General features: G+C 34.6%; 3 protein-coding genes across 6 annotated transcripts in view; 1 reads left to right on the top strand and 2 right to left on the bottom strand.

Moving 5' to 3' along the window:
- LOC100819731 (60S ribosomal protein L11) overlaps positions 1-1,467 on the top strand; it is a 2,359-nt gene extending 892 nt beyond the window's left edge. Inside the window, exons 4-5 of the mRNA XM_006598010.4 lie at positions 343-538; positions 1,097-1,467. Of these exons, the coding sequence (XP_006598073.1) occupies positions 343-538; positions 1,097-1,292 (392 nt within the window). The 3' untranslated portion in view covers positions 1,293-1,467. The remainder of the gene's footprint in view (positions 1-342; positions 539-1,096) is intronic.
- Positions 1,468-2,010: 543 nt separating this feature from the next.
- Positions 2,011-6,542, bottom strand: CYSTATIN (cysteine proteinase inhibitor). The gene is given in 4 exon segments (NM_001250805.1): positions 2,011-2,538; positions 4,079-4,224; positions 4,956-5,175; positions 6,262-6,542. Coding segments are annotated over 4 exon segments (738 nt in total). The 5' UTR covers positions 6,496-6,542; the 3' UTR covers positions 2,011-2,400.
- Positions 6,543-54,661: 48,119 nt separating this feature from the next.
- LOC100801593 (class 2 transcription repressor NC2 alpha 6) lies at positions 54,662-62,659 on the bottom strand. Of its 4 annotated transcripts, XM_014768118.3 has the most exons (7): positions 62,286-62,600; positions 60,690-60,762; positions 60,500-60,593; positions 57,236-57,331; positions 56,233-56,361; positions 56,076-56,133; positions 54,718-55,490 (listed from the first exon to the last, which is right to left on the bottom strand). In XM_014768118.3, exons 1-7 carry the CDS (start codon positions 62,316-62,318, stop codon positions 54,978-54,980), a joined length of 996 nt encoding a protein of 331 aa, XP_014623604.1. In that variant the 5' UTR covers positions 62,319-62,600; the 3' UTR covers positions 54,718-54,977. The 4 variants fall into 4 exon arrangements, with proteins under 4 accessions (NP_001350906.1, XP_014623604.1, XP_040865393.1 ...); NM_001363977.1 differs by lacking the exon at positions 57,236-57,331 and having other exon boundaries at positions 54,662-55,490; positions 62,286-62,480; XM_041009459.1 differs by lacking the exon at positions 57,236-57,331 and having other exon boundaries at positions 56,076-56,361; positions 62,286-62,659.
- Between the last annotated feature and the right edge of the window lie 9,430 nt (positions 62,660-72,089).

The following is a 72,089-nucleotide window of genomic DNA, read 5'->3' as shown; positions in this document are numbered from 1 at the left end:
CCTGTTCTGTGGTTATAATCACATTAGTGGTGGGCTTAATGAAAGTGCATTTAAATGCCAATTTTTCTTCAGAAACTCGATTCAGAGGTTCATGGAAGACCTGAAAATGAGGATTCTGATATATCTTGATCGTATAGCTTTTTTCCTGCTTAATTTAATTTAAACCTTGTGTGCAAGGGCAGAAAACGGAAATCATAGTCTATTGCTCTGTTTGAAGGATTTTAAGTAGTACTACTTGCTTTACCAGTAGTTTATAATAATGGTTATTGTATGTTGGATATATTTGGCTGTTTTTCACTGTTGCTTGGTAAGAAATGTTTTTTCTCGGCTTGGTTTTGACAGCACGGTACACTGTTCGTTCCTTTGGGATTAGAAGAAATGAGAAGATTGCATGCTATGTCACTGTCAGAGGTGACAAGGCAATGCAACTTTTGGAGAGTGGTTTGAAGGTGAAGGAATATGAACTTCTTAGAAGGAACTTCAGTGATACTGGTTGCTTCGGCTTTGGTATTCAGGAGCATATCGATTTGGGAATCAAGTAAGTTGAAGAACTTATGGATTTTTATGCTGTTGTTTTTACTTTTTTGCCTACGGTAAACATTTTAGGACTTAGGGGAAGCTGATTATTTGATATGGGTTGTGGTGTGCACAATGCATATTCAAAATTTTGGATATGACATGACATATCTCTTCCCCTTTATGCTGCATTCCTATTTTGACTTGAACCAAAATGCTAACTGGTTTATAAATATGGGAGTTTCAGAATTTTCTTTTTGTTGTTTTGGACTTTGGTGCTTATATGAAATCTGTTTTCTATGGCTTGATGATTTTGAGGAAGCAGGAATTGCATTAGTTAGGTTGATTTATTAATTAGTTTTTAGGCGTGATGTTATGTCTAATTGATTAACTGGTTTTGCAAATTGCATGCTGTCTTTAAATGACATTGTCAAGTCTTTCCCTCTTGGATTCATTCCCTTGTTATGTCAACTAACTTTTGGTTAATTTCCCTTCATATTTGTTTGATTATGATTTCAATTTCTTTGAGTATGAAGATTTCAATTTACACATTGGTCCATGATTATTGATTCTGCTTCAGGTATGATCCTTCAACTGGTATTTATGGAATGGATTTCTTTGTTGTACTGGAGCGTCCTGGCTATCGTGTCGGACGCCGCCGTAGGTGCAAGTCCCGTGTTGGAATTCAGCACCGTGTCACAAAGGAGGATGCTATGAAGTGGTTCCAGGTGAAATATGAGGGAGTGATCCTTAACAAGTCCCAGGCAATTGTTTAGTTAGATTGAGTTCACTTTAGGAGCGTGTTATCAGTTTTGTCAACTATAGCTCGATCTTTCTGTGATAGTATGCTAATTTTAAGGGAAGTTTTGAAACATTGTTTGTCATTTCAGTTTCGTGATTAAAGCATATGGATCAACATTAGCCCTGTTTAAACGGCACTTTTGTTGCAAAGAACTTGTGAACCCCTCGTTATGCAATTATGCTTGGCAATTTACTTCGTTTTCTTTGCAACCAAATAAGAGAAGGATGAGCAAAACATTTATACTTGCGAGGGTCCGAACTAGCTAAATTTACCTCAATACTGTGGAAAATACTCCTCTATATGATACAGGCATAACAAATACAGGAATTATGATAGCGTCAAATGCAATACAGCTCTTGTATCATCATACTCCATGTAAACCAATAAAAAAATATATACCATACTTATCTCAATCTATCATGCATTTTGCCAAAAGAGAGTCTTGTTGCAACAGACTCTCATCTACCATCTCCATCTCCCAAAACTGTTCACATGGAGATATAAACCAAGTTCATGTCTTTGATAATATCTTTCGTTATTTTAATGCCTGCGGCTATTTGTAAAGCATTAGGGCCAATATTCTTTTAGCGTTAGTTTCCATCTCACTTCATTTACTTGCTAATTTTTTAAGTAAAAAAAAAACGTTAACTGTAGTTAACAATGTTACATACATAGGTCTTTTGGGTTCGAAACTCAGCCAAAAAGAATTATTCACATTAAATGTTAAAATTTAATTTTAAAGGTAAAAAATAATTCACATTCTTTAGGCATACGTTAAATGCAAATGGTCAACATCCACATTTTTATGTTAAGTAAATATTTACGTTACAAAGGTACTAATGTAACTTGGTAGCTTCCCAGTTAATAAAGCCAATACACATAGGAAAACTTATCTGCCAAGGCTTAGAGAAAGGGGTAAGCACTAACATACTTGCTGAGACAGAGATAAGAACAATACCCGATTAGTATATAATTATGTATAGCATAGATAATAAGATTCATACACCCCACTGAAAAAAAAAGGTATATTTTAGGTGCCACCCAGGCCTATACTGCTAGCGTGGCCAAACTTCCGATCAGAATTAGGAATGATCTTGTTCCATCTGATTTAGATGGAACCCACCTTGGTTATTCTTATGTACCTCTACCTTGAACTTCTCTTCCTTCTGTCCCCTCTTGACTTTGAGAAGCAGATTAAACTTGGCAAAGTCATCAATGACCTGCATAGAAATTTACACATCCATCAGCCATGATACACCACCAGTAACTCTACCCCCGGGATGCTCTCCAACAGTCACAAAAGAAGCCTGTAAGCTATCCCCAAATGCAGCTTTTCTTATCAAATGTTTTAATTACTAAATTAATTTACATATCTTTGGGAGCAATAAGATAACGGCGAATACATGTTTATGTTGCAAGCAGCAAACACATGTATAGTAACAGTTCTTCCATACCATATTAATGAGGACTTGAGAAGGGAAGAGACCTGATGAATATTAGAATAAAGAAATGCTAACAACTCACTCTTTTCAATACAATATTATTAGGCAAAATCTCATGTTTAACTCGACTAATATAGAGTTAGGTTATTTAGTGTAGCCAGAAGCAGATTTCACAGAAGTGAAATTCGCATATAAAATAATGTAAGGGATTTGATAAAGGACCAAGAAGCATATCTTGAGCACAACTTGTCTTTAACCTTAAACTTTAATCCTTAATTTTATTTTAGACAACTTTTGTGCTAAACTGTCATTTAATTTTACCTTTTCTATCTATGGTTTCATTCAATCCGCAATAGATGAAACAATATAAAACTCTAATCTGCCATTTTGTTTGACCTATCCTGTCAATAATTTCATTCAACGAGCAGTAGATACAACACTAAATACATAAGTTTTACTGATTAGAAGTGTTTATTATATATGCAAATGTTTGTAGACACTTGTACAGTTCTCCTCTATTCAATAAAAGAATGCATAAATTACTCTTAAATTTGTCTGTGTAACAAATGAGCAGCATCCTAGTGGGATGTAGGCATGTAGCTAGCTATTGTTGTGTAAAAAATGAACAATATGAAAGAATGGTAGGTAGTCTTGTCTTAGATTGTTTGGGCATGCGCAGAGAAAACTCATAGAAGCACCAGTAAGGGAGTCGACTAGATGGAAAAAAGTACAATAGTTAAAGGTAAAGGGAGAGCAAAGAAAATTATAAGGTTAAACCACTAAGAGGGATTAAGAGGTAAATGATCTATCTTGCATTTATCCAATCCCACCTAGTGGGAATGCCAGGGTTGTTTTAGATTTGAAACAATTAAATAAATTCAATAATAATCATTTCAAAATATTAGCATAAATACCACTAAAGCACGCATGACTAACTAACTACAAATCAACGATCTGCGGGTCTCAGAAATTTATAAGACAAAAGCAACTTCCAATGTACATTACAGGAAGCTAATAGCATAACGCTAGACACATTATACAATAAATATTTTACATAAGGTTTCTGGTAAGCAACTAAACAAGCATGCAGGTAAGATAACCAGGCCAAAGAAAATGAACACTAAGATCCTGCTCCAGATGAATACACCAAAAATCAGACCAGACAAACCAGAAAATTCACAAATTCTCCCATATGGAATTTTCCTAGCTCTACAAATTTAAACATCAAATTACAGCCAACAATTCAACCATGTGACATCTAGTTGAGCAAACAAACTCAATCAAAAAAATTTCAAAGAATATAGAATAAGGCACTGACCTCAGCCTTTGCATCAGCAACCTCATGAAGCTCATAGGGTACTAGTGAATTAGACCTTTGCTGGATAGTCTTGATCGCATGATTTGCTGCATCCTGAACTTGAGGGTCATGTGTTGGCACAGATTGCCATCCAGGTTGGTGACCATCTGATAACAAAAACAGAACAGTAGATCATGTGTTAATAAGCACTTTGGGGTCAAATGTTCTATAATAGATACACAAGAAAAATATGCAAAGGCAAATGGTACAGAACTTTATACATCAATTATGAGTTTACGACTATTGTTAATGGAAATTGCTGGTGTAACAAATAGCAGCCCATGAAAATTCCAATGTAAAGAAAACTCAACATATTCACATCCTGATGTTGCACTAAATATGAAAATATATATTCCCACAAGGCATTAGACCATTTAATTTTACATCTTTCTCAACTCTGACTTCTTCAACACATTTAGATTCAATTCAATGATTCAATGATAACATCCAACTTCCATTGATTGGTCCTCAACTCGCTCTACATAACCAAACCCAAGAGCACTAACTGTGTTCACTCAAAAGCAGCATCTATAATGATGAACAACATTTGGCCTTTTGAGAGCCTTCTGATCACTAACATGCACTGAAAATTTATTCCTCGTCACAAATTACCAATATAATTATGATATTGATGGATCTTGCTTGTTGTATGCAACTTGTGAGTGTTGTAATAAGAAAACATACACTTCATATGTCCCAATTAAAAATAAAACAGAAACCAGAGAATGACAGTTGCTCTGTTAGTACATTGGAGGATATAAAAATAAATAAATACCCCAATTAGAATGTTTCTTAGTCATATAAAGACCACAGATGATTGATTTAGAAAATGCCATACCCTTTTTGACACCAAGATCAGCAGAGGTAAATGATGGTACATCACCAGCAGGCTTGAACTCTTGGAGTTCTTTGAAATTCAACCATGGTTTCACCCACACCTTGGCTTCATAGAGCTTCTTCTCACCTGCCTCAATAGCTTCGAGAGTAAGGTGATGCAGGGTTCCCGCAACAACCTGTTCCTGTGTCCTCACCACCCTAGAAAACTCCAGAAGTGAATTCTTCAACACCATCCAACACAAGTCAACACGTTAAGTTCACAATCACATAAAACATTGTTCATCATATAGAACATAAGACAGGATAAAGAAAAAAGAACTACTGCAATCACAATCACAAGAAAGTTCAGCAATCCAAATAACATGTCAGTACATTAGTGGGAGCATATAACCCTCACTATATATAAACAGATGAATTCATATAATTTAGCATATCGAGAATGATATTCCTGAGAATTTCGTTTAACTGACCTCACCTAATAGGATAAAGCTATTGCAGACTGCAGTTGTTGTACTATTGATCAGTGAACCGAAAAAGATTTTTACTCAACTAATTCGAAATCATTCTAGATATGACACCTAAAATAACTTGAGGAAATAATATATATACTTACTATGTAGTGACATTGTAAAAGTTTTTTATATTGTCATCCAAACAACCGGGTATGATAAAGTTTGCTAACTTTGATAACAACTATCTTAAGGTACTTTTATGGTAAAATTGCATTAAACTCGAATTTGTTTCATAAAAGTGAATAATCTTACCATTCATGAGAATCTATAATTCAATGACACTTACAATTTTTTACACTCAAATTGTAATTCATAAGAATTCACCAAATTCTATATATATATATATATATATATATATATAAAAGGTCACTAGACTAAAAAATTGTAATTCGGTCCTTGATCTTCGACAATTTTTGTAATTGGGTCCTGGAGTTAGAATTTTGGCGGTTTTACAAATTCCAGAAAGACCCAGTTACAAAAACTGTAAATGATACAATTTTTTATAGTTTACTTTAAAAATTCCCAAATAATCCAGGATGTATTAAGCTTTTAAAATATATATTTCTGTTTCTGTATGGCCATAACATCACAGTTCACGAATGATCAACTTCTTCTGTTAAACTTGTCTTGTACTCTGGAATTCGAATCAAACACTAACATAATAGCAACCTGGTCTTGTGCATTCAAAACACGTAAACAAGTGACAACGAATAACAAGATTAAAAATAAAAACAATTCTTTATATTATTATTTTGTGGAAAAAAATATTTTTAAAAAGGGCGATTTAGCAGCAACCTGCTTCTTGTTGTGTTCATCGACGGCGAATCGAGCGAGGGCCTCGGTTTGGACGCTGTTCTGAGAGCCTTGGGAGTCGCGTAAGCCTCCTATCGTGGCCATCGGCGCGTGGTGGTGGTGGTATTCGGAGCAGCCCCCGGACGAGGATCGAAGAGCGAAGAGAATGGAGAGGAAGAAGAAGAAGGAATAACGCTTTGGAATGAAAGTGGAAGAAGAAGAGGTTAATGCTCTCATTCGGTTTATTTCTTCCTTCCTTGCTTTGGAATAAAAAGGCCTTTTGCTTTATTTGTTTGTTTGGTTGATGCAGTGTAAAGTGAGTAAGTAACTTCTGCTCACGCGCTGTATTTATTTTCATTATCCGTGTGCCTTAGTTTGGACGCCACGTCGTAGCAACATCTCGATATTTTTTATACGCGTCAAGGTACGGCGGTGCTTTTCTTAAATCTTAAGCGACTCCAAATGTACACGTCCACACGTGTTACGTATGTATGTACTTGGAGCATAGTTTTTAAGTTTTTTTTAAGTGAAAATATTTTTATTGGGTAACAAAAAATTATATTATCTATGATCTTCTTTTGCGTTCTCTTATAATTTGCACAATAAATATTTTTACTTTTAATTTCTTAACTAATGTTCTAACAAGATCCACAAAAAAAAAAGAGCATATTTCTTATTGGATATTGAAGTGGATTCTTGAGCTCAAAATTTAGTCTTTGCAAGATCTACTACTAGAGATAAAGGAGGTAGCAATGGAGGAGGTGAGGGCAAAGGAGGGTGGCAAAAACAAAGGAACTTGTGAGGATTAGGTTCCTGGATGGGGAGAGGGAAGAGAAAAGAAGGAAAAATGGAGGGGGTATTGGGTTCATGGGAGAAAATTTTAAGAGGTGGAATCTATTGTGAGACCTACAATAAATGGTTTAAGATCTCAAAATGAAATCTAACTCTAAAAAAATGGGAGAATTCATGGATCTTATGTGGAACTATGGGACTACAAAAAAGTTGCTCAAGATCTCAAAATGAGATATACCAATAAAGATGCTTTGATGGGTCTTGAGCTAGGTTCTTAAACTCAAGATCGTCTTAGCTAGATCAACCACTAAAGATAGATTCAAGATCTTTGGCGTGAAAGATGAATTCTTCCACAAGAATCCTAAAGATTTACACCGTTCTAAAACAAATTGTTTTTTTACTCTTCCTCTCTCTCTCCTCTCCTAATGGCTTTGAGTAAGGAGGAAACGAAAATGAAGAGGGAAGGAAAGAGAAACCAAAAGAAATTAACACCAGATCTTAAACAACAACTTTACCAAATGAAAACAACAACAACACACAACAACAAATCCAAGATGAAAAATAACAACAATGAAAATAACAAATAAATAAAAACACACAAGTGGATCTATGTGATTTTTGCGAGGCAAAGGGATCTGAGGGTAAGCATGGAGATCATTGATTTGTGCGATTTTTGCCAGATCGGTGACCTTGAAGGCAAGATCTATCATTCCTTGTTGGGGATCCATGAAATCCTTCTTCATGGAGGTAAGATGAAAGAAGAGGGGAAGAGAGAGTGGGCGAAGGGGATGAGGAAGATCGTAGAGGGAAAGAGAAAGTGATTTAGTATGGGGTGGGGCTGAGTGTTGGTGAGAGATAGGAAAGTGAAGGGTTGAATGTTGGTGAGAAATGGTACATTGAGGAGGGAGTTGAGAGGAAACAAATAAAAAAAATTAAAAATTAATAAGTGAATGGATGATGAATGAACATTGTGATTTTGTTTTAAAGCATGCATGGTGACTTGCTAAAATATTTTCTTAAATGGTTAGAACAATGCACAAATAGTAATTCAAAAAGAACAAAGCTTTATGTTATTGGAGAATACTCATTGTCATCTAATCTAGAGACATCAATTGGGGTTTCAAAAAGTGACACGCCCACACAAATCCCTTGCCCAATAGGACAAAAGGCAATCAAAAGGAAGATGAAGGGGAAAAGAGATGTAGCATCTTCACTGATTGTCGACTTGTTTGGCATGGAATATGTAATCAGGAAAAAAAAATATTATCAACAAAAGAATAGCACAGGCAAAGGAAATAGAGAACATAAAGGTGTTGTATGAAATTCTAATGAAGGATACATCTATCATGTTTAAAGATCATCTCAAGATATACAAAATCACTTGTAATGAATTTTGCTCAAGTTTAGTAATTAATTATTATGATGTAAGTTAGATTTAATTAATTACTATGTTGTAGGTTTATTTTATTTAGTTGTTGGGTCTTTTAATTAGTTGAATGTTGAACTTATTTTTAATTAGTCTTCATATTTGTAAATACAAATCACAAGAAAATGGATTGAATTGTGATTTTAGAAATTTTAAAAACTTTTTTCTTTGAACAACAATGTTATCATCTAATAACAAACCCGAAGTTAGTTTAAAGCACAAAAGAGAAAACAAATAAAGATAAGACATATAAGGTTATATTGGTTTGTCTCAACCACCGAGACTACGTTTACTTCTTGGCAAATCACCAAGTTCCACTAACTTCAACAAGTTACAAGTATTAATCATTGTCACTTTTGGCTTTATAACCCAAGCTCTACACCAAGCTTGATACAACTAGTATTCTTTGTCCTACTAAGCCACTGCTGACTCTAATACAAATCAAAGATTTGTTGCTTAGCTTGCACACTAACCAAAACTAGATCATCTTAAAGACAAATATATAATCTCAATACTTAGTCTTTTCTTTCAAGATGTTCAAGGTGTTTAGGGAGCATTTTACATAATTTTTTTTAATATGAGCAACATAGTTTCATGTTACATATCTTCAAATTTTATGCTATATATAGGTCTTCTTCAACAAGTTTATGTAGTTTTGTCATGTCCATGTAAAATAATTGTCAAACAATATAACCAGTACAATGAGACCTTGTTGGCAATTATCTATCAAAATTTTCTTAATTGTTTTTTATGTGATGTGATTTTCCAAATTTTTATTGTATGAAATTTTAATTTCTTATGTGTGTGTACAATTTTTATAATTCTAATTTAGTGCCACTTACCTTTAGGAGTATTGCTCATTGCAATCTTCATATTTACTCGTGGCCTTGGAATAGAAAAAAATATAGACTAGTGATAAATGAAACAAGGTAATGTTTGTCTTGCCCTATTTATGATACATTTATTTCATGTCAAGTTCATGATTTAAAGGGTTCCCTTCTTAAGTTTGAGAAACAATTTCTAATATATTTAGGCGAGGATGTGAATCTCTACTTGAAAATACCTCTTGAACAAGGCATAGTTATGTTATTTCATAATTACCTGAAATTTTAAAAGATAGTCAGACAAACACAACATTATGACAAGAAATGATACAATTAAAAGAAGAATTTTTTGTAATGATTATGGTGTATTCATTCATTTTGTATTACAGAGTGTGGTGGGAATTTTAGGAAGTACCATTTCATTTGATTTGCTTTGTATAAGAACTATGTCACATGTTGTAATGAGTTATGGATCAAAAACCGGTGGTGATAGTAGCAACGTGAAGAAAAGAATTTCAACATGTGATGTTGAGGCTTTAAAAAATGTTTGAAAGAGAAACTAGAGAGAGACTCTCAAATGCTAGTCACAAATTAAGGCTTTTAGATCATGATGCTCACTCAATAAATAAAACTCCTTTGTTGATTCTGCTTCACATTAGATTAAATTAGATGATTTTGATTTGTCATTTTTGGCTTTTTCCATTTTTGGTTAAAAGAGAAAATATGGACTAAATTTTGTGTGTTACTAATAATATTTATAAGTTGTATCAATAATTAATAATAATTGTGAGAGAATAATATATTCTCAAGTTTGTTGCTTCATACAAATCTAAATTTCATGATTTCCCATTCCTAGCAGTTGTCACACTTTTGTGGCATTGAAATTTCCACCTATTTTGTTCCCTTGCAAATGAAATTATGATCTTTTTAATGGTTACTAGACTTGCAATGCTAATATATTACTTTACTTGTTTGGTTGAAGATCATTGTCAAAAGGCAGAGTAAGTTCTCCTTCATTATGTAGTTTCATTTCCTCAACATTAGTATCATCTAGATACAATAAAGATCATCCATCCAATTTTAGTTGCGTGTTTCTCTAAATGTACAATCATTGTCTCTTGTTTGTTTTTGGCAAGTAATACTTCTTGGAAATTCATTGCAACTTATCAAAACCAATTTTTTTCCAATGCTCAGATCTAGATGTGTGTGCTAATGCTTCCCTCACCAAGTCATGTGCAAGGTCTTCATTTGTCAGACACAACTTGTGAATAACCTGTCAATCATATTATATTGTGAGAATGTTAATAAATTAATGTTAAAATACATCTTATCAACTTAAATTCAAATACATATTATTTAATCCATTTCAGACTAAACATCCAGCTACTGTATATATTTTGAAAATCAACTTATCACATAAGATGTTTTGTGTACAGAATACCAGGACATGCTACAAAGCACAAACCTATATTAATATCACAAAATTGAAGATAGATCAAAATCAAACAAATAAAATATTATTAAACTTTAAAACTAATGTATCATGCCATTAGAAAAACACAAATCACCTTTTATGCGATTTACCTGCAACAAAAAAACATCCTACAATATGCAATTGTGAAGAATATTTTTCCTTAACCCAAACATATAAATGTTCAACATAAGCTATCAACCAAATAATCATATACAACACCACCCCAATTATATTTCCCAAGTGATGGTATATCATCTAATAACTTAAATAATCCAACATGCACTATGTGAATTGTATTTGAGAAGTAGAACTTGGTCAATCCAAGAAGTATGTACACTCTAAAAAATCGTTAACATTATTATTATTTTGACATTAGACAAGTTCTTCATATATCATTTTGACATTGGACAAGAAGTGACCATGAATACATATAGCAATCACTTACAAGGTAACCACATTCAAAGTTGTACCACAAACAAACTACATTGCAAAATTTACCTTCTTAGTCTTTGAAGAGTCATGGTCACTCATTTCATTTGTTGCTATTTGGTGCTACAATTACAATAGTCAACATTAAGAAATATATCATAAAAATGAGTCAATAAAAATTAAAAAGCCATTAGTTAGAAACAAAGAAAAACAATTTAATTTTACAAACAAAAATGGAATGAATATCTCACTCTATTTAAAATCTCTTATTCAATCTTATTGACCCCTACACTTTTTTAACACAACAAAAATATGAATCTAGAAAATGTAGTCTCAGGGTTTAGGGTTCCACTGTTCAAATGAGGAAATGCATCTTGTTGACATGTAATCCGTTAGTTACTAGTGTACCTTGCTCGTACCTCTTACATGATATGGTTAATAACACATATACAAGGTAAACTCAATTTGTTATTTTGTTAAAAAAAATAACTAAAATTAATTCCAAGTTTTCAACTACATCACATTAAGCAAACAAAAATTATCAATTCCCACAAAGAGACTTAACAAAATTTCAATTAATCTACAACACTATGACCATATTAACATTCACCACATCTCCTTCATCGTTCATCCCAAATATCTACACAACCATGAGTGTCACTTCATAAAGTACGGTCTAAAATAGCATCCCTTCAAAACAACAAACACAACCAATAAAAAGACTCTAAGGGTGAAGTAGCTGATATGGTACCAACAAACCAACCTTTAGTCAGGATTTTACAACTAAAGTGCCTTGTTTCTCCTTCCTCGTGCTTGTATGTTTTTTCTCCCAACTCCAATTATAGCCAAAAAATCTCGCTTGTTTCTCGTTTATTCTCTTCCCGTGCTTTTCCTTCCTCCATCTTCTTTCTCCTATGTTTGGTTACTCATGCATTTGTCCTTTAAAACATTGATACTACTTTATGCCAAAGTGGATTCAGTTAATCCGCACAAGTCTCTTTACACAAATAATCGATAAATGAACATAATACAAGACATAGATAAATTTATACTCAATGATAAACAATCTTTCCATGAACATGAAATTGGACAAAAGATATTCACCCTACAATCATATATATAAATCAATTCTGAGTAAGCTTCATTGCATTTATAATTTGACATCTTCCTATTTACTGGTATACAAAAAGAAGCATGTAAGGAAGGCAAAAGGAAAAAAAAATCATATGACACACAATGCATTTTTTTTTATACAAAACAACCAACAAAATCATCTATCACCAAAGTCACCTATCCTCAACTCAAGGAACTATAGTCCTGGAAAGTCAGAGTGTTACATAACATTTAATATACTTATTCAATAGGAGCTGCAGAAATTTAAGAAAGCATGAATTTAAGAAGGTGATAAACAACAAGGGACCCTAATGAAATTAAGAAGGCATGAAACGATATATCCCCCTTAAATTATTTGCCACTCTTGCACTCTAGCCACTTTGGAACTACCCATCCTTTAGCAGCTTTCTCTTATATAGGAACCTATCCTCTTCTCACAAGTCCTGTACCTAGCCTCGAATGTTCAGCAGAGCCCAGACAAACACAACAACACTAGAGAAAAAAGATCGTAATTCACAAACAACACAAACAAAACACTATATTCCCAACTTCTCTGTGTTTCTTTCACCATCAAAACTCATCAGCAATGCAAATTGAAAACCTAAACTAACAAAACAACATATCAAGAAACAAACATACCCAATTTTTAGAGGCACAAAAACCTCAATCTCATGAAGGACAAAAAATGCAAATCACACGTTCATGGGACAAAAGGACACCAACATTGAAAATTAATTTTCAATTTAAAAAAAGGGAGTCAAACCTTACAAATAATTAGTACTGGTAATTTTCTTGTCAAAGGAAAAACATTATTTTTGTTATTCTAAATTTGAAGTTGTTTGAAAGGGTGTCAAAGGAAAAACATTTTTTTTTATTCTAAATTTGAAGTTATTTGGATGGGACAAACAAAAAAAACATAATGCTTAACAACAACACAAATAAGAAGAAAAAAAAATCTAGCCTATTTCAGTTATGAAGAAGTTTATTTCATTTTTTATTTTTATTTTATTTTCTTTTGGAAGTGATTATGTAGAAGTTTATCAAAACAAGTCCAAAAAAAGGAGTAGAAGAAAACGATTCAACATTTTCTAATCTCAATTGTTACTTCAAAATTACTACATATTAATATTATATCAACAATAAATAAAATAAACAGTAAAATTTAATAATTATATTTTATTATATAATCATATATTTTAGATTATTTTTATCATGCTTGTTTCTCCCTTACTCGAAAATGAAAAAAAATGATCATGCTTTTTTCTCCCTTACTTTATATCTATTTTGAGTGAGAAATTACTCATACCATTATTGTGATTTTTTTTCCAAAACTATTATGATGATTATGTGCTATAAAACGATAGGAATATCCTTAATGGTTTTAGAGTTAGGTTCATTATTTTATATTTTTATATTTTTCCTTATTTAAATGTTAATAAGTATGAAATGTATAGTATATAAGGAAATATTTGATAAATTACTTTAATGAACTATAATATATGATATGTTTTATTTTGTAGTGATAATCTCATGAAAGAAAATTCAATATTAGTATGCTTATTTTTTTTTTAAATACACATAATACTTAAAAACTCCATTTACAATGAATTGCTTCTAATACATCATAAAATAATAATAATTTTAATTTTTTAATATTTTATGAATTTAAATTATCTTCTTATGATTGAATAAACAACCGCACGGTAAAATTTTAATAAATTTCAATTTAAATAATGATCAATTTATGTCTTCTATTTTCTTTTCAATTTATACCTTTCATATATATGAAAAATCTTAATAAGCTTCATATCTTCAAAGATAATATATGCTTAATTAATCTTTTGACTCAATTTTTATGTAATTTTATTTAATATAATATAAATATTTTATAAAAAATGATAAGTTTATTTATTTACGTTGTTTAAACAATACTAAGTAAACATGATAATAAGTACAAATATATAATATATATAATTTAATCAAACTTGTGCATTTCATGGATATAAAATTTAGTTATATAGTAAACTTTACTTGAACTAATATTGGTCATTGATCAAAGTTTTAATTTTATAATAATTTTTATGGTTTTTTTCATAACATTTGTATTTAACGAAGAATTAAATTAGTCAAATTAATACTATTAATATTCAATTTGAAAAATCATGTTTTATTTTTTTTGTTAAATGATAACATGTTTTTATTATATAAAATTAAATGTCAATTTTTTTAATTTTCATATTATGAAGTAACATTAAACTTTATCTTATGAAAAAATATAGTAATATAAAATATTATATTGCTACCAATGCATGTTTTTTCCAATGGTTACTTTTCCAACCAAAATATATTCAATGCTTATTGTTTTATTTTATTTTATTTTAGTGTTAAATGTTTTATAAATATATAAATACAATAATAATAACATTGAATATTATTTTAGTACTTATTATTAATATTATTTTAGTATATATTCTTAAATTTATTTAATAACATTGAATAACAACATTTAGGACTACAAACTTGATTTTTTGTTTTAATCGTTGCAAGATGTATTTTTTTTATATTTTCCGTCCTTAAAGTTATTTTGCCTGTGTTTTCATGAATCAAAGTACTTTTTAAACAAAAAATTAAAATTGCAGGGACAAAAATGAAAATGTGCTAAATTTCCTTACGAAATATATATATCTAAGCTTATTTTTATTTAAAATTTTTACTATCATAAATACTCTTTATAGACAAAACATGTTTGTATGAAGAATTTTAAATTTTAAGAAATTCATAAATGTTACATTTTCAATGGATACAAACTTCAACATTAGTTTGAAGTTGTCTTGTAGTGAAGTCCTCAAATGCTGGCGTGGTGAAAATGATCATCATTAGGAGAGTAAGTATTAACGGGCATAAACTATTTTATCATTTACTGAAACAAATCATAATTAAGACTCATGTAATACACAAATCATATATTTATATCCTTCAATTATACACTACTTTGTGTGAAGATATGTTAAATTCATGTAATACAAAGATCAAATGCATGGGAATGAAATAAGTATATAATCAACCAGTTCATGTTGTTGATATTGATCAATGTACTGATTTTGTAATTATTATTATTATTATTATTATTATTATTATTATTATTATTATTATTATTATTTTATGAAATATAGTTAAAAACCAAATAAATACCCTCAACACTGCTTAATCATAAGAATGGTTGAAGTAATTGACTTTCAGTCAAATGACCACAATAGACAATTTTTTTTTTAAATGATGTCTAAACACAAGATCATCGTAAAGACCAAGTTAAATTTGAGGAACACTTCTTATCACATCACTCATTGCAACTTGTAAGAAGATGTCCTTTTACTATGTCCTCTGAAAGGACCAATTCTTATACAACTGTTTCATGCTATTATTGATGCACATTATTTTATTTATTTAGTCTTTTCCTGTCCTACGAGGTTTCAATTAAACTGATACAAACCAATTTTTGTTTTAATTTTAATGTACATAAACCAACTGTATTCACAACTACCAGGTTAAGTGACGCTCTTGTTAGTACACTTTAAACCATTTGTTTGTGTAGCATCCCTAACCATTAGTTAAATAAATGTCTTTCAATAATAATTTTAGACCTAAGTATATTTTTAATCTATTAAATTTGGGTAATTATTTTTTTAGTCCTTTAAAAATAAAATGTGTTTATTAGTTCCTCAAATTTTCAAAAAGTTTCTTTTAGTCTCGCTCATTATTTGCATTATGGTGCCACAATTTGTAATGATTTTTTCACCATAAAAAATGTTTTTTAATTTAATTTCTTTAAAAATAATTTGTGACTGTCTAAAATTGCCAAAATATGTAAAAAATTGTTACAGTTTCATATCCATATTTTTGTTTTTCTTCTTTAAAACCACCACCACCACCAACAACAACAACAATGCCTTATCCCACTAGATGGGGTCGGCTACATGGATCAACTTCCGCCATAATGTTCTATCAAGTACCATACTTCTATCCAAATCATTAAGTTCGAGATCCTTTTTGATAACCTCTCTTATAGTCTTTTTGGGTCTTCCTCTGCCTCAAATTGTTTGCCTTCTCTCCATCTGGTCTACTCTCCTCACTACAGAGTCTACCGGTCTTCTCTCTACATGCCAAAACCACCTAAGTCTATTTTCCACCATCTTCTCTACAATAGGCGCTACTCCAACCCTCTCTCTAATAGCTTCGTTTCTAATTTTATCCTGTCGAGTCTTACCACACATCCACCGCAACATCCTCATCTCCGCTACACCTACTTTATTCTCATGTTGGCTCTTGACCGCCCAACATTCTATTATGTACAAAATCGCCGGTCTTACCGCAGTCCGATAAAACTTTCCCTTTAGCTTGATCGGTACCTTTGCATCACATAACACCCCCGATGCTTTTCTCCATTTCATCCATCCTGCTTGAATGCGATGATTCACATCCCCTTCAATTTCTCCATCATCCTGTATTATAGACCCAAGATATTTAAACCGTGTGACTTGAGGGATAATATGGTCTCCTATTTTCACCTCTGAGTTAGAAACCCTCCTTCTTTTGTTGAACTTACATTCCATATACTCCGATTTGCTTCTGCTTAGGCGAAAGCCATGTGTTTCTAGAGCTCGTCTCCAAGTTTCCAACCTCTCATTCAACTCCTCCCTCGACTCTCCAAGGAGGACTATGTCATCTGCAAAAAGCATGCATCTCGGCGCTATCTCTTGGATTTGTTCCGTGAGGACATCCAGAATTAAGGTAAAAAGGTAGGGGCTAAGGGTTGACCCTTGATGCAAACCAATTGTGATGGGAAAATCGTCTGACTCTCCACCCTGTGTCCTAACACTAGTCGATACCCTATCATACATATCTTGGATAGCTTGAATATATGCAACCCTAACCCCTTTCTTCTCTAGAGCTTTCCACAAAATCTCTCTAGGCACTCTATCATACGCTTTCTCCAAGTCAATAAAAATCAAGTGCAAGTCTTGTTGGTCCATGTGATATTGCTCCATCACCCGCCATAATAAATAAATCGCTTCCATGGTCGACCTTCCCGGCATGAAACCAAATTGATTCTCAGTAACTTGAGTCTCCTTTCTTAATCTCCGTTTGATCACTCTTTCCCATAATTTCATGGTATGACTCATGAGCTTGATTCCCCTATAATTTGCACAATTTTGTATATCCCCCTTGTTCTTATAGATTGGCACTAACGTGCTTCTCCTCCATTCCTCCGGCATGCGTTTTGACCTCATAATTTCATTAAAGAGTTTGGTGAGCCACTCAAGACCTCTATCTCCAAGAGTTTTCCACACTTCAATAGGTATGTTGTCTGGCCCCACCGCCTTACCGTTACTCATTCTTTTCAACGCTTCCTTTACTTCCTGTTTCTGAATCCGATGATAGTACTTATAGTTCCGGTCCTCTTCTCTTGTGTCTAGACTTTTAGTCCTCTTCTTTAAAACCACCAAAATTTGTAAAAAAAATGTCACCAAATCATACTACGAGTCAAATAGTTAAACAGTTTAAAATTGTTAGAAATCATTTTTTTATAAGATTGAATTAAAATAAATAAATTTTGACGGTTAAAAATCATCATAAATCATGAACTCAATGAACAAATAGGAACTAAAAATAAATGTTTGAAAATTTGAGGGACTAATAAAAACATTTTTTTTGAAGGACTAAAAAAACAATTACCCAATTTTGAAGGACCAAAAACATATTTAAACTTAATCTCTCTCTCTATATATAAGTAAAAGTGATGACACTGACTCAACAACATTTGAGTTTAATAGTTTTCGATTCTTGTCAGATCAATTGACATATCATTGAGTCTTATTTTCTCACCTTAACTAAGTTTTGATTTTAGGCAAATGATTGGGCTTAACTCATAGTTACAGCTGAATTTCATATTTTTGCCTACTTGACCGATATATGTCTTGGGTAGGGACTAGAGGATACTAGAGAACTCCAAATAGAATCTTTAATTTTGTTACAAATAAAAGTTGGCCAATCCTGTCATCTCGAGGGGGTCAAATTGAGCTTGAAAGTTAGAACCCACGAAGAATTGGACGACAAGCTTTTTGTTTTGTGTAATTAGTTTAGTTAGGTAGGTAGGTATTTAGTTATTAACACTCTATATATTGGTGTTGTGGTTAGTTAGTGACAAAACTTCATTTGGTGAGAGAACTTCACTAAACTTCATGTTGTACAAAACACAAAACTGTTGTGCAATTCTTCTTTTCTTTTTTATTCTCTCAACTGTTCTTCATTATTCTTTATCTTCACTTCTGTTTCACCATTTTCTTATAAAAAATTTGTGGTTTCTCCATTGGGGATGATCATGGAGGGCTAAATAATTAATCAATCCAAGGATCCACTCCAACAAAACTGAATTTGAGTTCCAATTTGGTTTTTCTACTCTTTGTGGATGTTCTTCTTTCTCTTCAATCCTATTTTCATTTTTCATGATTGTGATTATGTTTAGAATTGAAAATGGATTAGGTTATGAATTCATTTCCTAATTTGGAAATTTAATCACAAATTATTTGGATAATCTTCCAACATAATTTGCGATTTCAAATAATTTAGAGATTTGATTCAATTGAACTCTCTCTAATGCATTCGAGTAAACTTTCACATTGAACAACATTCATAGTAAATGTGATAATTCTATTTGTATTGGTTTGGTGTATTGGATTGATGTTTTTCATCTTGAATTGTATTTTGTTCTTGTTGTGTTTTGTTCTTTCTTCATTGATGGCTTGCGACCCCATTCGAAGCAGTTTATTGATGTCTCCATTGGTGGGAAGATCAAACTGAAGACACTTGATGAAGCTATGGAGTTGATTGAAAACATGATAACCAATGACCATGCCATCCTTCGTGATCGAGCTTACACACCTACAAAGAAGAGTCTTCTTGAGCTCATATCACAAGACACACTACTAGCCCAAAACAAGCTCCTAGCGAAGCAAATAGAGACCCTCACAGAGTCATTGAGCAAGCTTCCTCAACAGTTGCATGTAGTGCAACCTGCCCATTCTTCAACCATACAAAATGCAACATTTATGGTGAGACCCATGAGTTAGGCATGTGCATGGCTCAAGATAATGCATCTAAAGATGTCAAGGCCATGGTTGGAGATCCAGGATGCAACATTTATGGTAAGACTAATCCACACCATCAAGGGGTACATTAAGAAGGGTCTCCAGGATACTAGCAAGGGGGAAATTTCTCTCAAAATCAAGGCCAAGGTTGGAGATCCCATCTTGGGAATAACTTCAACAAAGATCAAGGTGGTTCATCTTTTCGGCCTCCCAATCAAGGGCTTAATCTATATGAGAGGACCACCAAGTTGGAGGATACTTTGACTCAGTTTATGTAGGTTTTTCTATCGAACAACAAGAGCACTAAGTCTGCCATCAGGAATCTAAAGGTACATGTGGGCTAATTAGCTAGGGAATTAGCAAAAACATCCATGGGCAGTTTTGTGGCCAACACGTAGAAGAATCCCAAGGAGGAGTGCAAGGTAATTTTTACTAGAAGCCAAATAAGGAGAATGTTGAGAGAAAAGAAAGATGAGGGAGGGATGAAGGATATAAGCACTGAGGAAGGAGAGAATAAAAAAAGAGAAGACAATGATAAAGAGAACGAAAAGAACAAGGAGAGGGGTGAAAAGGTCTTACCCACTAAGACCAAGAGTCAGTTGGCAAGGGAGGGAGATAGTTGTAGCCCTTGTGAAGGAAATCCCTTAACCTTTGGTGCCATCAAAGAAGGAAAGAGAGCGTTACTTTGCCCGCTTCCTCGACATATTCAAGAAGCTGAAAATCACCATACCCTTCAGAGAGGCCTTGTAGCAAATGCCCGTGTATACAAAATTTCTGAAGGACCTACTCACAAAGAAGGGTAAATACATAAACAATGAGAGCATCATGGTGGAAGGTAACTACAATGTTGTGATCCAGAAAATTCTACCACAGAAGTTCAAAGACCCAGGGAGTGTAACCATCCCATGTTCTATTGGGGAGCTGTCGGTGGGTAAAGCTCTCCTTGATCGAGGGCAAGCATCAATCTAATGCCCCTATCTATGTGTCGGAGGATTGGGAATATGGAGATTGCTCCCACTAGAATGACGCTTTAGCTAGCAGACCATTCGATCACTAGACCATATGGTGTAGTTGAAGATGTCCTTGTCAAGGTTCACCAATTCACTTTTCCGGTGGACTTTGTGATAATGGATATAGAAAAGGATTCTAATATTCCTCTAATATTGGATCTTCCATTCATGCTTACTGCAAAATGTGTTGCAGACATGGGGAATGGCAACTTGGAGATGAGTGTGGAGGACCAGAAAGCCACCTTCAACTTGTTTAAGGTAATAAAACATCTCAATGATAACAAGACCTGCTTTAAGGTGGAGGCAATTGAGCAAGAAACTGATCTTACTGGGTGACACATAAAGTTTGTGTTTCTAGAAGAAGATGAAGTCAAACCAGTTGTGAATCCAACAGCCTCTTCCATTGTCCTCCCGAGGCCAAGGCGAGTCAAGGCCCGAACCACTCCAGACGCTCCACCAACTCCATCTTCGGTAATCCCTCCTCCAACCACCTCTTCTACAATCAACAAACGTTTTTCCTCCTCTCCCTAGCAGAAGCATCTAGCCCAGATGATGTAGAGCCTCCATCATGGCCATCGCCTCGTTATCTAGAACCTGCACCAACTATCCATTAACTTTTCTATGGAACCTCCACTGATGACGCCTGAGGCTTTTCTACAGCAGTTTGCCTGGCCAAGAGTCTAGCCCTCTTTTGTAGGGGGTGACACCTCTGGCATAGGTAACAATGGAGATGATGATGATTACATTACGGACATCACTGCTGCACAAGAAGCTTGGGATCTAGGGCCACCACAAAATTGAGGCCCATTTTGATCAAGATTTTTCTTTATTTTTGGTTTTAATTTATTTTCTTTTAGTTTATTTTTTTAATTTATGCAATTTAATTACAATAGTTAAATTCAGTCATTTAATAGTTTCAATTTAGTTTGATGCATGATAGAGAAGTAGGTACTTATTGATTGGTTGCAACACATTTTGAGTGAATCAATTGCATGAGTGAGATGAATTACGTACTAATGGATATTTTTGTGAATTGCTTATTCTTGTGCAAGCAGACGTCAGTGTAATTGATGAAGTGTGAACTAATAGTACAAGAGTGAAAAGGTTAGTATTTCTGATAGAAAAGCATGGAATAAGAACCTTTATACTTCAATGAAAATCGGTAAGTTGTGTGATCTTTAAATTGTGAAAGAACAACTAGTTTTAATTTCCTTGTTTGTTATTGTTTAGCTACTTAGCCAAAAAGCCATCCTGTGAATGAATGTATCCCTTGCAACCTTTTTGAGCCTAATGTAAAAACAAATTGTTGTTGGAACCTAAGCCCAAAATGTTGAGATTAACTAACTACCATTTCTTAGGTTGTAGGAGAGTACTCATGGATCCATACAAATTTGTCCCAAATTTGGGGGAATATTTTTAGGTGATTTTCTATTACAGGAAAATGAATAAACAATACAAGTTAAATTGAGTTACAAAATATGGTATTACTCCAGCCCAGTATGAATGTTTTTACATTTGCAAAAAAAAAAAGATTTAAAGAATAAAAGTTGGGGTAAACCATCATAAAGAAAATAAAGGTGTTGAAAAGAATAACAAAGCAATAAGGTTGGTGTTGTGAAAAATTCTTAGTTGTGGTTTGTAAATAATTTGGGGGAATGAATGCTCTCTTAGATCCTAAGCTTTGAATCCAAGAAAAACTATGATTTCTTTATTAGCCCAGCCACGTTACAAGCCTAATAAAGTCCCGAGTGATCCACATTGTGCATGTTTGATTGCATTGACTAAGATGATGTGCAAAGTTGGAACTTTAACTATTCAGTTGTTATAATTCAAACACTTTTACCGAGACACTTGTTAGATTGAGAGAAACACTAGTTTTTTGAGGACTGAAGGTTGTGATTATTCCTTGTGATTTTTCATTCTTGCTAACCATTTCATTTGAAGTGCATCTTGTTCTGCTCCTTTCATGAACTTATGACAACTGTAAACTTGAGAATTTGTCAGTGAAGCTTTTTTAGAATGTATGTAGTTATCTAGTGAATTGTGATTGGTAAACTCTAAACTTTTTCCTTTTGCTTGAGGACAAGAAAAAATTTAAATTTGGGCGAGTTTGATAACTACTAATTATGAGTATATTTTAGGGTTAAATTATATAGGAATTTGTAATTTCTCTCTCCTAATTTTTCCTTTTTGAGCATATAATTGTTAAATTAACATCATTTAAGTTTTTGTGTAGAAAATATTAAAAGTGATGAATTTATGATGCTTAGTGAGTAAAATAAAGCCCAAAAAAATTGGATAATTCAGGAATGCGAGAATAATTAAGGAAAGCAAGCAAATTAAGGAAATAAGACTAATTAAGGAAAACAAAATAATTAAGGAAAGTAGACTAATTAAGGAATGCAAAAGGCTAGATGAAGAAGAAGAAACAAGCATTGGGAGTCATTCCTTCCCTCCATTCCCTTTCTTATCTTTTTCCCCTTTTACTAAATATTCCCCTCTTGCAATTGTAAAGCCTCCATGACAAAGAGAGACTAAACCCCATTTGTTGGGAACTTGACAACCAACTACTCTTGATGTAATTTCTCTTCCTATCTATTTATGAATATCACATTTGCATCATCTTTTCCTGTGCTTAATATTATTGTTTGTGGCTTGATCACCCATTTGCATGGTAAGTTTTAGGGGTAGCGCTGGGAAACATTATTTTCTAATAGAACTAGGAATGAATATCTAAATAAAGTCATTACTAGGGATAGGTTGATATTTTTTAGCCTATTATGCATCTCTATTCTTAATACGATTTACTATTTTAGCTCTACACAGGGATTTAGGAGAGAAAATAGATAAATTAGGTTCTTTCATGCGGGGGACCAAAGTTAGAGTATACTAGTAGATGCAAGTGTAAATTGAAATAATTATAAATAGTGAAACATCATTAACATTACATCAAAGAGTAGCTTTGGTAGGCTAAGTTCCCAACATTCTCATCTTCTGAATTTTCTTCTACAATAATATTAAATTTTCTCATCTTTTCTGTCTTTAATTAATTAATTTCTCCTCTTGTTTGATTTAATTTTCTGCTAATTTAAATTATTGTTTTTCTCATAACCTTTTCAAAATAATTTTCTCTAACTTATTTTATTAATAAAATATTCATCTACCTAAGTACAAACAAAGTCTATGTGGATTCAACACTCGGGCTTCCATTTTAACTTTACTACTTGGGACGAATTGGTGCACTTGTCAATCCATCAACACTTATCTTATCTTATTTGGATTCATCTTACTAAAGGCTTTAGAATTAGGTTCGACCTTAAGAGACAAAACTATATCTTCTTTGCTATAAAAGGTTTTCATTCCATGCTTAGACTAGTTTGACAACCATCATCTCTTGAGATCTTAGTCTCAAGGCTCTTACAAGGTGTCTGTCTACTTTTCTCGAAAACCAAAGATTCAATTGTTAGAATATAAACATTAATATATGTGGCTCTTAATAGGAATTTAATGTAGCTGTTACAAGTTTTAATTTTTGAATTATTGACTTTTAATGGAGGAGCCAAATTAAAGAGACAGTTACATTATGAGTTTTATGAAGGGGTCCCTTGCCTATATAAAGCTTGTGGTGCTCCATTGATTCACACACATTCAAAAGGCTAAGGTGGGGAGATTCCTTCCTATTCTCTTTCTTTATTATGTGAGTTGAATGGTAAGTTTTCAGTGTTTGCTTGTAGTAACAATGACTTTAAATGGAAGTATGCTTCCATATTATACTCTATATTTTATGTTTAAGAGTGTATTTATTCTTACTTTGTATCAAGGACCTATGGAAAAGTAATGAATATATATTTTTGTATTCATCATAAGAGGTCTAATAATTGGTATCACAGTCTTCTTTTAAGGCTTGTTATTCAACAATATTATTTATTTATTTTAATAAAGCACACATATATATTATTTCGTTTCGGTATAGGCTATTATGTGGTGATTGAATTTGACTCATGTTATTTGATATTTAATAGCATGTATTAGATATTTCTAATTGATATACTATTTTAATTATTTACTATAATTATCATTGATTAATTGTATGTGATATATAGTTGCTTTGAATTACATTGTTATGCATATTATGAAAATTGTACTTGTTACACATGTTAAGGAATTTAATTACATTTGATTGTAATTCATGAAATTATATAACTAGCTAGAATTGGAAAAGCAATTTTAATTCAAGTTATGCTATGCTACATGAATTGGTTTAAAAATAAAGCTTAATTTGCACAACTTTATGTTTACGACACTTACTATATACTTAAAAGTTATGGATTACATGTTTAGAGTGACCTTAGCATCCTAAGTGATAAAGAAATTGTTATTTAGTCCCATAGGAAAATAATAATTAATAAAGATCAAATTTCATAATATTTGTATACCCATAGGCATGATTTATTATGGTGTTTGTACATAAGGTCTATAAATTTTGTGTGATTTGAACCTCTGCCCATATGAAGCTTTGAATTTACTTGTTTGATTTTTATTCATAGCATTAATGTATGTAATTATTATATTGTAATTATACCTAGAAATTTGCTTGAGTAAAAAATTCCAATGTTAATTGGTGATAACTTTGCTAATTGCAAAGAACAAATTCTTTTGACATTGGGGTGCATGGAATTGGACTTGACACTTCGTGTGGATGAACCACCCATTCCCATGGAAGGTAGTGCTCAAGTTGAAAAGGAAAACTATGAGTGATGGGAGCAATCAAATTGCTTAAGCTTGATGCTCTTAAAGTCTCATATAAGCAAAAGCATAAAAGGATCCATTCCAGGTAATGATCATGTTAAGACTTATATGAAAGCTATTGAGGAGCAATTTGTTAGGTCATACAAGTCCATGAGCAGTACCATAATGATAAAGCTTTCAAGCATGAGGTTTGACAACAGTAAAGGTGTGCAAGAACACTTGATGGAAATGAGGGCTATTACTGCTAAACTAAGGCCCTTAGAAGTTGAAATTTCTAAATTTTTTCTTGTCCATTTGATTCTCAACTCACTTCCTCCGGAATATGGTACTTTTAAAATTTCCTACAATACACATAAGGACAAATGATCTACTGATGAATGAATAACAATGTGTATTCAAGAGGAAGAGAGATTGAAGCATGAGGCACCTGAAAGTGCTCATATGGTGACTCATAATAAAAGAAATTGGAAAAAAAGGCAATGGTGTCCCTAGAGTCCGTAAGATTGTCCAAATGAAGCGGGTGGGAAAAAGATGAATTGCTTTTCTACAAGAAAGTGGGATATATAAAGAAGGATTGTCTAAAATACAAGAAGTCGCTTGAAAAGAAAGGTATTTTTACCTTTACATATTTTATTAAAGCTCCTAGCAATACTTGGTGGATTGATTCAAGTTCTACAATTACATTGCTAATAATGTGTAGGGCTTTCCAAACCTGCGGAATCTAGTAGGAAGTGAACAAAGCATCTATGTGGGAAATCGGATGAGTTCACATGTGGAGGCTATTGAAGTTTTAAACTTGTTTTGAATTCTAGTTTTTGTTTGTTAATGGAAAACACTTTTTATGTTCCATCCTTTTCTAGAAACTTATTTTTTGTTCCTAGGCTTATGTGTACTGGTTTCTCTTTTCGTTTTTGCAATGTTTCTTTAGAATTGATTAAAGATAATGAAGTTGTTGGTTGTGGTGTTTTAGTTGAAAAATTATTTAAGCTTTCATTAGATTCTATTTTTGAATCAAGTCTCGTAGACTTATATACCACCATTGGTACTAAGTGAAGTATTATGGATGAAAATTCGTATATGCTTTGACATAAGCGTTTAGGGCACATTTCTCTTGAAAGAATTAAAAGATTGGTGAAGGAAGAAATTCTTAGGAATATTGACTTTACTGATTTTAGTACTTTTTGTGAAATGCTTAAAGAGAAAGCATACTAACAAGTCTACTAAAGGTGCCAAAAGAAGTAGTGAGCTTCTTGAAATTTTTCAAACAGATATATGTGGACCATTTCCTACACCTTGTTCAAATGGTCGAAATATTTTATTTCATTTATCAATGAACACTCAACATTTATATGTCTCTATCTTCTGTATGAAAAATAAATCTGAAGCACTTGATGCTTTTAAAGTTTTTAAAGCTAAAGGAGAAAAACAAAAGGAAAAGAAAATAAAGGTCGTAATATTTGATAGATGTGAGAAATATTATGGTAGGTATTGTTGAGGAAGTAGAAAAGGACCAACATGGTACATTTGCAAAGTTTCTTGTAGAGGAAGGTATTGATGCCCAATATACTATGGCAAGTACTCCACAACAAAATGGTATTGCATAAAGAAGAAATCGCATGCTTATGAAAATGGTTAGAAGATTCCTTCATATTCTCTTTCTCTATTCTATGAGTTGAATTGTAAGTTTTCAGTGTTTACTTGTAGTAACAATGGCTGATGCTTCTGCATTATACTCTCTGTATTTTATGTTTAAGTGTATTTATTCTTACTTTGTATCAAAGACCAATGATAAAGTAATGAATATATATTTTTGTATTCATCATAAGAGGTCTAACATCAATTCCTCTAATGGCTTTGGCTAGGATTATCCTTAAAAAGGCTAGGATTATTCCTCTAAAGTGGGACAACTTTTGTTGTCGTCTTCGATTATAGGAGAGTTATTATGAGATATATGTATATGAAAAAGATAAAAGATAAAAAATAATTGGATACAGTGTCAATTATTTGATGTTCAAATAATGAATGTTTTAACTTTTAAGAATCTAAGGAATGATTCATTTGTTTGATATTGGTTATGCAGTCATTCTCTGCTTGTTTAGGTTACAGGGGAATCCCGAAGAAAAAAAGACCAGTATCTGTGTTTTGCTGAAAACTTTTGCGCTTGTTATTCATTCTTCAATGATGTTCTCAACAGAGGTGAACATCTTTATGTAAGGCCGTATACTTGTTTCACCATATTCAGTTGATTATTAACATTCTTATAACTCTACTACTCAAGTATACAATTTGCTCTGTGTGGGTTTGTTCTAGAGTAAACATCAATTAGCTGTAAGACTTATTGCATCTTTGGGATCTTATGTTTAAGCTAATGATGCAATCCTACCCCCTAAGGGCACCTAGACTAGTTTTTGTATTAGGGGTAGTTTTATAATTTCACGTGCATTAAGTAAATATTTGATGTGTGTGTTGGGAAATAAATTTAACTGAATCGGGAGAAGCCCAATCCAATTAAACTTTAGAGGGGGAGGTGAGCATTTGCTTGCTACACCCCATTGTCACATCATATAGTCACACTTTGTGCATGTTCTTCGTGTTTTACATGCCTCATGACACCTAAGCACATTCAGTGGAGAATCTTGGACTTGATCTTGGATCAGTGGGTTGAACCATAGCTAAAATTCACTAATCATAATTAGTGAAATTTTGGCTCCATAAATTCAATTTCAAATTCAAATGAAATTTGAATAGAAATTCAAATTTCCTTCCAATTTGTTGTGACACTTAGGCTATAAATAGAGGTCATGTGTGTGCATTTTATTCAACTTTGATCATTTGAGAATTACACTTCAAAGTTCAGACCTCATTTGAGGCACAAAATTTCGTGTTCCTTCTCTCCCTCTCCCTCCACTCATCTTCTCCTACCTTCAAGCTCTTATCCATGGCTTACTATGTGTTACAGCCTCTAGGACAACTGCGAAAGTTTATCAGCAAGTGCACTGAGTCATACAAGTAGTATAAAATGGTAAGAACTGAGTATCGAATCACCGGGAGTTTGTTTCATTCAAAAAGGCGTTCATTCAATAAGTAGACATTTGTATAACATCATGAAATGGAAATAAAAATAGGATATAGTTGTAATTCTAGAGATAACTACAAAATTAACTAAGTAACTATGAAAGATACACAAATGATTAAAACGTTGGGCCTTTCTACTGAGTGACTTGATGCAATTAATGGTTTTTCTCAATCTAATGTTGTTTCTGTGTTCTATGCTGAGGACAATTATCCCAAATACCGATGTCTCGCATGAATGGGCTAATTCTAATTAAACTTTGTTCTCGGATCCCTCGTCGAACTTAGCCTAATCGAACATCATTAAGATCACAACATATTAAAAACTAGAGTCCCTGCACTCTGTGTCCAGACAATACAGTTATCTAGCCCTGCTCTATCCTGTTCTAAGGATTCAAAACATTTTCCAATGCTAGAAATCCTAACTTTACACACAAATGGATGATCAGACCAAAAGCGTGCAAGAATTAAGTGCAGATAGAAGCAGTGAACACATCAAAACAATATTAAATAGATAGTAAAGAACATTTACATCAAGACTCAGTAGAAATTCCCAACAAAAGCTTTTAGCCTTCCATGGCAAGTTATCACCTTTCAGTTACAATAGGAGGTTTTGGAAGCAAAATTCAGATTACACAGTGGTAGGGATGTCTTCTCCACCTCTAAGAACCTAAAAATCACTCTAAAACCTAGAATTCTCTTGAAAGCTGAGGTTTGTGGTGCTCCCTTACCCTCTTACGTCGCTCTATTGCATAGGCTCTCCAACTTATTCCTATTTTTCGCCAACTTCAGCTTTTAAGGGCTTTCTATCCTTAAAGGCTCGATTAGCGCCATTTTTGCGCTAAGCGCGTGTAAGTGATTTTTCACTGAGCAAGCTGGGCGCGCTTAGCACGAGAGAAGACAAACGACTCGCTGAGCGAGCTATTGACGCGCTGAGTGCGCTGATGCTTGGAATATTCTCCTCTAGATTCTCCCAACTCGCTAAGTGGGCTGCGTGCCTCGCTTAGCAGATGATTCTCGCTAAGCGCACAAGCCTCGCTTAGCGAGACACCAACCATAACAACCTTCTTATTCTTCATCTTTTCACCTGAAATTGAAGTTGAAAACTCATTAATTCACATTGAAGGGAATATCTTTGCACAAAAATCAAACTAAACCTAAAAATATGTACAAACCTACAAAAGAACAATAAATTGGGGAAAAGACATAAATTTCATAATGCTTTTCAATACAAAAGTTAGTCATAAATGACGACTAACAACTCCCCCAAATTTATAGTTTTGCTTGTCCTCAAGCAAAGAAAGAACAATTCACTTGTCCTCAAGTGACAAACTCACAGTGGTTATTCAAAATTGTGTTTGTTTCGAAGCATTCAATCACATGACACAAGTGGCATACAATGCTTCAACCAACAACTTTTCACAAGATATGCAGATTTTCAAAGATAGGAACATGATTATTAAGCAACACAAGTGAAATAAGCTAGCAAGCAAGACAAATATCAAGGAAGGATCATCAAGCCAATTCCTCAAGGTCACTGTTTCACTCAAGCACAAGTGTTTAGGCTATATATCAATCAACAACCAGCACAAGTCCCAACTTTTGAATTTCATCTCATGCCATACAATCACAAACACAAAAATTGAATCCGAAGGACTTTTCTAGGCTTGTAATGAGGCTAGGCTGCAAACAATTCATGGTTTTTCTAGGATGCAAAAGCTTAAGTTCTAGGAGAGCATTCATCCTTAGATCAACTCTTTTCCTTTTTATTCCAGCTTCAATTACTTGCCTTTTCATTTAAGGCACTTAGCTTCACTTAGCTTTAATAACAACACACACTCAACTTTTATTCTTGAATTTTCTCTTTTCTTTTTTTATTTTAGCAACTTTTATTTGCTGCTTCTTTACAATTTTCTGTGTGGCTGTTATTTGTCTTACCACTCTTATCTTCACCCAATAATCTCCCCCAAATTTGGGACAAATTTTCTTTGAACCATAATGCTCTCCTACAACCTAAGACAAGGTAGATGGAGATATGACTTTACAGGCTCAAGGTTTAGTTCAATCAATAAAAAACAACCTCAACATGGGTGCAAGGGATTCATCATTCATGAACAAGGTAAGCTTTTTGGCTAAGTGGTTGTTTCAATCAATCATGGCCTTCATCATCTTCAAAATTCATGCATCCATTTAGTATTAAGAGATTCATGCAAAAATCAGTACTCAATGCTAGTCGTTCTCTCACATTTAGGATCACACACTCATCGGGTTGTGGCTAATGATTACCTTCACAATTTATCTGTTCTTTCTCTTCTAATTACTGCATACTCATTCAAAGCATATGATCTAATCATCGCAATTCACTCAATCCATGCAATTGATCAGTTCAAATCATTCACAAACACAAGATTTTCAGATCAAACAACCACTGCATAATTAATCAAACTGCAAACTATTCAACAAGCTTTAAAATTTATTGAATAAATAAACAACTAACTAAAACTGAAATTAAAACTGAACTAAAGCATAAACTATATCTAAAGTAGAAAAATAAATGAGGGTCCTGTCATGGCTCCTCCTGTGCTGCTATTGGCTCGTCCTGGGCTGGTGCAGGCTCGCCATGAGGTGAAGAAGGAGTATCCTGGGCTGGCTGAGGAGTCTCCTATGTAGCTGTAGGCTAGGGATCCCAAGTACTCTGCGTCGCTTGTAAATCTATTGCATAGTCTGTGTCCTCAGCGCCTTCTTCATCCTCAGAGACCTCCAACACTGGTGAAGTAGCAGGTGAAACCTGTGGAGTCGTCACTGGCATGGCCTCGCGTGGGACCTGCAATTGAGGTTCTGGTTGAGGCTCCTGGGCTGTGGAAGCCTTACCTTCTTCCAATGGAGAAGGCTGAACTCCTGGCCAGGCCACTTGTGCCATGAAATCCTCCATGTTAATAATGGACCGATGCTGAGCCAGATTATGAATGATTTGCATCACCAGGCATAAACCATGGTGAAGGCTCTACAACATCGGCACTGTGAGGTTTGAGCTTTGAGCGGAGGTGTCGGCAGGTGCTGGAACTGATGGTGGTGGAGCAAAGGGAGCTGGTGCTGGAGAAGGAGCAGGAGTAGAGGAAGAAGGTGCTGAAGAGTTAGGTCCCCTAGCCCTAGCTTTGCGGGTCCCTTGAAAAACGATCGTGGGATAATCTAGGTTCTAGCAATTCTTCTTTATAGAAGCCAAATTAATGGTAGGGCTAAGGGACTCAAAGGTGAGAGAATCTGAGATGACTCCTCTGGCTTTGCATAATGCTATAATGAGGGCTGGAAAGCCAAGCCTCGAGGAGATGGACTGGGCCATCTGTGAGATCTGGCTTGAGATGATCGAGCCCGCGTCCATGTTCATCTTCATCACCAAGCCGTATACCAACCTTGCCCTATCCAAATTAAGATCAGATGTTTGAGATGTAGAGGTGAGGTTGGAGTAGGAAAGGACACTCCATGTCTGTGCAAGAGTGATGAGGTCCTTCCTGAGCAGCTTCCATGGTGCGCCTTCTGCATTCAAAATGAATCCCCTCCCTGGAATGCAGAGCCTGGCAGCCAGCTCCTGGGGGTCTATGCGAGTCCGAAAGAAGAGGGAATATGCTGTGTACTACTCCTCTGGCTGGATAACCGGTGGTGTCTCCATGAAGGCATTCAGAGAGGCTGCATCGAACTTAATTAGCTTCCCCCGTACTTTGACTTGCTTGGGGGATTTGTCTTCTAGGTCATAAAGATTTGCATAAAACTCCTTGACCAAGGCTACATCTATGTGCCCATCCATCTTCCTGGTCAAGGATTTATGCCAGCATCGCCTCTCGAGCTCCCAGTGGAACTCGTCATACTCTGTGACATAGAGAATAACATTTCTCTCCTAAAGGATGTTATGGGAGTGAACATTCTGGGAATACCTCTCCCAGGCAGCCTCAGAGATGAATCTGGTGGTGTCATAAGGCTCCTGGGGCCGGGATACAGTGGACTTCCTCTTCCTGGAGGCCATCTGCATAAAAAAGAGTCACATGAATCAAGTTAGACAGGTTTTTATTTCAACTGAAAGCAGAAAAATAAAACTGAAAAATAGACTGGGCACTTAGCGAGATTGAGTCGCTTAGTGTGCCTTATGAAAATAACATCACTCGCTTAGCACGACAACATAAAAACAAAGACTCTGGCTAAGAGAGACATACTCGCTTAGCTAAAACAACACACTGGCTAAGCGAGTATGGCTTGCTAAGCCTTATTCTCTAATAGAGAGCTAATTGCGCTTAGCGAGACTGACTCGCTTAGCACGACACACTAAGCAAGCTTAGCGCCAGCAGGCGCTTAGCCCAAACTAACTACTGGAACTTAATTGGCTTAGCGAGCAAGCTCGCTAAGCCCAATTCCAAAATAAAACAAAACAGAGAAGAAATTGTGCTTAGCAAGACAGACTCGCTTAGCGCATGAACAAAAGCTCAGAAATTAAAAATCCTTTAGGCTCAGCGAGACAGACTCGCTTAGCCCAGGCTTATTCAACCTACAGAGGCTGGGTGGCTTAGCAAGACTAACTCGTTTAGCTACCAACAGAAGACAAAAAGCCTCTTAGACTGTGACTCAAGCAACACAACTCGCTAAGCACGGCATGCCATCTTAGCGAGTTCATACGACACTTAAACAAAACAGGAAATTTAAATACTCGCTAAGCCCGAGGTGCAATGGCTTAGCGAGTTTATACAAACATTCATAAAATCAAACAAAATTGATGAACATGCTTAGTGGGACAGGGCCGGCTTAGTGAGTTCATCTGAAAACCCAAAAATTCAACAAAAATTGATGAACTCGCTTAGCGCACATGCACGCTTTGCGAGCACATCAAAATTTCCAAAAAACTTAGGGCTTTTCAGCCCCTAACCATAGGCCCCTATTAGGCCTCAAAACCTAATCAAATCCACACAAAAGAACATACATTGCATGCGGAATTATACCCCTAACAACATAGCATCTAATAACTATCCTAACAGCAACATTGCAAATCACAAAATTGAAACTTTAAAACAGTAAAGTAAGGCTTTTACCCTAAGGTTTAGAACAAAAAAAGATTAAAATGAAAAGTTTGGAAAAACTTACTTGAGTTGCAGTGAAAGGGAGCAATAGGAAAGCAAGTGAAGCAGAGTGGCTACAATGAAAGCACAGTGCAGAGTGTAAAGAGATATTGAGAATCAAGTGTATAAAATGCACAACAGTAACTGCCTAAGGCAGTTAAGCCTTATTTTTGGCAGTTTTAACTGCCTCGCTTAGCGTGGGCCACTCACTAAGTGAGCACTCAATGACTTTTGAGTTTTTAGATTTCAAATTCATGCGCTTAGCGGGTAGACTCGCTCAGTCCAATTCAAAAATTAGAAAATCCAAAGAAGGATTTGGGCTTAGCGTGAAGGTTACGCGCTCAGCGAGTTCTACAACTCTAATTGGTCTACAACTCTCGCTTAGTGGGCCATGGGCCGACTTAGAGAATAAAATGCTTCCTGATGCAGTAGTGGGGCTTGCTTAGCGAGAGACGCTTGCTTAGTGCAATTCCAAACCCAAGAAGTATTTAGGCTTAGCGGGCTGACCCGCTAGGCCCAATTCTCATGAATGATCCAACAGAGAAGAAATTGCGCTTAGTGCACAGAGGCACTTAGCGAGATGACTCGCTTAGCCCAATTCCAAAAGATGAAATTCCAGAGAGGTTTTTGAGCTTAGCGCACAAGGCTCGCTCAGCGAGGCTCCATCAGCCAATGAGTAGGGGTTGATGCGCTTAGCGCGAGAAATGACTCACTCAGCGCATGAACAAAGATTCGCTTAGCACACAGGGCGCGCTGAGCGAGTGGATGACTGAAAAATTTTCTAAGTTATTTTCCATCCAAAGCTTCAGAGAAGCTTAATCAACCCCATATGAAAATCAAAACAGCTGATGATTTTCTCAAACAATCACAAACAAGTTATTCCTGACTATATGCAAAAGTAAACAAAAAGTAATGATTAAGAAACTAAAGGAGAAGTTGGGTTGCCTCCTAGTAAGCGCTTCTTTAATGTCATTAGCTTGACAAGTCAAATGCCTTTAAGGTGGCATGAAGGTCACATAGAACACATATTCCTTTCATTTTCGCCTTTTAGCTAGAAGCTCCATGAAACTCATGTATTTTGCAAGTACCTTCCAAATCATTGCAAGAGAGGTGTTAGTGATCAAGGAAAGAATGACACTTAAGGCTTTCTCATGTTTTCCATGCCTTTCTTCCTTTACAATCAGTTGATGAAAAGAGGTATTGACTTGGAGAATACTTTCTTGTTGATTTTCTACTGTTGAGTACTTTTCCCATTATTGTGCTTCCTCCTCAATTTCCTCTTCATCTTTTTCTCTTGAATCATGCTCTTTTATAGGGCTTTCCACTTGAGCTTCAACCTCTACAAAGTTTTCTTCTCTCCTGGCCATAACTTTAGTCACTTCTTCTGCCAGCTTATCAACCTGAATTTCTATACTTTTAAATGCTCATTGAGTTGATTCAGTTGTTTCCTTGAATTGCATCAACAAATTATCTAGATTGGAACCTCTTTCTTCTTTATTTTGATTGTAAGGTTGTAACTCCTATCCCCCTTGATAATTTTCCATGGAATAGCTCTTGCCAAATTGAATTTCCTGATTTTGCACTGAGTTTTGATCGGCTTTAGAGCTAGCATGGTATGCCATGAATTCTTCAAACACACTTTTAAGATTAGGAGTTCTTTCTTCTTTATATTGGTTGTAAGGACTTAACTCATGTCCCCACCCAGAGTTATTCAGGGAGTAGAGGTGACAATTGTCATTGTAATGCTCTCCTCCACAAAAATCACAATTTATCAGTGGTGGTTGGCTGACCCTTGATCGTGTGCTGTCAAGATGATCAATCCACCTCTTAAAAAGGTCTTCCATTTCTAAAATTTCGTCATGGAGTAAGTTCTTCTGAAATTCCACCCTGCAAGGATAGACTCTCAAGAAAGAAAAAGTTAAACAAAATAGTAAAAAAAAAAAAAAATACGAGTTAAAAGACAAAACTTATTGCGTTAAATTTTAATTAGTTCCCTCAGAACTTAGTGGTGCTGGCATGTCCTGCAAGATTTTTCTTCTTCGCTCTACGTTGTTCCTCCTACAAATGACTTCAATCTCCAAATCCAATGAAGCTAAATCACCGACAGAAGATTTACCTCGCATACAAGCACTAACAAGAGCAGCAGTCAACCAATTCCAAGAGAAAAATAAATTTTGAACTAACTATTCACATAAAAATTAATAAAAGAATAAAGAATCAATGCCTATAAACTGAACTAAACTTTCCAAAATGGAAAGAAACTCCCCGGCAATGATGCCAAAATACTTGTTACAGCCTCTAGGACAACTGTGAAAGTTTATCAGCAAGTGCATTGAGTCATACAAGTAGTATAAAATGGTAAGAACCGAGTATCGAATCATAGGGAGTTTGTTTCATTCAGAAAAACATTCATTCAATAAGTAGACATTTGTATAACATCATGAAATGGAAATAAAAGCAGGATATAGTTGCAATTCTAGAGATAACTACAAAATTAACTAAGTAAATGCGAAAGATACACAAATGATTAAAACGTTGGGCTTTTCTATTGAGTGAATTGATGCAATTAAGGGTTTTTTCTCAATCTAATGTTGTTTCTATGTTCTATGCTGAGGACAATTATCCCAAATACCGATGTCTCACGTGAATGGGCTAATTCTAATTAAACTTCATTCTCGGATCCCTCGTCGAACTTAGCCTAACCGAACAACATTAAGATCACAACATATTAAAAACTAGAGTCCTTGCACTCCGTGTCCAGACATTAAAGTTATCTAGCCCTGCTATATCCAGTTCTAAGGATTCAAAACATTTTCCAATGCTAAAAATCCTAACTTTACACACAAATGGATGATCAGACCAAAATCATGTAAGAATTAAGTGCAGATAGACGCAGTGAACACATCAAAACAATATTAAATAGATAGTAAAGAATATTTACATCAAGACTCAGTAGAAATTCCTATCAAAAGCTTTAGCCTTCCATGGCAAGTTATCACCTTTCAGTTACAATAGGAGGTTTTGGAAGAAAAATTCAGATTACACAGTGGTAGGGATGTCTTCTCCACCTCTAAGAACCTAAAAATCACTCTAAAATCTAGAATCCTCTTGAAAACACAGCAAGTAAGTGATTCCTCTTGAACCTAAAAATCACTTTAAAACCTAGAATCCTCTTGAAAACTAAGGTTTTTGGTGCTCCCTTGCCCTCTTACGTCGCTTTATTGCATAGGCACTCCAGCTTATCCCTATTTTTCACCAACACAGCTTTTAAGGGCTTTTTGTCCTTGAAGGCTCGCTTAGCGCCATTTTCGCGCTAAGCACAAGTAAGTGATTTTCCGCTGAGCGAGCTAGGCGTGCTTAGTGCGAGAGAAGACAAACGACTCGCTGAGCGAGCTGATGACACACTGAGCGCCTAGATGCTTGGCAGATTCTCCTCCAGATTCTCCCAACTTGCTAAGCGGGCTGAGTGCTTCGCTTAGCGGATGATTCTTGCTAAGCGCACAAGCCTTGCTTAACGAGACACCAGCCACAAAAACCTTCTTATTCTTCATCTTTTCACCTGAAACTGAAGTTGAAAACTCATTAATTCACATAGAAGGGAATATCTCTGCATAAAAATCCAACAAAACCTAAAAATATGTACAAACCTACAAAAAGAACTATAAATTAGGGAAATGACATAAATTTCATAATTCTTTTCAATACAAAAGTTAGTCGTAAATGATGACTAACACTACGGTGGCGAGCTTCTTCTTGACTCATCTTCTCCTTGAAGTGGCGTCTCCACTTATCTTTCTTCCTTCTCCATTTTGATGTCATTCATTTTCAGGAAGCAAAGGACTCTATTGATGAAGAAGATTCAAGGCCTACAAGTTCCACATGGAGCTACATCAGTTAAGGTGTCTGATGAAGAACTAGATGATGCAATCCTCCCTAGGAAAGGACCAGTCACTAGAGCCATGAGCAAGAGGCTCCAAGAGGATTGGGCTATAGCTGTTGAAGAAGGCCCTAGGGTTCTCATGAACCTCAAGGTAGATTTCTGAGCCCATGGACCAAGGTTGGGTCCAATTATCTTTGTACATATTAGACTAGGATGTCATTATATTTGATCCTTGTATTTAGGGCTCCATAATGTAGGTAGGGTACCCTAAAAATATAGGATATTTCAGCCCTTGTATTTTAGGGCACCTAGACTAGTTTTTGTATTAGGGGTAGTTTTGTAATTTCACATGCACCAAGTGAATATTTGATGTGTGTGTTGGGAAATAAAATTTAATTGAATTGGTAGAAGCCCAATCCAATTAAATTTTAGAGGGGGAGGTGAGAATTTGCTTACTACACCCCATTGCCACATCATATAGTCACACTTTGTGCATGTCCTTCATGCTTTACATGTCTCATGACACCTAAGCACACTTAGTGGAAAATCTTGGAATTGATCTTGGATTAGTGGGCTGAAACATAACTAAAATTCACTAATCATAATTAGTGAAATTTTGGCTCCAAAGTTTGGCTCCACAAATTCAATTTCAAATTCAAGTGAAATTTGAATTGAAATTCAAATTTCCCTCCAATTTTGTGTGACACTTAGGCTATAAATAGAGGTCATGTGTGTGCATTTTTTTTAACTTTGATAATTTGAATATTAAACTTCAGATTTCAGAGCTCTTTTAGAGCACAAAATTTCGTGCTCTTCTCTTCCTCTCCCTTCATTCATCTCCTTCTTCCTCCAAGCTCTTATCCATGGCCTCCTATGGGGGTAAGCTTCTTCTAGACTCATCTTCTCCTTGAAGTGGCATATCTTCTCTCCCTTCCTTCTCCATTCCGCTGCCATTCATCTTCCAAGAAGCAAAGGAATCCATTGATGAAGAAGATCGTAGGCCTACAAGCTCCAATGGAGCTTACATCATGTGGTATCAAGAACATCTTCATCTAGGTGATGTTCTTTTGCTTCCTCTATCTTTTTGTTCGGTGAATTCTCTTTAACTCCTTGTTCTTCATCTTATTCTCCATGTATATCCTCCATTGTCTTGTGGTTTGGTGCTTTTTAGAGTAGATTAAAAAAAAACCTATTAAATCTTAGATCTACACTTGTTCTTGCATTTCTATGGTTCAAATTATGTAGATCTACTCTTGAATCTTGTTTTTGTGTTGATTTTAGGTTCTATCATTTTCATTCATAATATTCTTGTGCTAAACCTTTAGATCTAAATTTTCTTCCAAAATACTGATTAGAAAAAAAAACACAAAAATCTAAGTGTAAATCACTTAATCCATGTTGTCTTAGAGTCATGTTTAGTCATAGTAATTGTCACATTATGCTCTAAGTTTGTGTTGGATTTTTATTTTGTTTATTGAATTCTAGATACATTTGTTCATGTATTCTTGTCATTCTTAGCCTATCTTTTGAATTTTGAGTCTAATTCATGCATGTTATTTAGTTCATAACATGTTTTAAATCAATTCCTAGAAATAGTCTTGTTGTTGAACTCTGTTTTTTTGTTTTCTAAGTTTCCTACATGATGCCTATGATGAAGTTGAGTTGTGGTGCTGAGTTGTGGCTGAATTTGTGAATCAAATAAGTCTTAAGCTCTCTTGAATTGTGTTATTCAAGATAATTGAGCATAAGCAAACACAAATTGTAACTATCCAAGCCTTAAGCAACATAAACACTACTCTTGATTTCTAGGTTGAAATCGCTGGTACTGGCAGCTTGAACATACGAACTTGTATAAATTACTGGGAATTGGTCACTACGTGTTTTGAGCTGAAATTTTTACTGAATTTTCTAGACACCTGAAAAAAAATTATAAAAAAGAACCAAGCGATTTCAATTAAAGGAAAAAATAAGAAAAATCACACAAGTTGGCAGAAAAATCAGTGTCCAAGAAAAAAAAGTGAAAGGAAAGTGTGCTTGTTATTTTGGCTCAAAATTTGTTCTATAATTGATGACTATTTTATACCAATCCTAGTTCTGAAATTTCAATTGAAAATTATTGTGAAAACAAGTACCAAAACTAGAGGTTTCTTGAGTCTTTCTTTTTTAGTTTTTTTTACTCTACTCTAGAGCCATTCTAAGTTTCTCTTTGAGTCCTAGCTTGATTTTATGTGCTTTTCATTGCTTTAATTGTTGAATCATCCTTGAAAATTTGTCTTCTCAAAACTCTTTTGGTTTAGCTTTCATCTCATTTTTTGGTCTTTGGTTATTGCTTGTCTCTTTGTTTCCTTGTTTGTGAGTTACCATATAGGGAATTGGAAATGAGGATTGGTATCATCCCTTGAAGAATTTGAGTCAAGAAGCAAGGGGCCAACCACCTTAAGAGCTATTGGAATATGAAGCACTCCAAATTGAGTGAAACACAAAAGAGAGAATAGCCACCAAAATTGAGGACTTTTTTTTTGTAATTTGTAATTGGCAATTTTCTTTGCTTTTAAACTTTGTAACAAAAAGGCCTTTCATTGGAAGTAAGTTGAGAGCCTCCAATAGGTCACCCTACTTTCATTTGTGTGTAATAATTTTAGGAAATTTTCCCTTAGGATAGTGAATGTTTTGTTGGGAACATTAAATGAGGTCATCCAAACACTCTTAGGATCCGCCTAGTTTGCATTTCTTGCACTTTAATTTCTTGCTTACTTTCATAGCTTATTTCCTTTACTCTCCATTGTCAAACCGCCTAGGTAACTTGCCTTTTACCAATTAGTTTTTACCTTATCTTTCACACCTCTTTTAGTGTTTATTTTGGCTAGTTTCAACCATAGTTTCTTTTACCTTTTGTTTTCAAACCCCCAACAAGAAAGAACCATAACTTAGGAACCAACATGAGTCTTCATTCTTCATCTAGTGTTAATGGTGAGGGTTCAACTCCTAAGGACCCCTTGTATCAGATATTAGATGAGTTGAGATCCCTTAAGTTGTGGAAAGAAAAACAAGAGAGAAAAGAAAAAGGTAAAAAAAGATTGGAAGAAATAAGTCAAGATGAACGAGAGAAAATAAGAGAGGAAGAAAGAAGAAAACTAATGAAAGAAATGAAAAGAGAAAAACATGCCTCCTATAGTAGTCATGACTCTTGCAAAAGTTTAAGTGAAGAACTTGTTGGACCTTGTGGCCTCAATAATCTTAAGAGGGATAGGCTTAGAATGCAGAAGAAGCAACAACAATCAATTTAACAATGTTCTTTAAACATGTAAGACACAATTGATTGCAACAAAATAAATAAGATAAGGGAAGAGAGAATGCAAACACAGTTTTATACTGGTTCGGCCACAACCCGTGCCTACGTCCAGTACTCAAGCAACCCCCTTGAGATTTCCACTATCTTTGTAAAATCCTTTACAACTTCTGAACCACACAGGGACAACCCATCCCTTGTGTTCAGGAATCGTTACAACTCAAGAGACCCTCGGTCCCTTAATTAATTTCATTGAGTAAGAAGAATGAAAGAAGAATTCTCTCTTCAAGAGAATAATATTACAATGAAGATCATGTAAGAATCCTTATAGATTTTGCAAGTGTTTGGTCAAGGATTTCTTTTGAGAGAGCATTTGACAATGAAGTTCTTTTGGAATCTCTCTCATTGTCTTTTGAGAGGATAAGACATTTTTGTCAAGCAAGACTCTCTCTTCAATTTCGTCCCAAGTCACACATATATATAGGTCTTTGATGGCCATTCAAAATCCAAATGATAAGATGTGACTGTTGGCGATATTCCTTGAAAATCCTCTCTGGTAATCGATTACAGAATTAGTGTAATCGATTACACAGTTGTTTTTCTTGAAAAATTTTGACCCTTCATTTAAAATTTGAATTCCCAACGTTCAGAGTCTCTGGTAATCGATTACATATGATGTGTAATCGATTACACACTTTCAAACCATTGGTAATCGATTACATGTATTGGTAATCGATTACATGTGCCTTGAATGACTTGAAACCTTTCATTGTGAGGCAAGGCTTGATCTTGAAGAAATATTGAATCAAGGCTTTGTTTGTTGAAACAATCTTGTATTAATCTTGAAGCAAAATGAGCCTTGTTTGATTCTTCTTTTGACATCATCAAAATCATGTATACATACATTCATAGAACTTAGCGACTATTATAGAGGGCGTCATAGTTCACATACTAAACATCACTCCCAAAGAAGAGAAAAGGATAGAAGGCCTCAAGAGGTTAACATTAGCCTCCCATATTTCCATGGAAAAGATAATGTTGAGGCCTACTTAGATTGGGAAATGAAGGTTGAACAACTCTTTGCTTGCCATCATATTAGCGAAGAGAGAAAAGTTCCATTGGCTACCCTTAGCTTTCAAGGGTATGCCCTCTATTGGTGTACTTCCCTTGTTAGGGAACGAAGGATTCATGGGGATCCTCCAGTAGAGTATTGGAATGATATTAAGAGTGCCCTTAGGAAGAGGCACATTCCCTCTTACTATGAAAGGGAGCTTATGGACAAGCTCCAAAGGCTTAGACAATGGAGTATGAGTGTTGAAGAATATAGACAACAAATGGAACTACTCCTTTTAAGAGCTGGACTTAGGGAGGAGGAAAGAACAAGCATAGCTAGGTTCCTTAGTGGGCTTAATATGGAAGTGAGGGACAAGGTTAAACTCCTTCCATATAGGAACCTAGATGAGCTAGTCCAACTTTGTATAAGAGTGGAGCAACAACTTAAAAGAAAGCCTTCTTCAAAATCTTATGGCTCTCACTCTTATCCAAGGAAGGACCAAGCCCATGGAATTTTAGGGGCTGCACCTTTAAACCCAAGGAAGATAAGGGTAAGACCATAGAGAAATACACCCCTAAGACTAGTTCACAAGAAAGGACTAGTAACATTAAATGCTTCAAAGTCTTGGGAGAGGTCACATTGCCTCTCAATGCCCCACAAAGAAAACCATGATCATGAGGGGTGAAGACATTTATAGTAGTCAAGAGGAGAGTACTTCTTGCCCTTCCTCTAGTGGAAGTGAAGATGAAGTAAGGGGTGAAGAGTCTAGTGAGGAAGTCTACTCCCATGAAGAAGGTGACCTCTTAATGGTTAGAAGGCTCCTTGGAGGTCAATCTTGTGATCTATCTCAATCCCAAAGAGAGAACATCTTTCATACAAGATGCAAAATTTTAGATAAAACTTGTTTTCTCATTGTGGATAGTGGATCTTGTTGCAATTGTTGTAGCACAAGATTAGTTTCCAAGTTGAACCTCACTATCATTCCTCACCCAAAACCTTATAAACTTCAATGGCTCAATGAGCAAGGGGAAATGATAGTTAACCAACAAGTGAAGGTATCTTTCTCCATTGGGACATATAAGGATGAAGTTAATTGTGATATAGTTCCCATGGAGGCAGGACATATTCTTTTAGGAAGGACGTGGCAATTTGATAGGAAGATCATTTACAATGGCCTAACTAATGAGATTACCCTCACCCATCTTGGCACTAAATTTGTGTTGCATCCTCAAACACCTTCATAGGTGGCCAAAGATCAACTAACTATGAAATATAAGAGGGATGAGGAAGAAAAACTAGAAAAACAAAAGAAAAAGAAGGAAAGTAAGGCCTTGTCTTCAAAGGCCAAGGGGAAGGAAAAAGAGGAAAAGGATTCCTCCAAGAAGATTGTTAAGAAGGAAAATCATTTTGCAACAAAAGGTGATATTAAAAGAGTACTCCTTCTTAAACAATCTTTCTACCTTTTCCTATCAAGGGAAACATCCCTTAGCACTGCCACAATTCCTACATTTGAGAAGTTACCCCCAATGGTCCAAGAACTCTTACATGAATTTGGTGATATATTTCCCAAAGAGATACCCCCTGGGCTACCTCCTTTAAGGGGAATAGAACACCAAATAGATTTAGTCCCAGGAGCAAGCCTTCTTAATAGGCCAGCATATAGGACTAACCCTCAACAGACTAAGGAGATAGAGTCTCAAGTTAAAGAATTGTTGGAGAAGGGCTGGGTCCAAGAGAGCCTAAGCCCATGTGCTGTGCCAGTGTTGTTGGTGCCCAAAAAGGATGGTATATGGAGAACGTGTACAGATTGCAGGACCATCAACAACATCACTATAAAGTATAGGCACCTCATTCCTAGACTTGATGATTTGCTTGATGAGTTGCATGGTGCCAATATCTTTTCAAAAATTGATCTTAAAAGTGGGTATCACCAAATCAGGATGAAAAAGGGTGATGAGTGGAAAACTGCTTTCAAGACCAAGTTTGGTTTGTATGAATGGCTAGTGATGCCTTTTGAGCTCACTAATGCACCAAGCACCTTTATGAGGCTTATGCATCATGTCTTAAGGGATTTAATAGGTTGATTTGTAGTTGTTTATTTTGATGATATTTTAGTGTACAGTAGGAACCTAGATGATCACTTAGGACATCTCAGGCAAGTTCTTTTAGTCCTTAGGAAAAACACCCTCTATGAAAATATAGAGAAGTGTACTTTTTGTGTAGATAATATAGTTTTCTTAGGGTTTGTAGTTGGTAGAAATGGGGTCCAAGTGGACCCTGAGAAAATCAAGGCCATCCAAGAATGGCCCACCCCAAAAAGTGTGGGAGATATTAGGAGCTTCCATGGGTTAACAAGCTTCTATAGATGGTTCGTTCCTAATTTCTCTACAATTGCATCACCTCTCAATGAGCTAGTGAAGAAGAATGTTGCATTTACCTGGGGTGAAAAACAATAGCAAGCCTTTGCTTTGCTCAAAGAAAAGCTTACTAAGGCACATGTTCTAGCTCTTCCTGACTTTTCTAAAACTTTTGAGCTAGAATGTGATGCCTCTGGAGTGGGAGTTGGAGTTGTATTGTTAAAAGGTGGGCACCCTATTGCTTATTTTAGTGAAAAACTTCATAGTGCCACCCTCAACTACCCCACCTATGATAAAGAGCTTTATGCCTTAATAAGAGCCCTCCAAACTTGGGAACATTACCTTGTTTCCAAGGAATTTGTCATTTATAGTGATCATCAATCACTTAAGTACATTAGAGGGAAAAACAAGTTAAACAAGAGGCATGCAAAATGGGTAGAGTACCTAGAGCAATTTCCATATGTTATCAAATACAAAAAGGGAACAACAAATGTGGTAGCCGATGCCCTCTCTAGGAGACACACATTGTTTTTCTCCCTAGAAGCCCAAATTTTAGGATTTGATAAAATTAGGGACTTGTATGCTTTAGATGAACATTTCTCTCCCACTTACGAGAGTTGTGGGAAAAAGGCCCAAGATGGATTCTATTTGGTTGAGGGGTATTTGTTCAAAGAGGGAAAAACTTTGCATACCCCAAGGATCCATTAGGAAATTACTTATGAAAGAGAGCCACGAGGGTGGGCTCATGGGCCACGTTGGGATAGACAAGACCCTTGTCTTACTCAAAGAAAAGTTTTATTGGGCTCATTGCACTAGGTGTGCGGCTAGTTTACAATCCAAGTCTAGGGTGATGCCTCATGGGCTATACACACCCTTACCCATCCCCTCTGCACCTTGGGTAGACATTAGTATGGACTTTGTCCTTGGGCTTCCTAGAACCCAAAGAGGTGTAGACTCTATCTTTGTGGTGGTGGATTTAGCAAGATGGCACACTTTATACCATGCCACAAGGTGGATGATGCTTCCCACATCTCAAAACTCTTTTTCAGGGAAGTTGTGAGACTCCATGGTTTGCCTAGGACCATTGTGTTAGATAGAGATGCTAAGTTCCTTAGCCACTTCTGGAAAACCTTATGGGCTAAGCTAGGAACTAAACTTCTTTTCTCTACCACTTGTCATCCACAAACTGATGGGCAAACAGAGGTAGTGAATAGGTCTTTATCCACCCTTTTAAGGGCTTTTCTGAAAGGCAACCATAAGTCTTGGGATGAGTATCTTCCTCATGTAGAATTTGCCTACAACAGGGGGGTTCATAGAACCACAAAGCAATCCCCTTTTGAGGTTGTCTATGGGTTCAATCCCCTAACATTGTTAGACATCATTCCCCTCTCACTGGACACTTCTTTTATACATAAAGAAGGGGAATCTAGGTCAGAGTTTGTAAAGAAGTTGCATGAGAGGGTTAAGAACCAAATAGAGAACCAAACAAAGGTGTATTCAACTAAAGGCAATAGAGGAAGAAAAGAGCTAGTTCTTAATGATGGTGACTAGGTTTGGCTCCATCTTAGGAAAGATAGATTCCCTACTAAAAGGAAATCCAAGCTTAGCCCTAGAGGGGATGGACCTTTTCAGGTTTTGGAGAGGATCAATAACAATGCCTATAGGTTGGACCTCCCAGAAGAGTATAGAGTCAGCACCACTTTTAACATTTCTGATTTAATTCCTTTTCCAGGTGGAGCTGATATTGAGGAGGAGGAACTAACAGATTTGAGGTCAAATCCTCTTCAAAGGGAAGGGGATGATGCAATTCTCCCTAGGAAAGGACCAGTCACTAGAGCCATGAGCAAGAGGCTCCAAGAGGATTGGGCTAGAGCTGCCGAAGAAGGCCCTAAGGTTCTCATGAACCTCAAGGTAGATTTCTGAGCCCATGGACCAAGGTTGGGTCCAATTATCTTTGTACATATTAGACTAGGATGCCATTAGATTTGATCCTTGTATTTAGGGCTCCATAATGTAGGTAGGGTACCCTAAAAATATACGATTTTTCAGCCCTTGTATTTTAGGGCACCTAGACTAGTTTTTGTATTAGGGGTAGTTTTGTAATTTCACATGCACTAAGTGAATATTTGATGTGTGTTGGGAAATAAAATTTAATTTAATTGGTAGAAGCCCAATCCAATTAAATTTTAGAGAGGGAGGTGAGCATTTGCTTACTACACCCTATTGCCACATCATATAGTCACACTTTGTGCATGTCCTTCAGGCTTTACATGCCTCATGACACCTAAGCACACTTAGTGGAGAATCTTGGAATTGATCTTGAATTAGTGGGTTGAACCATAACTAAAATTCACTAATCATAATTAGTGAAATTTTGGCTCCACAAATTCAATTTCAAATTCAAGTGAAATTTGAATTGAAATTCAAATTTCCCTCCAATTTTGTGTGACACTTGGCTATAAACAGAGGTCATGTGTGTGCATTTTTTTCAACTTTGATCATTTGAATATTAAACTTCAGATTTCAGAACTCTTTTAGAGCACAAAATTTCGTGCTTTTCTCTTCCTCTCCCTTCATTCATCTCCTTCTTCCTCCAAGCTCTTATCCATGGCCTCCTATGGTGGTGAGCTTCTTCTAGACTCATCTTCTCCTTGAAGTGGCGTCTCCTCTCTCTCTTCCTTCTCCATTCCGCTGCCATTCATCTTCCAATAAGCAAAGGAATCCATTGATGAAGAAGATCATAGGCCTACAAGCTCCAATGGAGCCTACATCACTAGATGTGTTACTATCCAAAATATAGCCCTTCCTCTGTAGAAGAACAATTTATGATTTATTCAATATTAATTTTATGGAGCAAGGAACATATCATTCTTAGATTTAGTTAACATTGATGATCTCAGGTCAAATAACATAAAGAAAATAATGTTTTTCACTAATTTAACTTTTTCTCATCAACTCATCATCAATATTATTGTTAGCTTTTTAATAAAGGAAATTCTAATAGGTTAAATTATATAGGAAGAATTTGGACCAGCAAACTGAGCATTACCAATAAGCACAAGAATAAAAAATAAAATTAATTCAAATAAACACATCTAAGACTAATTAAAGTAAAGTAAAACAAATTAAAATAAAATTAGAGCAAACTAAAATAAACTATATGTGGGATCTAAATCAAATAGACACATGTCCTTGTAAACTATCCTACATGGGACATTCAAATTGGAGAATGGACTCCTGTTGGTTGGAGATGGAAGTGGAATTAGAGGCGCAGGTTTTATAGTTTGGAGGAAGATGAGTTCCATCAGTTATGGCTTATTTTATCTGGGGTAACATAGACTAGAGAAGTACCAGATTCTTGGATTTGGAATAGAACTGCAGAAGGGAAATTTTCGGTAGCATCAACATATGTTTTGGTTAGTGAAGGTATGACTGTTAATTCATATCGGCATGAGTTCATATCAAATAGATTTTGGAAATGTGTTGTTCCTTTCAAACTTCTGGTTTTTTCATGGAAGCTTTTATGGGGATGACTATCAGCTCGTGAGACTTTAATAAATAGAGGGTGTTTGTTGAACAACCTAGTTGTGTGTTCGGTGAGTTCGACCTTGACACTTGAAATCCCATTTTTTGTGCAGTGTCCGTTTTCTCAGTAGGTTTGGAATGCTATTTTTTTATGGTTGGGTTATAGCATGGTTCAAATTAATTTGCTGCAACATCATTACATTCAATTTGGATTTTTGTTTAGAGGAAAGAGGCTGCGAAGGGTCAGATTGTTGGGATTTAATTCCAAATATAGGGATCCAATCAATCAGCCTAATTTTGATTCTAACAGACAATCATCAATCCTAACCACATGTTTTCTATTCATGTATAGAGGAATTACTGTACAGAGATAAATAGAACCCCTTTGTGTTCCCATACTCAAAATCATGATGAAAAGCTGTATGTGGAAGCATACCTGGATTAGCCATAATGGAATGATGATGATGAAAGGTTGATCAGAAAATTGGGTTTTGTGATCTTCCAATTGTAGAGAGCCCTTATCTTTCCTTCTCTGAAGGTTTCTCTTCTGACGGGGATAAAGAGAAAACTGTAAGCATTTACGCTGCTTTTCATTGCTCTCTACAAATGGGGACCATAACCCCTTATATTGGTAACTGTCATCAGTTACCCCACATTTGATAATTATAATTTGGCCCCTCATCAAATTATAATATTACTAGTATCTACACAATTATCCTTTCATGACATATATGCCCTCAGCCATACTTTTATATTAATTAGACCACTTTAATATTTTGGCTAATTATATAATAGCCCTAACTCATTCAATTATGAGATATATATATATGTATGACCCAAAATTACTAAAAATCTCCCACTGGTCACAAATATATATATATATATATATCGTTAATCCTTATGAATGTGTTAGACTTTATGAGCTCAAAATTTGCCATTACATTCCTTGAGGATATTCCAAAAATCTTGTCCATTGATTACATCAGCATGTAGAACCAAAGCAGTTTTCATTGTATCAATCACAACTAAACTCATCAATGATCACTAATGCTGACAGAATCAAATGACATAGACTCATCATGAAATGTGTAGCATGAAAATTACGTGAAGGTGGCCTGTACACGTCTATTTTCAAATGGTCCTACTTTACCTCAATGAGATCATTTAATAACCTTAGTGTACAAAGTGTAATAACTGAATAATAAACCATATTTATATATATAACCAAACATATCCAAAAGTCAATGTATGCATACATAAAGTCTAACATAGAACATAAAATACACAAAAGTGACTAACTCCCACTAAACCAAAGATTCCTCGAATTGTAAAACACCCATGTGAGCAACATGCTCATGAAAGACCTTGGGTGGAAGTCCCTTAGTAAGAGGATCCGTTATCATGGAGTTTGTCCTTAAGTGTTCTATGGAAATCTGTCCACTCTGTACCCTTTCCTTAACAACTAGGAACTTAATGTCAATATGCTTCGACTTGGTCGAGCTCCTATTGTTGTTAGAGTACAATACAACTGATTTGTTGTCATAATATAACTTAAGTGGTCTTTCAATTCCTTCCATAATTTGCAGCCCCGTGACAAAATATTTCAGCCATATTCCATGATTTGATGCCTCATAGCATGCCACAAATTCTGCCACCATGGTGGATGAAGTAGTAAGGGTTTACTTGGCACAGCACCAAGAAACCGCACCACCAGCTAACATGAAAATGTGACCTGAAGTGGATCTCAAACTATCTAGGCATCCTGCAAAATTCGAGTCAAAATACCCAGTGATCTACAACTGATCTGACCTCTTGTATGTGAGCATATAGTACTTTGTTCTCTTCAAATACCTCATAACCCTTTTGGCTGCTTTCCAATGATTCATTCCTGGATTGCTCAAATATCTGCCTAACACTCCAACTATGTATGCTATATCCGGACGCGTACATACTTGGGCATACATCAAACTCCCTACAACTGATGCATAGGGAATCTTCTCCATTTCTTGAATTTCCAAATTTCCTTTTGGGCACTGTTTGAGACTAAACTTGTCTCCTTTAGCAACTGGAGTATCCCCGGATTTACATTCCTGCATGCCAAACCTTTTAAGTACCTTTTCGATATATCTCCTTTGTGATAATCCTAGAATACCTCGAGATTGATCTCGGTGTATCTGAATTCCTAATACAAAGGAGGCGTCACCAAGATCTTTCATTTCGAAGTTTCTTGATAGAAATCTCTTAGTTTCGTGCAACATGCCTATATCATTAGTGGCAAGCAGTATGTCATCAACATATAAGACTAGAAAAATGTATTTGCTCCCACTGAATTTGTGATACACACAATCATCAATAAGATTCATCTCGAAACCAAATAAGAGAATTACTTGATGAAATTTGTGGTACCATTGACGAGATGCCTGTTTTAGCCCATAAATGGATTTTGTCAGTTTGCAAACCATATTCTTTAGGTCTCCTGACACAAAGTTTTCTGATTGCACCATATAAATTGTTTCATCAATGTTTCCATTGAGAAACACCGTCTTAGCATCCATTTGATGAAGCTCCAAATCATAATGTGCAACAAGAGCCATGATTGTCCTAAAAGAGTCTTTCGATGAAATTGGAGAAAAAGTCTCTTTAAAGTCAATCCCTTCCTTTTGAGTATAGCCCTTTGCCACAAGATGAGCCTTATACCTCTCCACATTACCTTTGGAATCCCGCTTGGTCTTAAATATCCATTTGCAACCAATGGGTTTCACACCTTCTGGTAATGGGACAAGTTCCCAAACTTTGTTGTCTTGCATGGACTTATATTCCTCATTCATTGCTTCAATCCACTTTTCTGAGTTGGAATCTTGCATGGCTTGATGGAAGTTGACTGGTCATCTTCCATCATACCATTATTTTCCTCATGTTCCTGGAGAAATACCACATAATCATCTGGAATAGCACTTCTCCTTTCTCTTGTGGATCTCCGCAAAGGTATTGGCTCACGAAGCATAGGTTCTTGAGGATCTTGAGTTTGTTCTTCATGAATGACCAAATTATCTTGAGTGGGGGATTCAATAACAATATCTTGTAGAGGTTCTGAATTTGCTTGATCAAAAGCAACTGTATGAATCGATTCTGAAATTGTTACTGATTCTTCCTCTAAGACAAAGTCTCTAACCTTATTCTTCCCCCCAAACTCAATATCCTCAAAGAATGTAGCGGTTCCCGTCTCAAAAATTGTCTTTAATTTGGGATCATAAAATTTATAGCCCTTGGATCTTTCAGAATAACCAATAAAGTAGCTGCTCACTGTTCGGGAGTCCAATTTCCTTTCATTTGGCTTATAAGGCCTTGTCTCATTTGAACATCCCCATACATGAAAATGTTTCAGACTAGGCTTTTGCCCAACCCAAAGCTCATAAGGTGTTTTTGCAGCTGCCTTGGTTGGCACTCTATTTAGAATGTAAGCTGCAGTCTTTAGTGCCTCTCCCCAAAGTGACTCTGGTAAGTTAGAGTGACAAATCATGCTTCTTATCATATCCTTAAGAATTCTATTTCGCCTTTCAGCCACACCATTCATGCTAGGTGACCCTGGCATGGTGGACTATGGGACGATTCCACATTCCTCTAGGTACTTGGCAAAAGGCCCTGGACGTTGTTCACTTGAACTGTCATATCTGCCATAGTATTCACCACCACGGTCAGATCTGACACACTTTATTCTTTTGTTGAGTTGATTTTCAACTTCAACTTTAAATGTTTTGAACACATCCAAAGATTGTGACTTTTCATGTATAAGAAACAAGTATGCATATCTAGAGTAATCGTCTATGAATGATATACAATACTGTTGACCATTCCATGAAGGTGTATGAAATGGCCCATAAATTTCTGTATGTATCAATTCCAAGACGTCTGTAGCTCTATATGCACCTAATTTCTTGCTTTTGGCCTGTTTACCTTTAATGCATTCAACACAAACATCAAAGCTTGTGAAATCAATGGAATTCAAGATTCCGTTTGACACAAGTCGTTCAATTCTATTCTTAGAAATGTGACCTAAGCGTTTGTGCCATAATGCTCCTGAGTTTGTATTATCAATTCTACGCTTAGTACCACGCAATTCTGCATTAAAGGATTCACCATAGGAGAATACAGTATCAAGTAAATATAGATTATCATTAACCAAGAGTGAACCGGTTCCAACAATATCTGAATTAAAAGACAACATGAACACATTGTTTCCAAATGAATACAAATAACCCAATTTGTCCAAATAAGAAACTGAAACCAAATTCCGTCTAAATGACGGTACAATAAAAGTGTCTTTCAAATCCAAATAAAAACCAGTACTAACACAGATTTCTTTTATGACATGCTACATGCTGGTGTTTATGGTTGTATCGAAATTCTGTAATTTTCAAGGATAATTTCTTTCCTGATGTGCAGAGTGTAGTTTAACATATTCAGAGTATTTCTTGGACCTGGATGAAGTATATGGCAGGGACATGGTCCTAGTTCTTTCTTTCGCAAGTTGGTGTACAAGTCCTTTATTATGCTTTTAGCATTTGTTAAGCTGGTGGATTGTACTGCTTTCCCGTTTTGTTGAGATGTTTTACCTTGTAATTTGCTCTGTTTTGTGGTCACACAACGTGCCCGATTAGTAAAATTCTTGATTTTCCTTTCAAAAAAAAAACTAACCTACATAAAACTAAATAAAATAAAATAAAAAGTAAACAAACTAAAATAAAAATAAACAAGCTAAAATAAACTAAAAAGTAACAACAGATCCTATGTCTGAGTTTTGAATTTAAATAGACACACCTAATAGACTAATAAGTTTAGTTTTTATCTGGTTGTCATCAGCAGTCTCTGCTGCCTCAATGACATTCTCCAGCTTACATATCTCTTGAACAATTGTTTTGCTATGCAACTAGGAAAGGAAAGGAAAAGCTGCTAAGACCATTCATTATCTTCCACCCGATTAAAGATTACCACCGGATAAGAAAAAATAGCTTTAAAAGCAAGAGAAAAAGAAATCTTATTTTTGCAAAATATCTTTTATCTTATTCTAACACGACAATTCTCAGCTTCATCTGCAGAAACTATCTATCTACGTGCTTTGTATGGATAGGTTACTTGCCTCCATTCATCCATTTCTTAAACCATTTGAAAAGTATCTCTTTAGCATAACTAGTTTTTCCTAAGAGAAGGCCACATAATTACATATTAATCAATAGGGGTAGGGGTGATGTCAAAATTAGGACTCAGTCTCATTTATATCTTGATTTTCAATAGATCATAACAGAACTTAAAAATATAAAGGACCTTCAATGTTTATTACAGCTAAAGCCACTAAATGGTAGGCATTAATAACAGTATATATCCAATCACTGATATAAATTAATGAAATACCAAAAATATGCTTCAGTTCCTTCTGAGCTTCTCGGATAATATAAGCTAAAGAAATTCATATTGAAGAAAACAAAAATTACTTCATAAATTTTGTTGAAGAGAAGGCCAGTGCAAAAAACATATTTTCCTAAAAAAGATTATGAACGAGTATAGATACCACCTGATAGACCATCTTCCAGTCCCATTCGGTATATGACGAGAAGCTGAGATGCAGAAGCTCATAATGTCCAATGTCAGGAGCATCTTTGGTTGACTTTTTCTTAGAGAACAATTTATCCATAAAAAGTGTGTTCAGATGGGCAAAAGTAAAAACAGATGAAGCACTAAAAGCCATTTATGCTTTAACATTGCTTGGATTTATTTATTTTTAATATTTTTATGAAAGAACTTGCACCAGCTGTCACAATGTCTTTGGATGAGATTCTAAAGAACTAAATAATTTCCAGAGTCAGTATTTTTTTTACTGAAACATTTGCAGGTTATTCCAAATTTCCAATGAACTGAATGGTTGCATGTTTTATTGGGAATCATAATTCAGAGTTTTAAACTAAATATAAATATAAATGATGACATAATTTGTTTTAATAATTGAATAAAGTGTAAAAGGCTAAAAATAGTAAAATAAAACATTTCTGAAAGAGAGTGATCATCTACTTGGTGCTTGGTGCATTTTTGTGGTATTTGATTACTAGAATGTTTGAGATGATCATACAATTTTCATTATGTAAATTTTCTTTAGAAAAGTGATAGTAATGCATCGCGAATAAAGCTAATATTTGATTTACTGGGTTGGGGAACACTCGTGGTCTATGATCAAGAATGAAAAATTTAAAAGTTATTATATAAAAATGTTAGAGGGTTTCAAATGTACTTTTGGAGAAGGAATTCTAGTGTATTTTTACTCTCAATGTACTTCTGAAATTATCTAAATGGTATCTCAAGCATGCACTATTATGCCAAAAACTATCTTAAAATTGAGAGCCTATTAAAATTTTGAATAAAGTATCTAACATCCATTTTTTTTTATTATGATTAATGTGATTTTTAACCGTCAAAAATTGAAATAAAATAAAATAATATTAAAATTAATATCACATTATCACTTAATGAAAAAAATAGACAAAAATGATTAAAAGCTAAAACGGAGAAAAAAATTGGGAAATATTGACTCATTTTTTGAAAAATTTAGGAACCAAAATCACAAATTATAAAAAGTTCATAAATGGAAAACACTTTACACTGATTTTTTTATAAGAACTTAGAATGTAATTAAGTATATTTAAAAAAAAAATAACTACTTATTTTGTATTAGTTTTTGAAAGAATTATTAAAAAAACAAGTGATTATTTCTCTTCAATTAAGTTAAATGAAAAAAGTTTATGGTTTACATGATTGCAAATATTTTTCATTTTAAAAGCCAGTAATAATCAGTATTTTTGATAAATTATTCAAAATAACTTCCAAATATAGTAAGATTTTTTTTTTTTAAAAAAAAGAGTTTTTTAAACGAGTCTACTAAATTCTTAAAAGTGACATCTTTTCAAAATAAAAATAGATTTTCACAAGAAAACAGTAAAAAAAAACAAACAAATGAATTGTGAAGATCGCTTAACCGTACGGGCTCCATTGCATCCTAAAAACTACTCGCAAGACGAGATTGATTCAGCATTGCAATGATTGTTATCACTTACTTGTAGATATGCCAACTAGTGCTAGCTTTCCATCATTGCAAAAAGAGATAACATTAGCCAAGACTAGAAAATAGTTATATAGTTATTTGCAGCAATATTAAACAAAGTTTGCATGCAAAAATTTAACTCAATCTAGAATTGTGATATACATTGTAGGCCTAAAAGTACACGAAGCTAACATTACTGGTCAAGGGGAAGATAAATCAGCTCCACATACAAACCAGATTAATGAAAAGGGGCATTCAGATCTTTCTTCAGCCAACAACATGGTACATGCATTGACAGCTAGTGGATACTCATAATCATAACACTAGTATGTACTTATTCTACAGTTATCATGATGAACTTTTCACTAATCTAATCACCAAAGACTAATAATATTTACCCCTCCTCTTCATCATAGTCTTCCTCCTCCTCTTCTAGTGGCCTACCAAGTTGTGCAAGCTGCAGTGAATCAATGGCCATCTTGTCCACATCAGAAAGTGACCACCCCGGAATTTCTTCATGCTTGCTCTCTGTTGGGGGTTCAGGCAATGAGGCATCAGGTTCAGGCACCGAGGCGGAGGCATCAGCTTCTGCACTAGCCTTTTTGTCATCGTTTTCATTCGTGATGGCATTCAGATCAATGTTCCGGAGGGAATCCGTGCTTACAACAGGAACAACGGGAGCTGCAATATTCTCCTCCTTTGGTATCTCCTTTGACTCAGAACCATTATCCATTGCTATACTTGTGTTTGTATTTTGTGGGTTGCTCGGCTGAACAGAAGTGCAAGGCTCAGATTCAGCATCTTGATGATATGTCTCTCTATTTAAAGGTGGTCGCCCTCGGCCACGGCCTCTTCCTCTACCTCGGCCTCTTCCCCTACCAGTACTGCCAGTGTGGCCCAACTCAAGCTGGGATAGAAGAAAAACATTATTGAGCAAACAAAACATGGTATATTGAGGGACTGCTAGGCACATATACTTTACACAGGAACATTATTAAATCTTGCAAGAGTTGCAGGATTTTCTTGTGTTCCACAAATGACAAACTAAGCTAAAAGCAACCGTTATTGAGGCAGAGACAAAAATATGTTTTTTCCGCAGGGCCATTTGGTTTGAGAAAACCTTTTTATTTCATTTATTATTTTCACTTTTAACTAATGAATACCCTATAAACACTTTTGAAAATAGGAAATAAAGAGAAAACAAGGAAGCATTTTTGTAGTAAAAAAAAGAAAATATAAAATGTTATCTTAAACCGAATAGCGCCTTTGAGTACCAGACTTGGTAATATTGGAAAGAATGCATGCACATGTGGAAGTATGGCTTATACATTTTTTTGTTTGCAAAAACTGAAAACTTTTGTGAAAATAATATTACAAGCTTGTGAAGAAAATCCATTTTGTAAGCAGAGAAAAGAAGGTTTCCACAAACAATACGGAAAGATAGACATGTTATTGAGGGCTTTTGTGCAAATACAAGGAAAAATGCAATTACCATCTTGCTCCTCTTAGCCTCTTCATCGCTGTCATTACCATCATCACCAATAGCTTTCCTGGAAAAGTACATGGCATTTTTAAATGTCAGTACATCAATAACAATATGCATATCAAGAGAGTGAAACAACAAAACAAACAGATACTGGACTTCAAACCTTCTTTTTGTAATGACCCGATCATCAGGACCAGCCTCAGCATGGCCATGGCCATGGCCGTAGTCAGGAACCCTGCTAACAACGTCCCTCAGAAAGTCAAAGACATTATAGCTTTGTACACAATGTTTTCTGCAATTTACATTCTCCACTTGTTAGACTTGACTTCATAGTTCATAGTAATTATTGAGTTCGGAAGGAAGATAAGGGAAACAGTATAATATCATAATCAAACAGGATCTGAATAGATAGTCTGTTCAGACAGTAGAACTAGAAGTTTGTTGGACTTTGGAGCTAATCAAAGGGCAATATTAACAAAAAACATAAAATACTTGAACATGGAATGAGGGAACAACATAATTACAAACAATTTCTTCAAAAGCATCATGGAAAAGATTTCTTCAACAACTCATACAAACAGTTTATTTGTTTACAGAATTACAGTCACATGCACTCAGGAAAGACTTAAAAGAATTAGCAAGGAGAACAGACAACTTCTCTAAATTCAATCCATAAAATGTTCTTTTGCTCATCCTCCCTGTTTCCCAATGTTCACACCAGCAACAATTTCAGTGCAGAATTTGGAATTTACTCCTTATTTCATCTTCACAATTTATGATTTTTTAGAGGACAATTTTTCCCCTGGGGTTCATCCAATCATGCTTAGAAGAAAAACTGATTCAATTCGGAATGAACTCAGGAGCATGAAAGGCAGGATCGAGCTGGGAAGGGTGAAACCCACCCCCAACCCTTCCATCTATACAAGGCTTTGCTTAATGGATTCACATCTTGACTGTATTCCATGTTCAGGTAAGAGAATAAATTCTTTGAGAAGGCAAACATTTCCAGAGAGAATTTATATAAATTTGTTCTCCAGTGATATTAAATAACTTTTCTCATTCATTGTTATAGCTGATAATTTTACAAAATAGTTTCATTGAATGTTACAAACTTGGCAGCGGGAAGAATAAGAATAAGTAGGAAATGCAAAAAATGATGAGCATACAACATAATCTTCCTTCTCATGAATGACCCAGTTTGATGTACTTCCATGATCTTCACTCTCATTTCCTGGTTCATTCCTTCCCATGCATGACCTAGTCTTGGCAGCAAAATCATAGTAAGCATAGTTGTTAATCCCGGAATAGTGGAGTGGAGTGGCCAACCCTAAAGTGGAATAGTGGGATGGCCGCTGTTCTAATTTTTTTTTTTCTTTTTTAACCTATTCCGAAAATTTTTAATATATATTATTTTAGATTTTTACACATATATTTTGTATTATTAATAATAATAATCTATGTATTGTTTAATAAAATTTATATTCTTTTTTACTTAATATATATATATATATATATTAATATATATTATTTAGAATTTTTAATATTATTTAGCTTATTATATATTATGTTTCATTGAGTTTTTATTACTACTATAGTTGATTTTATTACTATAACTTTAGTTATTATTATTTAGTTCATTACATTATACCATAGAACAGTACACTGTACACATATCAAGTTAAAAACCCATCCTTGTAAAAATATATTGCAGAGAAATGTTGGACTTGGGGCCTAAGGCCCAATAAATCAGAAAAAAGAAAAAACATGCCCTATAAAGCCCTAAGGACCCGACCCATCATTCACGTCTCCTGTGACGGAACACAAATGGAAGAGCGGGAAGTTGGTCGCAACACAAGGGAAGTCGCACAGTGTTTGACATGGCAGATTTCACTTGGGCTTCAGAGTAGCAAAACCCAAATGCTTCAAAAGGGCAACCATGGCTGGCTCGCTCCGCCTCTATTGCAGCCGCTACAACCGCAACTCTAAAACGCAACGCAAGAGTGCTTTGCATCACGCCTCACTGCCATGATAGCGGCTGCTCTGACAGCTATGGACAACTATGGTAGTAAGTATACACGGACTGATATAGTATATACATATTTAATTGTGAGAAGAAGGGCCAATAAAATGAAACTGGAGAAACATGACCAGATCTTCCTTTTTCCAAATAAAATGTTATGTTCTATTAATCAGCATTTTTATGCAATTGTCAGTGCAGATGTAGTTTCAGAAAACATAATAGATTTAATTTCACTTGAGTTGGGCCCATTTTGAATTTTAAATTTTAATAACTTCAAGTCCAAATGACTGAGACTTTTGGAAGCCAGAAAATTGTTGTCATGCAGCATTCTTGGAATAGATTAAGGCTTTAGAAACAGTTAAATATATTGCAGCATGAAGAAAAAAAGGGTTCTCTCCGTTGAACAGACATGTTTCTAATTTGAAAGTAGAATTGTAGAGAAAGCTACCAATTGTTGGACTGAAATATCCTTTTATTCTTAATACAAATAATAATGTACAAAGATAAAAGAAATAAAGGAAATATTTTCTAAGAAATTAAAAACTACAGTACAAGCCAATGGAACCATGAGGTTCATCAGGCCCATGAAGTTCCAGCAACCATCCCAACCACCTCTAGCCTGTTAAATCAGCTTGTCCCTGAAGCACCATCACTGTTCACATGTTCATGTGCATTTTTGCTGGAGTTTTTCCAGCACGTGTACACCATGTACAGCTGTTAGCCTTGCCGTTGGATCCATTCTGTTTGTTGATGCCTTCCCAGTTAGTTCTGGGGGGAACAGTTGCACAAAATCTACATTTGTGCCAATACCCTCTTTCTAGGGATTTCTTGTTTGTATTGTCTATCACGGATCCCATGCCAGACAATGATCCAGCAGTATTGGGTCCTCAAACAAAGGCCCTTGTGTCCTTCATTTTTTCTTCCAATCCTGCCTAAATGTTGAAAAAGCTTAATAGTAGGAACTATTTGTATTGGGTCCCAGCTGTTAAGATTGGTTTTGTGGCCAAATACATTATGATCACCAAGAAGGCTGAAGAAGCCTCTTAGGTATTGCCTATTCCTTGTCTTGCTTCTTTAATTGCTTCCTGTTCTAGAAAGGTATCCTAGTCTCCCAATCCACCTCTTCTCATAACTTATCAGCATTGTCTAGGTCCAGTGCTAGTCAAGGAACCTCCCATTGAAAGTTCAAGGGACTCACGTCCAGTCTTAATCTCTTTGTCATGTCCATTGAAAGGTTATTCAATTTATTAATTCTCCTAGTGATGCTCATAGGGATGTCATGGTTAGAAATCTGAAGTCATTTTGATTTTATTTCATATATTGATGCAAATTGGGTAAGTTGCCCGACTATCAGTCAGTCTACTTCAGGTTACTGTGTTCTTACTGGAGGTAATCTCACTTCATGGAAGAGTAAAAAGCATAATGTTGTAGCCATATCTATTCAAAGGTATACTAAGCCATGGGTCTCATGACATGTGAACTCATAGGGCAGAAGCAATTATTCCAAGAGTTAAATTTTGTAAAGTAGGCCCTGTGAGTCCCATATGTGATAGTCAGGCATCCTTGCACATGTGCATTTAGATTTTAGATTGACTGTCACTACATAATGTGTTGGTTCTATTCTAATGATTAACCAGCAGAGATCTTCACTAAGTCTCTCTGGGGACTGAGGATATCATACATATGCATCAAGATGGATGAATATGAATTATAAGCACCAGGTTAGGGGGGAATATTGAGATTACAATAGGATTGCATTAGGATTTAGAGATACAGGCTGAGATTGCGCTAGAATATTTGATTTCATTGTAATTAATTTCCCTTTATTTTCTGTACATAATTAGCCAATTAGGCTGAAAATCTTATAGATCTTCTTGTATTCTTTCCCTAATTATGGGAAACCCATTGTATAGGGTTTCACTGTTTCTATATATGATATGGAATGCAGGCTCCTTCCCGAGCAAGTTTTCAATCAATCTCAAAGTTTCCTTCAGATTCAAGTTAAGATATACAAAATAAAGTTCATAGAACACACGAGACACAAAAAATTATGCTGAAGTGACAGTGCAAATAAGATATACCAATAAAGTTTAACAATCTACTTCACACATGGATGCATAGTCCAACAAGCAAATTACCTTTTAAACATAAATAAACAATTCTAATCAAGTTTAGCCATTCATATTTAATTTACATTATTAAGAATTTTTTTAAACTTAAAAAATTGCTACTTTCCTGTTTCACATTTAGCTTCCATTTATAACTTGGACATATGGAAAAGGGGAAAGTGAGAATTAAAATCAAAGCTAAAAACATTACCCAGTTATAAAGGCATTATTCTAAGTTCTAGAGTTAGTTCTAAATCACTATGGGAGATTGAAGAAACGTAATTATAGCATAAAAGACTTACAAATGCAATGAATTCATGGTCTTCGCTCCTCTTTGAAGAGTTATTTCATAAGTGCGGTCACAAAGATCTTGCAAAAATAGTTCTAGAGCTTTAGCTGTAATGCATTCAGGAGCAACGTCAACAATGTATATAACAGAAACAAACAACCAGCAGCCTGAAGTTAACAGCAGAGTAATTCAAAGCAACTCACAAACTAAAACAGGCACAGCCAGTGCTATCTTTCCAACATCCTCATCTGCCTGCATTATCTTCTTTATCCGAGCCTGCAATTTGAAGATTTCATCACATCAAATAAAGCGTTCTTTTACAAGATATCACTCCTTGTAATACTTAATAGACAAGTAGAAGAATTTAGCAGAGTCCAAATTACAAATTAACACCCTTATGAACATCATTTAATTCAACTTAAAACTTAATTAGAAGTCAATAAAAGTGGTGTCTCTCCCTGTCTCCCTAAATTCTTGCCCCTCTTGAAATAAGGAAAAATCATTGTCTCCCAACCCTCTAATAAATGGTAATTACTGTAAGTTTTTTTATTAACTATGCATGATGGCTTCTGTATGCTGAGAAAGTAAAATGGATTAACCTGCTAGATGACTGATAGAAACAACATATTTTATTAGAGAAAAATAGGTATAAACCCCAATTACAAAGATCAGGATCACTCAGACACTCACAAAACTAGAAAACAAAATATAGAACACTGCAAAACTTTGAGTGTCTGCATCTCTTCTCAATTCCCAAATGGCCTCAAAACTCATTATTGGCCGGATCTCCTCTCCCTTATCTTTCCCTCCCTTTTTCATTGCTTCTGATTGTTTGCCCTTCCTTCCTACCCTCCTTGCCATGTATGGCAAGGTTGTTACAACCAAAATTCCTCTTCTACCCCTCACCCGTATTTCCTACCTGGTTTGGCAAAGCTTTGCCAAACAATATCACCAGGCTAAAAATTATCAGAAATTGAAAAGTGTCACTGCAATTATATCATCAAACATTCCTCCCAATTTTTGATATCATAATGAATTCCTAAACGAAAATTCTACTCCATTATAAATCACTGTATTAAAGACTGATGTCAATTTAAGTCACAACTAGTTAGCTCACCATTATCAGAAGAACAATTGACATTTGATGTGAGTATTTGGCAAGCAATGGAAAAAAATTTATTCAGGTTTTAAAATACTAAAAATTTGAAGTAGACATAGGTTTCAAACAGAATTCGGGTTAACTTGAAAAACTGATTTAAGAGAAGATGAATTTTAACAATGGCATATATTGAATTGTTAAACTTAACAAAGGTTGGTTCTTTTTCAAGTCAACAATAGAAAGGAGGACAGTATGAGAATCACAATTATCAAAAACCATAACAACAGTCTCAACTAATACATCCATCAAGCAACCTTAAACAGCAGTACCCAAACAAACCCATTCCTTAAAAAAAAAAAAAAAAAAAAGAAGTAAAACACAGAACCTAAGTTAAGTCAAGCACCTAAAGTAGCATCACACATGTCCATAACACCTACATAACCACAAAATAAACCCATCCACTTCAATTATTAAGCACCATAGACCCAAACACGTAAACCCCTTATATCGTAACAAAGAATAAACAATTAGCATCAGCCAAAACCTTTTTTTTCACACACAAAAAAAAGAAAAAGAAAGAAAAAAGTTCAATCAAAATTAGCAACAAAAAAAATTCACTTTCCACAACTTTTCTTGCATCCAAGCAGCATAAACCAACGAAAGATAAAAACTTTACAAAGAGAAACTGAGAAACACTCACAGCAGGGAAACGGGTATCGAGCTTCTTCCTCATGGCAGCAGATTAGGGTTTTTAAAACTGAAGATTTGGGGGAATCAAAAGAAGCAGAAGAAGGAGACACAGAAAGTAAAATCGAAAGCTTTGAACAGAAAGAGCGACCCTATCATCAACACGATGAAATCGAAGAAACTCATTTCAGATCCATAGGCCATTCACTCCTCTAAGATTCATTCAACGAAATATGCCTCGGTGGAGGGTTTGTTAGGGCAATGCGTTGGTGATGGACATCGCGTCACGGCCCAATACGTGCAGAACATCTAGGCAGAGTGGGTTCAAAAGAAGGAGTCAAAACGGTGACGTGTTGAGATATCATTGGGACATTTTCTTTCCTTCGTTTTAAAGTACGAACGCAAACCAGTCAGTCAGCTAGTAGATATGTTGAGACTAAAGCAGTGCATAGGTCAGCGACATTGTATGAAAACTTGTGTTTATGAAAAAACCACAATTTTGTAAAATTAATTTTAATTCGAGCTTAAAAAATAAGGATTATTTTAAGTTTTTAACAACTCTTGATTGATTTCTGAAGGAAAAAAATTCTTTATTGATTTCAATTATAGGCTAAATTTTATTTTTATTTTTTTTTTATAATATGGTCTCTTATCTTTTAAAAAATTGATTTTGTATGTATATCCTTTCAAAATAGTTTTATTCAAAACTATTAATGTTATAGCTTCTGAATTAAATTGTTCTCCCATTTTGATCAAGCTTAACGACATTTAAAAAAATGTTTTTACAAAGGAATTTTTGTTTTAGGATTCTTGGCTCCTTGAACTTGACCTAAAAATGTTGTTGAGCACATATGGTTCAATTCTATTGATGATGATCTTCTCTCTAAGCTTATTATTTGCATCGACTGAAATGAATAAATAGGGCAATAAAATTCAAAATAGATATCATTCTCAAATTGACAAGTACAGAAAAGAGAAAGAATTTTTTAGAGAGGTCTCATGAAATTTCAATGGCCTATTATTTAGAAATTTGACACAAGTTGAGTAATTTAATTGCTCTACAAGAAGCCTATCGGAAGCAAAGGGCCAAAATTTATTGGCTCAAGGATGGTGACATTAACTCAATTTTTCCACTCCTGTGCTACGGAAATGAAAAAAATGAATTAAATTCCGTTACTTGCGATGATGATGGTACGATTCCTTTTTATCATAAGGACATTTGTGAAGTTGCAAATAATTGTTTTGATGATTTATTCTGTGACAACAGTGTGAATATTGATCTAACTATTATTAATATTCCACAATATCTTTCCCCTATTGATAATGACTCACTGCTTGCACCATTTTCTTTAGAAGAATCAAGCATTTTTCTAGATGAACTCAAATAAATGGGCTAAATCCTTCTTTTTATAAAAAGTTTTGTCATCTTTATGCACCTGAAATTTTTATTGATTTAACTTCTTGGCTCCATAATGGTTCTTTCTCCCCTCAAGTAAATTCTACGGCCATTGATCTTATTCCTAAGAACAATAGTCCTAGAAGTATGAGAGATTTTTGGTCAATTTCTCTTTGCAATGTCCTTTATAAAATTATATCCAAAACCCTTGCCAACTGTCTTAGCCTTTTCTCCTAAAATGCATCTCACATGAACACTTTTCCTTTGTTGAAGGTCATTCTATTCTTGATAATATCCTTACTGTTTATGAAATTATCAACCACATGAGGTGTAAAACAAAGGAAATTTGGGAAAAGTTGCATCGAAAATTGATAAAGCAAGGCTTTTGACAATGTTGATTAGAATTATCTCTTGAGTGTTTTGGCTAAAATGGGCTTTCATAAAAAAATGCATTGGTTGTTTGAAATTATGTTTGGAAATTGTTCAGTACTTAGTTTTGGTAAATATGGATTTCGTAGGGCTTATTTTTCCAGGGAGAGGACTCAAAATGGATGACCAATTGTCACTGTCTTTTTATTCTTTGTATTGAGGGTCTTTCCTCACTTTTGAAAAACTAGAGAGTAGAGGTGATATTCATGATATTAAGGTGTGCATAGGGGCTCCAATCCTATCACCTTTTTTATTTGCTAACAATTATTTTGTTTTGTAAGGCAAATAAAAAGGAAACTTCAATTTTCATGAATATTCTTGAAATTTATGAGAAGGAAGGCATATAGACAAGCAATCAACTATCAGAAATTTGAGATTTATTTCAGCACAAATACTTCATGTACCATGAGGCAAAAAATATATTTTTTCCTTGGTGGGTTAGACTACATTAGCACAAGCAAATAGTTGGCTATACCTTCTTCACAGGGAGAAAAAAGAAAAATATTTTGGATCCCTCAAAGATAGACTTTGGAAGCACATTAGTCATTGGCCAAGATGGGACTTATCTAAAGTGGACAAAGAAATTCTCATTAAGTCTCGTGCACAAGCCATTCCTACTTATTGTATAAGTGTCTTCTTGCTCCCTACACCTTTGGAGGATGAAATCCAAAAATGATGAACTCTTTTGGTGGGTATTTAGTGGTGCTTCAACAAAAGGAATAAACTAGCTTAGTTGGAAGCATTTGACTATGAAAAAGAGGTTTGGTGGATTAGGTTATAGACATTTGCAAGGTTTCAACCTAGCCATGCTACAGAAGTAAGATTGAGAATTCATTATCAACCAAGATGTTATTCTTACTAAGGTGCTAAAAACTAAATACTATGGCAACCTGGAATCCTTGATCCTTAATAAGTTGAAGCCTAGGGTCTATTATAAGCTTTAAAATGGATATCAAAATGGTGCATAAATTAAAAGTTAAACTCTAAATAAACAAGTAAAAATAAGGCAAAATGGTAACATGCAAAAACACAAATAGTTGGTTTGCAGCTTAGGTTTTAATGCAAAACCAATTTAATGTTAGGGGGTTGGATACACTAAGCTAACAAATCTAGTAGATATATAGATTTTATTTATTCAATATACAATCTAATGTTACCTTAACCTATTATAATGTTCTAATCATGATTCCTCTCATGGGAAGAGCTTAAGTTGATTAGCTTAACTTATAGTCCCTTAGCAAGTCAAGCTAAACCACTTGGATTCAAGAATAAAGGTTGGCAAGGCTAATAGGTGTTATTCCATTCCTAGATATAATTGGCTTAGTTGGGAGAATTTGACTATGAAAAAGGAGTTTAGTGAATTCAGTTTTAGACATCTCCATGGTTTCAACCTAGCTAAATATTTCTCTAATGTTGATTTTTTTGGATTCCTCCCGAGGGCATAATCCAAGTAATGTCTGGTGTAGCATCCACACTTCATGAGTAGTGGTGAAAGAAGGTATGAAATGAAGATTAGGAAGTGATCATTTGATGGATACTTGGAATGAATCATAGCTTTTATGTCACAACTCCTCCACCTAATGAACTTGATCAAATTCTTGGCATTGGATTTTATTGAACATGTTTTCAATCAAAGAGATTTTCATGAAATAAAAGTTATACCACTTTGGAATGTTATTGGACCTAACGAAATTATTTAGAGATTTAGGTTGAATGGTAACTACTATGAATCATGTAGGTTTTGATGATATCAAAAGTATTTATTTGATGAGCACATATTGATTCAAGTAAACAAACAAGATCAATAAAATCACAGATAAGGACTTAGTCAAATTGTTAAAAGAATCTCATTTTTATTTTCAATAGTTTGGCCTCAAAGTCTTTTATCAAAATTCCTTTATAAAAGTTTAATCAGTTAAAAAGTAAGATATTTTTGAACTAATAATTGATTACCAGGTCCTATAATCGATTACCAAAGAGACCATGAAGATAGGTATTTCGAAATTTTGAACTGGTGACATAACGGCACAAACTTATTTGAATTCTGATCTGTGTAATCGATTATCAAAATTCTGTAATCGATTACCAGCGAAGAGGTTTCAAAAAAGCTTTGAAAAACATACTCTTCAGAAATATAACTGTGTAATCGATTACCAATGAGAAAATTTCATAAAAACTTTTTGAAAAGACACATCTCTTCAAACTATTTTGAAAAGGCACAATGGGCCTATATATATGTGTCTGACTTTGAAAAGGAACAGAGAGAGATTTTCTAAGAGAACTTAATTGTCAAATTCTCTCTAAACAACTATTAGCCAATCTCTTGCAAATCTATTGAGAATTCTTCTAGGATCTTTAATTTGTATCATCTACTCTAAAGGAGAGAAATCAATCTATTCATCTCTTTTAAAACCCAGTTGTAATCAAGAGATTGTTTATCTCTTGGCATGTGAGAATCTTGAACACAAGGGTGAGGGATCCCAAGGTGTGTTCAAAGACTATAAAGGATTTACAAAGATAGTGGAAAATCTCAAGTGGGTTGCTTGAGGATTGGACGTAGGCACAACAAGTGGTCGAATTAGTATAAATCGAGTTTGCAATTCTCTTTTCCCTTATCTCATTTATTTTTATTGCAACTGATTTTGTCTTGCACGTTTAAAGAATATTGATTAATTTAATTGTTGTTTCTTCTTCTGCATTCTGGGCCTATCATATATCATTTAGAAAGGGATTAAAAAGGTTGTTAGTCGAAAATTTTAAAACTTAATTCACCCCCTCTGAAGTTATTGAGACTACTTGTCCAACAACTACATGGTCCAAACAACTTATCACCACATATTAATGGAGTTGATGGTTGTCAACGAAGATCTCAAAGTAAGCAGTAATTGGATGTAATCCTAAAAATTAAATATCCCGCCCAAGGTGAAACATTTCTCTAGCATGTGTTTTTGTGTCTGTGAATGCCTTCCTGCACAACAAAGGCTTCAATCCAAAGGTATTTTGTGCCCCAAACTCATGTGTTTCTTTGTACTGTAAATATTAGGAATGAATGGCACATCTTTTTTAGGTGTGACCAAGTCAATAACATATGGATGGCTATTGGAATTTAGAATCACATTATTCACAAGGTACAACAAGCTAAAGTTACATATGAGCTTATCTTTGATTTTGCTAACATCCTTCCAATGGAACAAAATTATAAATTTACAATCACACTTTGGTGTATGTGGCATTGACAAAATGAGAACATTTGGGAGGAAATTGAACTCCAACTACAAGTATCAGTCTCACTTGCCATTCAATATTTGCATGAGTGATCTTAGGCTCAAAAACTTTCACTTGACGACTCTATCCAACAACAAAACATTTTGGTCTTAGTTTGGGAAAAGCCATATTTTAACAGATAAAGTGCAGCAACGATGGCACTATTTTCAAGGAGCATCACTATTTTGGAGATGGTATTTGTCTCTATGATGAACATGGTCTTAGTTTGGGAAAAGCCATATTTTAACAGATAAAGTGCAACAACGATGACACTATTTTCAAGGAGTATCACTATTTTGGAGATGGTATTTGTCTCTCTGATGAACATGGTCATTTCATTAAAGCAAAAACACTATGGCAACTAGGAATCCCCAATCCTCAAGAAGTTGATGACTGGGATTTATTGCAAGCTTTAAAATGGATACCAAACATGGATGTACATTATATTGTCATTGAGTTAGATTACAAGACCGTGATAGATGGTTTGTCAGCATGCTCTACTGATTTTTTAGACTTTCATTCTTTTAGCAAAATGTAGAGCTTATCTTCTTAGTTTTCAAAACTCTGTGGTGAGTTATATCAGGAAACAAACAAATCATGTTGTTCATATATTAGTTAGTGCGTCAAGATCTTATGCTAACAACCATGTCTTTGACTATATACCAAATTATGTTTATCCCATTATTTTGAAAGAAATGAAATGAATATATTTATCTAAAAAAATTGATTCAAAATAATGCTTCCATTAGTTTAGAATTAACGTAATCAATAATTTTAAGATACTGATAGTTAAAATAGGCAACAAAATAATATTTTTTCTAAATATTTAATAAGTTTAATTTACAAAGTGGTAGTTAAAAACTACCATTATAATATTTAATAATTTAAAAAGCATAAGCATGAAAAAGAAAAAGCCCAACCTTGCAACCATTTATGTTTTGACCACCCACAACCCATTAATTCATTTACAAAACAAATCGAAATCACTTTGCTCTAATTCAATTTAAATTTAAAATATCTTTTTCCATCACTAAGCCTATCAAAAGAAATCAATTTGATCATGTAATGTTTAATACAAAAAGTAACCAAACACAACATAGTTCAAATCAACAATAATTATAACAAGAACAAAGTGGACACTTTTTGGATGACTTCACTTTTCATAGACTTGGAAGGATTTTCGGGGTGTTAGTGTATATACTACATATACTTATGCCATTTTTTTATATATATTTTGCATATATAAAGGGGCAGTGAGTTTCTTTTTGAACTTATAAATATTTTATGACAATGGTTTTTGTGTTTTTCACTTCAAATGACCATAATCATATAGGTAACAATGATGCATGTTCTTTACATATGCATAGAACACACACACATGATGTATGCCTTATAGGGGTGACAATTTGGGCTTGGCCCAGCAAGGAGGGATAAGTGATTCAACCCACTAGTTCGCTTTGACCCGTCCCACCTAATCCATCAGCATGCGGGCCAACGACGGGGCAAGGCGAGTTGGCTCACCATACATTTTTTTTTTTACATTTTTATAAAAAAAATGTAAATACTAATAGGTGTTTAGATTTTGGATTGTCACTTTGTATTTTTTTTAAGATTATAGTGTTATTCAAAAATCAACATACATATTTGTTAATATTTTTATATTATTTTATAAATTCAATTCCTCTAATAAAATAGAAAAAATTATATTAAATCAAATTTAGGATAAATAATTGAAATATTTTACGTTCTCTACCTAAATTTGTTCATTTGGGTTAATTTTATAAAATAAGATATTAAAATTTTCCTTTCTTCATTTATGGTAGGCTGACCCATCAACTCACCCTAAGTGGGGCGGGTCAGGATTTTCAACATGCCATTAAAAATTGTGCCAACCCCCCCACCCCACTTTGGCGAGCCCAACTGGCCCACTTTGCCACCCTAATGCCTTGGACCAATAAAGTGTTGACATGTCTTATGTAAACTAATATCAATTAATCAAAGTTCTACAATTAAAAACTTTGTAACCTTTTAAAGTATCAAAATATCCTAGGAAAATCCCTTTATTAACCTTAGAATTAAAATTTTCAAGTTGATCCTTAATATTTGAAAAACTTTTCAATTCGTAAATGAAATATATCATGGAATCCAATGGTTCATGAGATGTTATTTTAATTGGTTTTCTAAGTTATATCAATTTTACATTTGCAAACTGAATGAACAAAAGATAAAAAAGAATGATGAAGAAAATAGATTCATAGATAAAAGGATGTGAAAATATTGGACATTTTTTTTATACTGGTTCAATCACTTGCATGATCTTCATACAATAATTACTCAAACAACCTTAGTTTGAATTTTCACTAAACATATTAATGTTTATTGATGTGTAAAATAGTGATGCATAAGGACAAGTGTATCTCACACAATAGTATTGAGGTCTAAAAATCCAAATATTGTCCATAGGATCAGTTGTGTTCTCAAATAAATATTTTATGCTAACAAAGTAATTGAGGAAAGAATTAAAATTAAGATGTGATTGATTTGTCAATTATCTATTGCAAGAAAGAAATCAGACAAGCAAGATAAGTGTAAAGATAAGATAAAGTGAATATCCAAGGATTATGATTGCATACAAAATCGTCTATTGCGTACAAAATTCATCACGATCATGGTTCTTTAGCTTTCACATGTTTTGAGACTTTCTTTCCTTAAAACACTCCTTGATCACCTATCTAACACAAACTAACTGAAATCCATGATTTTTGGAAACAAAATATACAATTAATGCATGAAACTAGCCTAGAACTACACACAAAAAGGTGATCAATATCTGGTTTATCATTTACAAACAAACACCACAAACAAATGCACACTAGAAATGCTTCTAGTTCTTGAACCCTATAATAACTAGCCAACACTATGTAGAACCCTATTGCATAAACCCTTTTGAGCACAACGCTAAAAAATCAAACACTAAAAAGCAAAAAGATAAGGAAGGATATCATCTAAGAATGATGAATATCAAAATTAAGCACATATCCTATTTCTTCAACTATGACTCCTTTTAGCACCCCTTTGAAAGATTCATTGGTTATTCAAGTAAAAAAAACATGTTCCAATTTTTCTTTATATAAGTAAGAAGATTATTGTGGTGGTAAGTTTCAATTTTTATTCCTTTTTCTGTTTAAATATTTTATTTTTACAAAGTATGAACCAAGAATCAGTATCATGGATGTATACATTGTGAGTTGTGTTATGCTTTTCATATTGTATAATGGGGTTGATGTTCTGCTTTTCTTTGTTTCAGAACTCAGATTACTATGGTATGGGTAAGTATTCTCCTTTTTGCCCAATATTTTTTTTATACATGGAATATGGTTTGGATTGTCAAAAATGGTTTGAGCTATAAAGTATATTACATATGTTGCTTCATAACAGAAAATAGAATTGGTAATATGAAACAATTTTTTCCTACTTTCTTTTTTTTATTGTTGCCTTTAGCAATGTTCAATTTTGGTTTTAGATTGAAATTTTCTGTTGTTGACCAATCTTTTGAAATCTCTTATCTTCAGCTATGCACTGTCAACTTTGGTGGGAAGATTAAAATTTTCTCATTCAGGATTATCCTAGAATTTATTGAGAAAGATATGTGTACTATCAAAGGTTGAATCTTTTTTAAATGGTTTTTTGAGTAATGGATAAGATATGTATTAAAGTTTTTCTTTGTTGCTAACTATAGTTTTTTTAAAAGCCTTTTGAGTGAATGAAGGGATACCTAGGCATATCCATTTGTCTTACCATTAGTCATAGGAACAAAATTGGATGGAAATAGTTTGGCTGATGTGCACAAATTTGATTTTTACTTAAAATAGGTGGCTTATATATATATATATATATATATATATATATATATCATTTAAAACATGTCAAAAAATTAGTGGCTTAAAAGTAAAATAGTGAGCCATCTTCTTAAATTCCCATGCAATTGACTCTTGGTAAAACTAAATTAGTGCATAATGATTTCTTTAATATTATGCCTATACCTTCTTGCATGAAAAGCTAACATAATAATATTATGTTCCAGGTTTTTTTTTCTTGCAACAGGCTGTCCTTAAGAAGGATGATGTTGACACTAATTTCTTTTCGCAATTCATCATCAACAGGGCTTCTAACAATGCTCAAGTCAAGCCATATTTTGTTAACATTTAGTAGTTTTCTTCATTAAAAATAAATTAGTAAGCAGATTTGGGTGGCCTGCAAATAATTAATTAGTATGCCTTTTACTTTGAGTATGAATTGTCAAACAGAAATGATTATGTTGTTGTGATGTATCAATTAGTTGACTATGACTATGTTGTTGGTAAGAACATAGAATCTTCGGAATAAGCAATGGTTTTGTTGGGGAATCAAGAAGAGGTGCAAAGAGATGGAGTATGAATTGTCAAACAAAAATGACACCTAGATGTGGCTTCTTCAAGGGGAAACATGTTGCTATCCTTGAATGACTTTGTCCTGAAATTGAGGTTTATGTTGGTTGTTTCTCAGGAACACCTATTATCTTAACTAAGACACTACAACTTAATTGATAGGAGAAGCTTAACAGAAAATGCGCCTTGGATTCCATTCCAGAATATGAAACAATTGAGTGCCTCAAAGATGTATCTGATCATGGACTTGGTTTGCAAGTAACAAAAATTGGCATGATTTTTGGCATGTTGTTCTGATTAC

This window comes from Glycine max, chromosome 15 (assembly GCF_000004515.6).
Source record: "Glycine max cultivar Williams 82 chromosome 15, Glycine_max_v4.0, whole genome shotgun sequence".
In the NCBI taxonomy this organism is placed as follows: domain Eukaryota; kingdom Viridiplantae; phylum Streptophyta; class Magnoliopsida; order Fabales; family Fabaceae; genus Glycine; species Glycine max.
This window is presented reverse-complemented; position numbering and strand designations above follow the sequence as displayed.

What these genes read in the sequence shown, in the direction of transcription:
- LOC100801593 (XM_041009459.1), bottom strand. Translation starts at nt 62,318, where the DNA reads ATGAGGAAGAAGCTCGATACCCGTTTCCCTGCT. An exon ending in TCGATACCCGTTTCCCTGCT is followed by an intron (nt 60,763 to 62,285) that starts GTGAGTGTTTCT and finishes TTCAAATTGCAG; the next exon opens with GCTCGGATAAAGAAGATAAT. An exon ending in AGGCTAAGAGGAGCAAGATG is followed by an intron (nt 55,491 to 56,075) that starts GTAATTGCATTT and finishes CTTCTATCCCAG; the next exon opens with CTTGAGTTGGGCCACACTGG.